Source organism: Dermacentor andersoni, chromosome 8 (genome assembly GCF_023375885.2).
Source record: "Dermacentor andersoni chromosome 8, qqDerAnde1_hic_scaffold, whole genome shotgun sequence".
Lineage (NCBI taxonomy): Eukaryota > Metazoa > Arthropoda > Arachnida > Ixodida > Ixodidae > Dermacentor > Dermacentor andersoni.
The window spans coordinates 96571343-96643431 of record NC_092821.1 but is presented as its reverse complement, the minus strand read 5'-3'; the positions used below and the strand labels follow the sequence as shown (position 1 = coordinate 96643431).

At 46.4% G+C, this 72089-nt stretch overlaps 1 long non-coding RNA gene across 1 annotated transcript; it reads left to right on the top strand.

The window, feature by feature from the left end:
* The first annotated feature begins 14128 nt into the window (after positions 1–14128).
* On the top strand, positions 14129–48554 carry LOC140212927 (uncharacterized). Its single transcript, XR_011889911.1, has 3 exons — positions 14129–14231; positions 32316–32424; positions 48424–48554. It is a non-coding gene; the product is annotated as an uncharacterized lncRNA (long non-coding RNA).
* The last annotated feature ends 23535 nt before the right edge of the window (positions 48555–72089 follow it).

Genomic DNA, 72089 nt, shown 5'->3' with positions numbered 1-72089 from the left:
TGGCGGCGGACATCAGAGGAAGGATGAAGCGTGATAATTATAGTAATTATAGGTCACATTTCCGCAGCTTGCTTGTTTTCTCATGAGGTTTAGCTGTATCTGCTAAACAGTAGTTATGGCTCCTCTAGTTTGCAGACACACTTTCAAAATACTGCAATATTCAGAACAAATCATGACTTTGTTAGAAGGCATTACATCCATATCAAAACGCAAGTTTTGAAAATGCAGTATACTTATGCCAGAAGCTAAATTTCGCTGTAAGAGCAGGAAATTCTAATCGTATGATTGCCCTCCTTAATAATGCACACTTGATCAACTCGCTTTTGGAAGAAATTGGAAAGCTCTGATGAAGCTATATTTTGTTTTTCACTTGGTTGATCATATACGGTAAAAGTGAGTGCAAAATCTTGTAATTTTTTTTAAGTAACCAATCTAAACCATTTTACCTTGGTCAAACTCTTCTACTACGCACTGCACGGCCGAGGGTGCAATTTGAATACCCTAGTCGGTTTCTATCGCGACATCTAGTAGAACAGAAGGGTTACCTACCACTAAGGAACTTACATAATGAGACGATTCGATTGGGCCTTTGTCGATAACGCATTTTCCGCACAGGTCACCACGTGTCTTTAGCCACATAAAAGCGCCCTAAACAAGTTTAGTGTGGGTACGATGCCAGCCGCTCTCTGCACCGCGTGCGAGATATGTAAATCGAAAACAAGTCATAATCTATGTTCTGAATTTGCTTGTCGTACAACGCGCAGCTTGCAGGAACAATGTGGGCGTTTACCTTCATAGCATTTGCTTCTAGCCCCTCTCAGTAACGAAACACCACCGGTAGAGGAAACCGGTAAGGGCGATCAGAACAAGGAGAGGGCTAACATTCGGGCTATTAGTGTTGCTTACAGCACTTTAGAGGCACTGGGATGTGTAACCTAACACAGAAACCTTTAAAGACTGCTGCACTTGCTTTTGAAGACGACCTGCTTAGTCGACTTCAGATGGAATGGACGTATCTGGAATCGGGGTATCATTTGATCATTTAAAAAAAGAAACGATATGTTAGGTGACTTAGAGATGCCGTAGGGAACAAGACGACGGTAATAAATGATGCCTGTTCATGACGAAAATATTTGCGAATAGTCAGGAACAGAGGATGCAATAAAATAGGTGTAAATAGCCGTAAACAGGGAGGAATTCGATTCTCTGTGTCACTGTCGCCCTCTGCCACACTACGGCTGAGTGCCACTTAACTGCCACACCCTCCGCCGGCTGGCGGCTGGTGTCTGGGTTCAATGGCATAGGATGCCCAAGGTCATGAAATTTGGTCATCAAGTGCAGAGTAATTGAAAGTGCATAAGACAACCAAGAGTCACGAAAAGAAAGTGAAAGAAACAGACACAGTAAATAAAAAACAAAATACGAAAAAACCCGCCCTACCGTTACGATACTGAATGATCCGAAATTTGAGCGCAGGCCGATACGTGTTTTTAGTTCGCGATATATTGAGGCAAAGCATTTCACACCAAAGTCACCACACCGACTGCCAGTGGGCCAGTGCCATCAACACCTTCGCAGAGAGAGGGGCCGTGTGGGAACGCTGGCATGATGGGCGGCATCGAAGCCAGCTATATGTGTAAGAAGACGATGGCAAACAGGCGGGCGTTGCCACAGGCGCGTTCGCGTGGTTACGCCGAAGGACGCCGACGCTCAATCCAGGAACGGGTGCCTATTAGCTGAGCTCTAAAACGCCTAGAAAGAAATGATAATGGAAAATCTTATTGATGTTATGATCGGTCGTTCGCGCCGCGACAACTTCCGGTCACGGCTCGCACGAATATGGGGAACGGACCGACGGCGTCTTCAAGATGGTTCTTAACACGGATGATTTATGACCACCGCGGGAGTACTTGGTTCAAGAGAGGTTTGAGAAATTAGCATGATACGGCCATCACTTGTGAGCCGCCCAAATTGGCATGTCCAGGCCGGAGACGTGGTCAGTGCGATGATACGTCCATCCCGTGTCATAATCGGAGTCAGCGTACGTTCCCCTCCTTTCCTTGTTTTTGCATAATGATAAGCGTGCGTTTTGGACCAAGTTCCCTTTTTGTGGGAAAGGGCAACCGACGTCTGGATTGGTGGGGCCTGATGTTATCGGTCTTTTGACTCCGGATCGGGGGAAGTGACTAAACAATGATCACTCAAGGCATAAAAGGAGCAACGGATGGCGGGAGTGATCGGCGACTACAACTTCATCAGCTTTTCTGTATTACTTTTCGTTTTCTTGTACATATGTAGATATAAGCGTGTTTGTCAAATGTCCTGAATATCGAACTCAGCCTCACATGCACTTACACCTCCATGACGAAAGAGAATCCCATGTCTTGGGACGCTCAGTCACAAAATCGGATGACAGCACAGAGATAGTCAGAGCAGCGCTCTGACTATCTGGGGTTCCCAACTCAAATTACTTGTGAGTGTAACACCCAAATACTTTACCTGGCTAGTTCTTTAAATATAAGCATTTTTACTGGTGTAAGCAAATTGGAAAGGTTCTTTTTGTTACTAAATGCTATGCTTGCCGTTTTCGAAGTATTGAGTTTCAAGCCCAATTTATCACACCATGCACTGATTGAATGCAATGCATCATTTAGTCTGACTTGATCAGCGTGTTGATTTATGCTGGAATAAAGGACACAATCGTTCGCAAACAGTCGGATCTAGAGTAGGTTGCACTGAAAAATAGATATCGTTGATATAGACCAGAAACAACAATGGACCGAGCACCGACGCTTGTGGTACTCCTGAGTCTACATCTAGTGTGTCAGTGTAGTGTATAAAATATATCATAATAATATATCACAACATAAATATATCATCTAGTGTATAAAATATATCAGATTCTAAAATTGGCTAGAGCACTGCTGCCTCCTTAGAGCCTTTGAAATACAAGGGCCTGGAGGCATGTGCTGTGCAAAACGATTATTGCAGCGGCATCCTCTGGAACGACGGGGCTCTACGAATTTAATGGACTTATAACATGTAAGGTAATTTAAGGTAAGGTAATTTAAGAAACCGAGGACTGCTTTGGTGTTAAATAGCGGTTCTTGGTCAAGAAACATAGCCGGGTGAAGAGGGATGTGATAACGGTATGCCAGAGGAAAATAATTCTTTCTCTCAGCTTCGACCTCGCGACACTTCAGGAAGACGCGGAGGACGGTCAGCCTCTCACCATATCTACCACAGGTTGGAGGTTCACTTCCAGTAAGTACAAAATTATGAGTGCCAAATGTGTGTTCTATTCTGTCCTATTCCCCCTCCCACATGGCTCACTTAATTACCCAATGGCCCTCAGTCCCCAGCAGCTGCGGAGCACCTGACCAAGGCGGCGGTCAGACCTGTACCACAGCCGAGGGTGCTAAGAATCTCTGGATCCGGACAGGCCGCCAATGCAAACTGACACTTGCAGGTGTTTAACACCCGAACCCTCTCGTGTGAGGCTGGCTTAGCAGGACTCTTCGAGGAATTATCAGGCATTGTTTGGGATATCATCGGTCTAAATGAGATTAGAAGAACTGGTGAGGCTTATACATTGCTGAATAACGGACATGTCCTCTTCTATAGACGTCTCGTAGATACGAAGCAACACGGGGTAGGATTCCTAATCCCTAAGGACATAGCAGCAACATTGACGAATTCTACAGCATTAATGGGAGGCTAGCTGTAGTGGTAATCACGCTTAATAAGAGGTATAGACTAAAGGTAGCACAAGTCTACGCCCTAACATCCAGTCATGGCGATGAGGAACTAGATCAGTTTTATGAAGATGTAGAATTAGCGATGAGAAAAGTGCAGACTCAGTATACTATAGCAATGGGTGACTTCAATGCAAAAATGAGGAAATGGCAGGCTAGGGAACAAGCAATAGGCCACTACGGCGTCGATTCTAGAAACGCTAGAGGAGAGATTCTGGTAGAGTTCGCAGAAAGGAATAAACTTCGAATAATGAACACTCTTTTCGAGAAGCGCAGCAACAGAAAGCGGGCCTGAAAAAGCCCTAATGGTGAAACAAGAAATGAAATTGACTTGATACTTTTTGCTGAACCCAGCATAGTGCAAGATGTAGGACTGATAAGTAGGGTAAAGTGCAGTGATGATAGGTTAGTGAGGGCTAGGATTCACCTCAATTTCAAGAGAGAAATAGCAAAATTGGTCAAGAAGAAACAGGTCAATTTTGAGGCAGTAAAGATAAAAGCAGACAAATTCAGGCTGGTACTTGCAAACAGATATGCAGCCTTAGAACAGAGAGATGGTGATGACATAGAGCTAATGAATGAAACTGTAACTAGGTTTGCTTCAGAGGCAGCAATTAAAGTGGGAGGCCAGGCACCAAGGCAACCAGTAGGCAAGCTCTCACAAGCATCAAAGGACCTAATAAAGAAACGACAAAAAGAAAGTGTCTAACTCAAGAGATAAGATAGAATTCGCGGGACTGTCAAAACTGATCAACAAAGCGTAAATAACTGATATTCAACACTATAACGTGAGAAAGACTCAAGAAGCCGTAAAAATAGACACAGCCTGAAATCAGTGAGAAAGAAACTTGGCATAGGACAAACCAAGATGTATGCCCTAAAAGATAAGCAGGGTAATATCATCAGCAATCTCGAAGATAGTAAAAGCAACGGCAGAATTCTATACTGACCTGTAGAGTACCCAGAGAAATCAGGATACCTCAATTACACACAGTAATGAACAGGATACAGAAACTCCTCCTATAACTAGCGATGAGGTCACAAGGGCCCTGCAAGACATGAAATGAGGAAGAGCGGCAGGAGAAGATGGAATAACAGCCGATTTAGTCAAAGATGGAGGAGACATAATGCTTGGAAAACTGGTGGCTCTTCATACGAAGTGTCTATCGACTGCAAGAGTTCCAGAACACTGGAAGAATGCAAACATTATACTAATCCACAAAACGGGAGACGTTAAGGAATTGCAAAATCATAGGCCTATCAGCTTGCTCCCAGTAGTATATAAAATATTTACCAAAATAATCTCCAATAGAATAAGGGCTACACTGGACTTTAGTCAACCAAGGGAACATGCTGGCTTCAGGAAGGGATACCCTACAATGGATTACATCCACGTCATCAATCAGGTTATCGAGAAATCCGCAGAGTACAATAAGCCTCTCTATATGGCTTTATTAGATTATGAAAAGGTATTTGATTCAGTGGGGATACCAGCAGTAGTAGAGGCATTAAATAATCAAGCAGTACAGAACGCTGACTTAAATACCTTAAATATATCTACAGAGGCTCTATAGCTACGCTAATTCTACATAAGAAAAGCAGGAAGATACCTATAAAGGAAGGGGTCAGACAAGGCGACACCTTTCATGATCACCACTGTAGTTCACACAGTGAGGTTTGCCACTACAGTTGTCAGAGGGGTGGCCCTGGACTCCACACTTTGCGCAAGTTATTTGACCACGACAGCTCTGCGAGCCATGGCCGAACCTTTGGCATTGGAAACACCGTCTAAGGTTGGGGATATACGATCGGACAATTAGCCTAATTTATCCTGTTTCAATCGTTTGCGACACAACGCTAGATGCAAATGTTAGGACAAGGTGTTTGGTGGGGATTTCTTTGTTGTCCCGTCTAAGGATAATGCGCTTTACATTAGTTACCTTTTGATCTTTCCACCCTTCCAGGAGTTCATATTCTGTGAAATCTTGGAGGTCTGCCTCTGACACGACTCCACATGAGCTATTCATTGATCGGTGTGGTGTACTAGAAACTGGTATGTTACCATATGTCAGAAGATTGCCTAGCTTCTCGTACTGATGTTTCTGAGGGATTTCAAGAAGGTCTCCGCTAGCCATTTTCGTCACTTTATAAGCTGACCCTGAGGCTTCGGTCAAAGATTTTGCAACTATGACTGGTGAAATGAATCTGGCCTGTTTTTCAGAGTTCTCCCTGTGTACAACATGGTATTTTGGATAGGCCTTTCTTGTTCGGTTGAAGCATGTGTCTAGCTCATCGGTGCGTCTCCTCTTTTGTAGGTGACGATCAAGTATGCGGAGAAATGCGGGTGTTCCCATAGTACTTCGGCGGTTTCATTTCGGCAGCAATGGTGACTACCCACCACGGTGCCCAACTTGGGGACGCTGCAGCACTTAACGCGTAAGGCTGCAGGCGCCAACCGTACATTGCCACTATAACCTAATATATTATACCCAAGGGACGGCACATACACATGGTTAACGCAAGCCGCCTAGGAAAATTAGGAAATGGCTGAAGAGATGATAGCACAGTAAAAGAAAGAAGATAGGAAAGAAACAAGATTGAAGAGCGGGACAGGAAAAGGCGACAGCCGGTTTCCCCCGGGTGGGTAAGTCCGGACGTGCCGTCTACGTGAAGCAGAGGCCAAGGAGGTGTGTTGCCTCCGCCGGGGGGCCTTAAAGGTCCGAATATCCGGCGTCGGCTCAACCCCCAGGATCCGCCTTTCCGCGGACACTGCTTGGCCGCACACCGCTACACGTGGTAAGCTCAAACCTTCGTGTGCTCGGGTACATGGTGTCGCAACGCACCAAACGCGTGCTTACGCAGACGCCCGTTCCCCCTGGCAACGTGTGTCGACGAAGCGTGCATATCATCAACGTCTAGAGGAAACCCCGCAACCATAGAGAACGGTTCAACCACCTGTTCCACAAAGCCATCCGCCTCGCCGGCTCCAACCCACTCGTTATCGCAGGCGACTTTATTGCCACGCATCGCACCTGGGGTTACGCGTACGGCACCCCCAAGGCAATGAGCTCTGGGAGAACGCGAACGACATGGACCTTACCCTTATCACAGACAAGGCTTTTCTCACCCGCACCAGCAGGCCCACGCAAAGAGACACCACCCCTGATTTTTGCTTGGTCAAGAACATCGCTGACGCCCGCTGGTCCAACCTTGCGGTTGATCTCGGTAGTGACCACTTCCTACTGGCCGTACACTTCCCAACCTCCTGCAGGAAGACCAAATCGTACACGTGGGTCGACTGGGACCTCTTCCGTAACACTCGTGCAGAACGACTCCTGCGTGACGGCGCCCCGAAACTTGAGACGTGCACGGGTCAGCTCAAAACCGACGTCGCTAAGGCCACCAAAACCATCAGTACGGACCTGCCCTCCGAGAAGATAGACAGCCGCCGCGCCCACCTGCTCGTGGCCAAACAGTTCCTTCTGGCCCGCTGGAAAGACCAGCGCCTCAATTGCAGGTTCCGCAAACGCATATCCGAGTTAAACAAGAGCTTAGCGGATTACTGCCACACCCTTTCCAAACAGCAGTGGGACGAGATCTGTAACTCGATCGACGGGCAGGTCCGTAACGGTAAGACGTGGAACCTCCGTAAGCTCCTGCTCAACGACAACAACACCCGTAAAACCAGTGCCAGTCGCTCGCGAAGATACTCCATCAAGCCAAACGGACCGCATCACCGGAAGACAATCACCAAGACCCTCATAAAGAAATATATCCTGCTTTCCACGGGTCCATTGACTCCACATCTCGAATACACCGGTCTCGACAATACCCTCCTCGACGCCGACTTTTCCGCCGAAGAGGTACGCCGGACTATCCAAGAACTCAACGGCCGCTCCACCCCCCGGTCCCTATGGCATCACCAACAAGCTCCTGCGCAACGTGGATGACCCCTTTGTCATTTACCTCACCGACACCATCAACGAAGTGTGGTATAAAGGCGAGCTACCCGAAGACTGGAAACTCGCCCACGCAATCTTCATTCCCAAGCTGGGCAAGGTGCCTAACCTAGATAACCTCGGCCCCATCTCGCTAATGTAGTGCTTGGGTAAGGTGGCCGAACACGTAGCCCTCAACAGAATCGGCACATACGTCGAGGACAACGAATGCCTCCCGCACCACATTATCGGCTTCCGAGTCAGGTTGTCTGCACAAGACGCCATGTTGCTCCGAAAGTATGAGATTCTTTACGGAGGAAACACTCGGGACACCAGTGCCATACTCGGCCTCGATATGTAAAAGGCATTTCAAAACATCGCGCACTCGTCCATCATGAAGGCAATCCCAGACCTTGGGCTCGGGCGTCGGTTATATGACTTTGTCGGCTACTTTCTTACTCGGTGCAAGGCCGTCTTACACGCAGGAGACCTTGCGTCGGAAGCAGTCGAGCTCGGACAGCGGGGCACCCCCCAGGGATCAGTCCTCTCGCCGACGCTTTTCAATGTCGTGATGATTGGGCTCTCCACGCGACTCTCGAAGATCGACGTGCTAAACCACACCATATACACGGAGGACATAACCATCTGGTGCTCCGCAGGGTCGGATGGCTTCATGGAATCCGCCCTGCAGCAGGCCGCCGAAACAGCTGAGTCCTACCTAGAACACACTGGTCTCAAGTGCTCCCCCATCAAGTCGGAACCGTTGCTGTACTCGCCCAAACACCGGGGCGCCAAGCTTAGAGGGTGGAAACCACCAGCCGAACGCAACATCACCCTGCGCACCAGGGATGGCCGTGTGTCGCCAAGGTAGACTCCATCGGGGGCCTGGGCACAATAATCGAGTCCTGCGGAACCGACACCCAAACAATGCAGAAGCTCAATACCAAGACGAAGAACGCCATACGAGTCGTACGCAGAGTGGCTGTCTCCACGGCTTCAAGGAAGACAACCTGCTACGCCTCGTACACGCGTTTGTTCTCTGCCACTTCCCCTGCGTCGCTGCCATGCGCAATCGGCTACGCGCTGAGCGCAATAAATTCAATGCCCTCATTCAAAAGGTAGTGAGTGAAACGGGCCCTCGGCCTTCCGATCTTCACTTCCACACAAGCTCCTCCAGCTCAGCGTGACAACACGCTAGAAGAGATCGCCGAGGCCCAGGAGCGAACGCGGTGCCCCGACTCACGACCACCAAGACGGGTCGCCACATTCTGCGCGAGTGCGGCTTCTTCTCCTCGACTACCAGGTATACACCGAAGTTGACGCCGGTTTCCCGCGGGATTCGAGACTTCACCGTGATCGCTCCTATTCCGCGAAACGTAAATCCCGACCACAACAGAAGCAGGCGCTTTGCCCAGGCGACCGCACTTCTCCGGCGCATGGACATGGAAGAGGACGACGTCACATTCGTCGACGCCACCGGCTACCGCAAAAACCAAGCCTTCGCCACGATCGTGGTCTCATCCACGCAGCGGACACTCAAACCCGCTACGGTCCTAACCCGACACCACGACGTGGCGGAGCAAGTAACCTAGCCGTGGCCGTGCTCGACGGCAAACGGGAAGTGATGTACAGTGACTCCAGACAGTCCATCAAAGCTTTCGAACGTGGCGTAGTCTCCAACCAGGCATTCGTAGCACGGATCTGAGCACCCTCAAGCACCGCACTGTCATCTCGTTCTCCGCCCATCTCGGCCGGGTTCTGGGCGCCCCACCCAACCTCATCGATTTCGCCCACGAGGCCGCGTGCGCGGTTACCGACCGCGCCGTCCCCGGGAAAACCCATCTCGTCGAGCTACAGGATAATCGGGACGCGCTAATTACGTACAGCAAAATCACAGAACACTTCTACATGGGGCGCCGCATCTTTCCGTCACCTCACCTCAAACTTAACAGGCCGCCAGCACTATCACTACACTTACTACAGGCGCACATGTACCCAAACTCTTCCAAATTACACGTTATCTATCCCGACGAGCACCCCAGTGACACGTGCCCCTCATGCAGAGACACGGTGACACTCGCACATATGCTCTGGGAGCGTAGAAACTCTCTTCCCGACTTTATCTCGGACAAGTGGGACAAGTCTCTCAGAAGCTCACTACTCGCCGACCAGCAATGGGTCAGCCGTGCAGCGGGCCCGCGAAGCAGCCGCCAGGTACTCCCTGTCGGTCCCTACGTGAGAGACGCCCGATACGCGCTAAGCGCGTGCTGCAGGACCACAATAAAGTTTTCCAGTCAGTCGCTTGATGGTTTTTCTCCGAGTACTAAGAAAAAATAGTATGGTGGACTTAGACTGAAAAAAAAAAACATGTGCAAATGTAGACAAAGAAACAATTACCGTCGCGTCCAGTTGGTGCAGATGGTCCAACAGCGAAGCTGTGTTAACTGCACCAAGTGTTATACCATTAAAGTCAAGCTTCGCAAGTTGTCTCAATTGTAAATCTTTTGTTTCACCAATCTTTCATCTCATTTTCGCTTTAGCGTGCTTCGCGTACTGAGTATGCTTTAGCAGTTTCTTTTTCAGTTCTTCCAGTACTTCTTTTTTTTTTTTGTGCGTGAGGCAGGCTCTAGGACGACGAGGTCGTTCACTACCCAACTCTCGCTGACGCTCGCGGCAGGCAGCTTCTTCCGCACGAGTGCGCACTACTTGTGGTCTTCGCATAGTTGTAGCTGGGATGGAATGTGCGGAACCACTAATCCGAAGCTCCCTATATTGGGCGTAAGGCCCACCACTGGAGATGCGGGCGCTGCAATGGTTTAGACGATTGGTTGTTTTGGTTTGACGATTGACGTCTTTGTGCTTCGTAATGAAGTTACCCACAAGTTCGGCTGCGATGGAGAAAACGACGTCAGAGGCGGTATGCCCGCAGTCCACCGTTGTCGCTTGCTTTCGATGTCTCGAGTTTGCTCGGTGGTGTCGTTAGCAGCGTCCACCCGGCACTGCCACTTGCGATTCTTCAAAATGAAATCTCTACGTCACGTAGGACAATGAATGGCTCATACCCCTTTAAGCAACGGCTCATACACCCCTAAACGCGGCTTCCCCATTACGATGGCCGAAGAGAAGTGAAATTGCACTCTGGAATGAATAGCGGCAGCGGAGCCAGCCGTGGAAGACGACGACGACTCTCTAGCCATTGCTGATGATAGTTTTAGCAAACTCTGACAACGACTGGACAGGGTCCGTATAACCAGCTTCGCTGTAAAAAGGCAAGCAGTAGAAGAGCCTAATAGACAGACAATATGAAAAGAATGCCGCGAGAGCCCAGATATTTGAGCGTGATATTTTGCGCTGACGCATAAATATAGCAAAGTTCATGCTTGCCAAAAGTTGGAGCGCACTAGCCATTTTCTTTAAGAGGACTATGAAATGTCGTTTAGGAAGCATGACCTTAATTTCTTGAATATTTAGATCCCTCTGTGTAACCTTTATACCACATGTAGACGGAACAAGCCTTAAATAAGAAATGTTGACGTCACTGGCATCAAGACAATATAAGTGTTTGCAGGTAACCGTGGCTACGACTGAACGGACCCATCTATCCCGGCACGAAGGTGAGTATACGTGGTTGGTGTACTAATGATCTTTTAAATGACTTTCTGCGTAGCAAGAAGTGTGCATAGAGAATGCTTCGAAAGTCGGCATTTTATGCAAATGGAGCTGTTAAAACAAGGCTGGCTGAAGGAAATTGTTGTGCATGTCACTACCTGCGTTAATAATTTTCAACAGTACACTTTCAATTGCGATATTATAGAAACTTATTCCTTGAGAGGAATGTGGTGCACATTTCTGTATAGGAAATGAATGCTGAAACTCGGCACTGGCAACTGATTTATTACAAACACCTTTTTTGAGGGCTGAGCGGTTTTGAAGGGAGGGCTGTTTCGCAAAGACTATTGCTACCGGTTATTTCGGGGCCGAAGCAAAGTAATGCACCTGTAGGAACTTTGAATTTGCACGGCCGTTACCTAACGCAACGTAGCAAGTTAGTTATTGCAATAATATTGCACTACGTTACAGTCGTTGACTGCGCAAAATTGACTTGCACACGTCACAAAATTTTACTGTTACGAGAAATCAAAAGTCATTGACATCATTCTAATATTGATATTTTGTGGAATATAGCTTATATGAAGGTGAATTGGTTCCCGACACTACATGTCGCGTAGTTATGGCGTCATCCTTTTTTTCAGCCGTTTTATTATCATTCCCGAAGTGAGGGCAAGAAATGTGAGTTCTTTTTCCACAATTAAAACAATCTGCCTTAGGGCAGCAAAAGTGTGGTTCGTATTGTATGCATTCAATTGTTCACACTGCGATACCTTAGTACACATTGTATCATACAGTAATAATTGATGAAAAAACCAAAAATAGTGATGAAACTATTTGAATATTAGAAAGTGAGTATTCAAAATAATCATGCCCGAAATAACCGAAAGCTGGGTGCCTGAAGCTCTCATTTTAACATAGGCGAAGCAGAAAGCACCTAATTCATTGCGCACAAAGCGAATAATGAGATGATTTGTTTAATTTAAAAAAAAGAAAGCTTACTGTTGCGAACGCCTTTTTGATCTATAGCATAACTTTTGTGTACACACTGCGGAAATTGGAAATTTTCCAGAAATGTAACAAGAGGTTGACTATTTATTTTATTTATTTAGTGGGTACAACATGAAGTGACTAGCAGGAGAATATAATCACACAAAAGGGAGGGATGACAAAGGAGCAATGCATCAAGATTTAAAAAACGTACATGAGAAAAGTACGTGAAAAAAGTACGTTAAAAAGTGTATGAGAAAAGTACATGAATAACAGTACCGGAAAAAAAAGTCCATTGGGCCTGCAGTCATTGGTTTGGAAGAAAATTGCAATTACAAATCATTGATTAGTGTTAAAAATGCATCCCGAGGTGCACTCACAACTTCAAGTGGCAACTTATTCCATTCAGGAATACTGCGGGGAAAAAAACGTCATACAGTTCGTTTTGCAGGAAATCTCACGTATTTTAAAACTGTGGTCTCTTCTGTTTGAGATATAGTGGGGTGCTTTAAGCTATTTTAGCTTGTCAATGCCTGTCGCGTCAGCGTATATTGCGTGCAGAAGTTTCAGTCGGTGCTTCTGGCGTCTTATCTGTAGCGGTTCTAGTTCGATGTGTTTCTTTATTGCTGTTATGCTTGCGTGTCTGGAGTACTGCTTTGATATAAACCTGGCAGCGCGGTTTTGTATGCCTTCTAACTTATCAGGTACCGCTGGTGGGGATCCCACAAGGCGGTGGCATATTCTAATTGGGGACTTACCAGCGACTTATATGCTATGGTTTTAAGAATCTGATGGGCAGTTCTAACGGTTCGTATAAGTAGACTAAGCATTTTCCCGGCTTTCCGGACGGTCATATCAATATGGCTGGCAAAGAACAGATCAGCAGTTAGATGAACACCTAAATATTTAACTTCGTTAAGCTTCCTGAGTATGGAATCTCCCAGTTTGTAAGTAGGTTCATTAGTGATTTTAGATTTAGTAAATGTTACCTGGTAACATTTATCAGTATTCAGGCTAAGTTCCCACTTTTGACACCAGCAGGCTGTGCTGTTGAGGTCCTGCTGGAGTGCGCCTATATCATGTTGATTGCGAATGTTGGTATGCTGCAACTCAACAATGAGGAAGTTAGCAAAGCGCAATAAATTTAATATATTGGGACAAGTTTTATATCTTCTACAATTTATATCTTACACACCGCTTCGGAAGATGCCAGCGTTCTGTAAGGGATATCATTACAAAAAGGATAAAAATTTGACCAATTTTGAACTTGTTGCATGGTAATGGCATATTTGTCCCGCTTGAATGATCTCACCGAGTGCCGATATTATGTGTTCGTCTGTTCTTTCTCACGAACTCCATTACTATTCTTAGTACAGCGAGCACGAGTAAACAGGTTGTTATTGGACGTTCAGTATTTTACAAATATGTAATACATTCGGCGAAGGTTCTATACATACATGAGTCAACACATTACTTTGCTTCGTGTGAGCTTGGCGAACAAAAAGGAGCGCGCGCACGAAAATGGCCACAGTTGAAGAGACGACACTACAGTGTTGGTGGTCTGTGTCTGCGCCGACACGTACGCCTGTATGTGCGTGTTTTAGTTTTGTCACATATGCAGAAAGAAGCCAATGCGCTAACATTACAAAACACGCCAATTTTCATGCTGTTTGAATTGCTTTTCAGACAGCTAATCTGAATATTATTTAGCAAATTATAATGCTACTTGGTCAGCCTTGAATGTAAGATTATGAGTGCTGTTCGAACACTCTGGTTAAGCGCTGCTGTAAAAACGCTTTAAATATGCTTACATTTGTTTTTCAGACTATGTTGAATTTTATTACATTGAGCATGGCGGCGAAGTTGTGTATGGCTATTTTATTTTTATTGCCCTTTTTTTGGAGTACGTCTATTCTCGTAAGGAGTTCTAGGAGCACAAGTAAGTTACCATTTAATTACTTGACAGTCACGTGGCTCGACCTAGCATTTAAGCCGAAATGTAGTATTTGCTTTTTTTGTCAATGGTAATGAGGAATAAACCTTTACGCGGGTCATTCATTTACTTCTTCTGTCGAAAAGGGTGGGGGTGGGGGAGGGAGCTGGTAAGAACTGAAGATTATTAACTATTGTGCTAAAGAGAGAGAAAATAAACTTTATTCATACTTAGGACTGTGGGAGATTTTCGCTGGAGGAATGTATCCCTGGTGTACTACTGCCTTCAGCTAAGGGATTATAATTCGCTTCGGATATTCGGCTGTATTGCGCTTCTGCTAACACAGGAGAATGTGCTCACGATATAAGATAAATCACAATTCTTGAACGGCGTCGTTGTTTTATAAACGACAGTGCCTTGTATTAATTGACAGGCCTGCTAATTATCGAAAAGGCTGTGATCTAGAACTTATCTCGTTACCGTGGGGGAAACCAGAAGGTTCGATCACGAATATATAAAAGCCGCTGACACAACCAGCACAAGCAGCGGCATTGAATACGCGAAGCGCACAGCTGAGTTTTGGTTTAGAAAGCAAAGAACGCTTGTAGATAATTTATGATTGATTGATTTCTCTTCTTTCCTCTTCCCCTGCATGGGCACTAGCACACCCAGGTGATATTCGTGACATTTTGTGGAAGGGCTTACCATGACCACAGAGTTAGGACTTCAGCTTTAGCAACGTTCATGACGGCAATAAACAAGCTGATGATGATGATGACGGCAATATCAAAGAAGACACCGCCAAAGCTAAAGAAAAAAAAATTGACAAGCATCCGGAAGCTTCGGGAATTGCTGTGGAATTCGCAACACTAACTAGAACCGCATGCATTCCCAAAGATCTTGCCGATCATATCGATGAACCTCGACGAAAAATCTCAGTTTATTCTGCATGCAAGCGTAGGATCTTGCACCTTAGCAAGCTTCACTTACGAAGACTCGAAATTGGGAATTGGGCGGCACGTGATGGAGCAGATCTGCAATAAGTGGTCAGACCACACTAAGCCACAGAACGTTTTATTCCTCCTAGCGAGCTGGTCAAAAAGCCAACTACGGTTTTAATTCTAGGAACGCTAGAGGAGAGATTTTTGTAGAATTCCCCGAAAGAAATAAGCTGCGAAGAATGAACAGCTTCTTCAGGTCGCGTAGCAACAGAAAGTAGACCTTGAAAAGCCCTACTGGTGAAACAAGAGATGATATAGATTTCATATCTTCTGCCGATCCCAGCATAGTGCAAAATGTTGAAGTGTTAGGTAGGGTAAAGTGCAGTGATCATAGGTTAGTGAGGTCTAGGATTCACCTCAATTTGAAGAAAAAAAGAGTAAAATTGGTAAGCAAGACGCAGGCCAACCTAGACGCAGCAAGAGTTAAAGCAAATCAATTCATGCCGGTACTTGCAAACAAATATGCAGCCTTAGAACAGAGAGATGAAGATGACATAGAGGCAATGAATGAAACTGTAACTAGGTTGGCTTCAGAAGCAGCAATTGAAGTGGGAGGTAAGGCACTAAGGCGACCAGTAGGCCAGATTTCCGATGTCACAAAAGACCCAATAAAAAAACGACAAAGAATGAAAGTGTCGAACTCAAGAGATAACATAGAATTCGCGGAATTGTGAAAACTGATCAACAAGGAGAAAATAAGGGATATTCGAAATGTTAACGTGGAAAGATTTAGGAAGCCATAAAAAATGGACGCTGCATGACATCAGTGATACGGAAACTTGACATGGGACAAGCCAATATTTATGCACTGAAAGATAAGTAGGGTAGCATCATCAGCAATCTCGAAGCTATAGTAAAAGAAGCAGAATTCTATACTGGCCTGTACAGTACCCAGATGAGCCAGGATTTCTCAATTCGAACTAGTAATAAACAGGTTACAAAGACTCCTTCTATAACTAACGATGAAGTTAGAAGGGCCTTGCAAGACATGAAACAGGGAAAAGTGGCAGAAGAAGATGGAATAACAGTTGATTTATTGAAAGATCGAGGAAGCATATAGCTTGAAAAACTAGCGGCCCTTTATACAAGCTATCTATCGACTTCAAGGGTCGCAGAGAACTCGAAGAATGCCAACATTTTACTAATCCACAGGAAGGGAGACGATAATGAATTGAAAAAATATAGGCATATCCGCTTACTCCCAGTATTGTGTAAAATATTCACGAAGGTAATTTCAAATAGAATAACAGCAACACAGGACTTCAATCAACCAAAGGACCAAACTGGCTTCAGGAAGGGATGCTCTACAATAAGTCATGTCATCAGTCAGGTAATCGAGAAATCTGAAGAGTACCATCAGCTTCCCTATATGACTGTCAGAAATTACGAAAAGGCACTTGATTCAGTAGAGAAACCAGCAATCATAGAGACATTACGTAATCAAGGAGCGCATGACACTTACGTAAATATCTTGAAATATATCTACAAATATTCTACAGCTACCTTAATTCTCCACAAGAAAAGTAGGAAGATAAGTAGAAAGAAAGGGATCTGACAAGGAGAGACAATCCATCCAATGCTATTCACTGCGTGCTTAGAAGAAGTATTCAAGCTACTATACTGCGAAGGCTTAGGAGTGAGGTTCAACGGCAAATGTCTCAGAAACTTTCAGTTGGCAGATGACATTGCCCTGTCCAGCAACATGTGAGCGAGTTACAATAAATAATTGAGGACCTTAACAGAGACAGTGTAAGAGTGGAATTGAAGATTATTATTCAGAAGACAAAGCTAGCGATCAATAGCCGGGTAAGGAAACAAGAGTTAAGGATCGCCAGTTGACCTCTAGAATCTGTGAAGGAGTACGTCTAAGTCAATTACTCACAGAGAACCCTGATCATGAGAATGAAATTTAAAGAAAAATAAAAATGGGTTGGCGCGCCTACGGCAGGCATCGTGCGATTCTGGCTGGAAGCTTACCATTATCATTGTAGAGAAAGGTGTACAATCAATGCATCTTACTGGATTCGATCTATGGGACAGAAACTTGGAGACTGACGAAGAAGTTTTCGAATAATTTAAGGACCGCGCAACGAGCGATGGAACGAAGAATGTTAGGAGTAATGTTAAGAGACAGGGAGAGAGTGGTATCGATCAGAGCGCAAATGGGGATAGCCGATATTCTAATTGAACATTAAGAGAAAAATAGAAATGGGCAGGCCATGTTATGCGTAGGTTAGATAACTGGTGGACCATAAGGGTTACCGAATGCGTGCCAAGAGAAGGGAAGAGCCGTCGAGGGCAGCAGTAGACTAGGTGGGGCGATGAAATTAGGAAATTTGCAGGCGCAGCTTGGAACCGGTTGGAACAAGACAGGGGTAATTGGAGATCACCCCCTTCTTGCAGTGGAATTAAAATAGGAAGATGATGATGGTGATGATGATGATGAGAGGACCTTGAAAGTAGGAGGTATGGTGAAAAGAAAACTTATTACCGACACGAAATGTTAAGCCGCAGTTGCATATTTAATGTTCGCTCCGAACGAAAGCTGTTTCAACCCGGCTTCACGCACGCCAGCAGCATCAAATCAAGGTGGTAACATTCAATGTCGCTGAAATAGCGAATATTTTATGACGTCGATGCAAAGCTGACCATAGAAAAGCTCCAGTATCACTTGCATGGCGTAAGAGAACAACTTTTGCTCCATCCCACCAGGTCTGCCGCTTAGGTGGCAAGAAGCGACAACCGAGAAGGTAACGAAACTATGAAACAGGCCCTAATGGCGCTGCATGCAACAGCTCGCGCCAAGCCAGGTCCATGTCAGCGCTATTTAAACCGATGGTGTTTGAGAGCGTTTCAGCAATTCGCGATTCATTCACGACAATTATAAGAGCAGTACACTAATCTTAAAGTACGGATCAGCATATTACAGAACAGGGCGTTGTGAAGCAGTGCCGATGACGACTGTACATGAATAGCATGCTAAAATAGCAATCAAACTATGGGGTATAATTAGTTCTGGTGTACCAGTATCCTGTAAATCATAAATGAGGACGCCTTTACGCTTGTCGTAGCTACAGGCTAGAAGAATAATCGACTTTACGTCGATGTTTCTGCGGTGGAATATGGTAAGAAAACTGAATTTTGGTGGTATAAGGGCCGGAATAACAAGAGTGGTAAAGGCCTAAGTTCGAGGAGGAATATGTTTCGCTATGGTTTGCTCGTTTGTTAGTATGAACCGTGGAACTCAAGGCCAAGAATTAGCACCGATTAAAGGTATATAAGCTCAGAGCCATCCTCCCCCTCCCCCTCCCGCTCTTTGAGTTCCACGATTACAGATATTGTTGTCACCAATTGTTTACAGCATCAAAGCGACGTTTCTCCAAAGAATAGCCGCGACCCGAGTCCAATTCAATCTCGATAAATCGCCTTCGCGGCATTCATATTCTGCTGTCGTATTTTCTACTATAGGATTTTCGCTGTCGCGGGAGCACGCGGCCGTGATACGAGTCAGAGCATCATTTTTGAACGTCGTCAATTTTTTTTTTCCTGGACGGTGAGTGCGTCGCGCGAGTTTTTTGAAACGTTAATTTGTAGTTGTTGCACCTTCTAGAATTTACCCAATCAAAACGAGCATATCCAGACAAGTTTGTGACACATGCATAAAAGTGGTCAAAGAAGAGCGTTGAGTCAACCTCCTGCCCGCTGGCTGCAAATAAAGCATACCTGCGGCCGAGCTGTATGTCAGCGTGCAGTGGCAGCCATGCATCAAGTACTGACAAAAGTGTGAGCCTGAAATCGGAGTGGTTTTGAGTGAACAAGACCGAACAAGGGACACGCAACCATAAGGGCAAAACAATAGTGGCGAGCACAGTGACCGGTTGTCGAATCTGAACACAAACGAAATTCCATTCTCTCATCAAACATGTGCCACCATGCGTTCGCGTACATTCTTAAAGATACAGCACTGAAGTTCGCGTCCACAACCTGATCAGAAAAGTATTTCACGGAAATATTCGCGACAAGATTCAAGAAAACTGGGAATCAGGGAGCGTCTTGGTGCACAGCGACATTGCAGTAAAAGCAACAACCATGCAATAATTGGAGTTCTGTAGATGTAAAACAATGTACGCATGACCATATGTTGTCTTAGGTGGCACAACCTCGCTTAATAAGTGTTTGCAGGTTAGGCAGAGACTCTGCCTGCCTCCGTGCCGCAACATCCGAGAACCGAGCGTGGCAACTTAGCGTATTGCGTATGCGTGATACGTTATAATGAAGGCTTACAGCGCATGCGTGACATATCGCTGTGTACGGCTTATATTCATTTGCTGTTTTACACAAGTCCGGCCGTTTGCACAAGGACTCCGCGTGCTTCTCCCGTCATCCTGTCGAACGTACTGAATATGATGCGCAAGGCACCGACTCTTGCGTCTTGGCTATTTCTAATCTGCGTGACATCCGCACTGAACAACGGCGTCATTGCTTACGCGTTCTCATCAACTGTCTCAATTCTGGACATTCGGAGCACACGCTGCACATGTTCATGCTCCGCAACGACTTTCTCTGCCGTCGTAGCTTGGGCCCTCAAGGACCAGAATTTTTACTCATTGTGCCAGGCTATCTCCGGACATCAGTTCTTGGGCAGTTGCATGACGCCCCTACTGCAGGCCACCTGGGCGTTTCGCATACTGACGACCGCGTACGGCGCCGCTTCTACTGCCTAGGCCTCTACCTCTCTGTATACCGCTAGGTTGCAGGCTGTGCGCTGTGTCAGTGCCGCCAAATACCTGCGGTGCTTCCCGCTGGACGCCTTCAACCATGGTTGTGCCCTTGGAACCATTCTTTCGCGATGGTCTTGATCGTCTTGGCCCTTTTCCGACGTCAAAATCTGGCAAAGGTGGGTCGTTGTCGCGTCTGATTGTGCGACCCGGTACGTGATCACGCGATCTTTGCGCACAATCTGTGCAACCGAGGTGGCAGGTTTTCTTTTACGTGACGTCGTCCTCCATAACGGCATACCCCGGCAGCTCCTCACTGGTCAGGGCCGCCACCTTTCTTTGCCCTTTGACACACTACTTCCTTCCTCGATGAACAATCCCGCTAAATATGCTCAAGACGTCTTCGCCCGGGCTCACATGGCATGCCAGATTGCCGGCTCTCAGCTCACTGTGTCTCAGGCCGCGCAGAAGATGCGGCACGACAGCCGAAATCGGGATGTTCGATTTCCTCCTGGCTCCCTTGTCCTCCTATGGACACCACGTCACCACGTCGGCTTGTCTGAAAAGCTGCTGCTGTGCTACACAGGGCCTTACACGTTATTGCTCCAGCTTGAATATTTGAACTACGAGATCGCTCCGCTGGAATTGCTCTGCTGGAATCGCATATCCGCACGCACGTTGTGTGTGTGTCCCGGGTGAAGCCTTACTTTGCTGTGAGTTTACCTCCGTTATAGTTAGTGCCGAGACGGTTCCTTAGAGGTGGGGTTTAGGTTACGGCCACGGTGTAAGTATATTAGGTGGTTACGGCACAGCGAGGAGTGGTGACTGTCAGAAGACGATTTGACGGGTGAAGGGGAAATCGGTCTCGACAACCATCTTGTTTATCGGATCGGATCGGAAAACATTTATTGGGTTCTAGAAAAGAGATCTTCGAGGCTTCAGACGGCCTCTTCCATCTTCTGATGAATTCTCCTGTCTGCAATCACAGGGTTGGTGCCCTAGTCCAAGGCTCCACTGAGTATGGCCAACCCGCGAGCTCGCTCTACTAGGCGCTTTTGGCCGTTCAAGCTTACGCTGGAAAGCATACTCTCCCACTGTTCCGCACTCGGGTTTTTAATTTTATAGATAGTTGGGGACTCAATATTTTGACAGGCCCATGATATGTGGTACAGATCTGGTTTCTCTCCGCACCATGGGCACTTAGCCTCATATTGTGTAGGGAAAATTTTATTCAGAAGGTTTAGATTCGGGAAGTACCCGTCTGCAGTTGTCGCCATGCAACAGCATCCTCTCTGCTTAGATCCTTATCCGGGGGTGGGTACTTCAGTCTGACCCCTTTATAATAATTTAAAATATCTGAGTAGCCCATGGGTACTGACTCGGGTTCCTCAAGGCTGGATGTGTCAGACGCCCGGTTGGTATGCCCTCGAGCTAGCCTATCCGCCTCTTGCTTCCCTGTTATACCAGTGTGCCCTGGTACCCAGATTATGGTATGCTGAACTTTGTTTCCCGGGTCGCATGAGCAGAGTATGTGGCGTGCTCTGTGCCAAATTCTGCCGTTTGTATAATTACGGCATGCTGCTTGAGAGTCTGTTATTATTGTTAGGGATCTGCCAGATCGATAGCCCTCCAGTGCTGCCAGAGCCACAGCTGCCTCTTCGGCCTCGACTACCGTGCAGTCCTGTAGTGATGCGCTGGTGATCTCCTTGAGGTCCGAATTAACCACCGACGCCACTGCTCTGCTGTTGTGTCTTCCGTCTTTGACGAACGTTGCCGCGTCCGTATACCTTGTGTTGTCCTTGTTCGCCAAGGTTCTCTGCACGTACTCCGCTCTTGCTTCTCTACGTGCCTTGTGCAGGTTCCGGTCCATATTCTTGGGTATCGGTGCGACTCGCAGTGTACTGCGATACTTGTCCGGAATGGCCTCGGTACGTTCGATCTCTTGGATCATGTTGCCGCCGCCATACCTTCGCAGGAGCACCCTCCCCGTGGGGGTCTGCATCAAGCTACGTGCCTGAGAGCATAGTAGTGCTTCTCTTAGTTCACTGAAGGTATTGTGCAGTCCCAGGGCCAGCAGTTTCTCGGTCGATGTGCGCTGCGGCAGGTGAAGCGCAGTTTTGTACGCCTTTCGCAGTATCGTGTCCGCTTGTTCTTCTTCTTGCTTGATGCATTTGTGGTAGGGAAGGCTATACACCACTCTGCTAACCACGAGGCTCGTGACTAGCCTAAGTGTGTCGCTCTGCTTCATACCGTGTCTCTTGCTAGATACTCTGTTGATCATACGGGCTACCTGCATGGTGGCAGTCTTCAGCAGTGTCAGAGTATGATTGCACCGTTGATTGGACTGAAGCCACATCCCCAGGATCCGAATGGTGGTCTTCTCCGGAATGCGTTGTCCCGCGAGGTATACGTTGAGGCTGAGCTCATCGCTTGTAGGGACCGTTCGATTTTGTTTGCCTCGCCACACCCTTAGGAGCTCGGACTTCTCCGTCGAGCAGGTGAGGCCCCTGGCCCTAACGTATGTTTCTACGCAGGTGGCCGCTTTTTGCAGGCACTCTTCTTTTTCGCTGAGCGATCCCCGGTTCACCCATACCGTGATGTCGTCAGCGTAAATGGCGTGCCGTATGCCTTCAAGTTGTTCGAGTTGTCTTGCTAGCCCGATCATTGCGACGTTGAAGAGGATGGGGGAGATGACCGACCCTTGAGGAGTTCCCTTGTTTGGGGTGCGAAACTTCTCTGATCTGACTGCTCCCAGGCCGATTGTTGCTGTCCGGTTAGAGAGGAAGGCCTTGACGTAGCCATGAATCCTTCTGCCACAGTTCAGGCTATCCATTCCTGTGAGTATGGCTTCGTGGCTGACATTGTCGAAGGCTCCTTTAATGTCCAGTGCCATGATGACGTGTTCGCTGTTTCGTGGGACGTTGCTGAGCACCTCCTCCTTGAGCTGGAGGAGCACGTCTTGCGTCGATAATTTAGCGCGGAATCCAAACATGCTGGGGGGGGGTACAGCTCGTTGTCCTCCATATAATTTTGTAGCCTCATTGTAACCACCCGCTCGTACAGCTTGCCTAAGCATGACGTGAGAGAGATTGGTCTAAGATTTTCTACTTGCAGTTTATTGCCAGATTTTGGAATCATCACTACCTGCGAATGCTTCCACTCCTCGGGTACTGTCTCCTCCGCCCAGTGCTTGTTGAGATAGTAAGTTCGACTACCAGCTCATCACTGAGGTTGCGAATAAGCGCGTTTTTTATCTTGTCTGCGCCTGCAGGCGTATTCCTAGTGGTATTTCTTATTGCTGCGTATACTTCCTCTTTGGTTATAGGCCTGTCCATATCAGAATTTTCTTTCCCCTTGTAGCACTCCGTGTAGGCTGCTGGGTCACCGTCCCCGAAGCACTTGTGCCTTACTCTTTCTATGAGCTCATACTCTGAGCCCTGAAACTGGTGAACCAGCCTCTGTATGGCCTTGTTGTTCTCCGACTTGGTTTTAGTCGGGTCCAGGAGTGCTTTGAGTATGCTCCACGTTCGGGCGGTACTCAGCGTTCCGCTTAAGGAATTGCTAAATTGCTGCCAATTTGCTCTCGCCAATTGTTCCGCATACTCTTCTGTCTATTGCGTAATTTCCGCAATCTTCAGTTTAGCTTCATATTAAACTTCTGTCTCCTCCACCTTTTGGTCAGGCTCTGTCTTGCCTCCCATAACCGAAGCAGTCTAGAGTCAACCTCCGGTATTTGCTCTGTGCGGTCAATCTCGTTGGTGTACTCGCTTTGCCTTTCCTTCAGCATATTCCCCCATTCCTCGATTGACAGTATCGCGCCCAGCGGATGTCCATCACAGGCTTGTCTAAAGGCATCCCAATCCGTTATTTTTGCTGTACCTATCCGACGCTTAACGTGAGCCATTCCGATTTGCGTCTTGATGATGTAATGATCACTACCCAGGCTTTCCAGCATATTTTCCCATACCGCCTGTCTCGCTCGTCTTACGAAGGTGAGGTCAGGGCTGGTGTCCTCCTGGACGCTGTTTGCCATCCTCGTGGGGACCTCTGGGTCCGTTAAGAGTTCGCAGTTTATGTTGTCAGCTGCCTCCTTGACTGTCGTACTCTTTTTATCGGTGGTCTTGTATCCCCAGCTAGGATCCTTGGCGTTGAAGTCTCCAACGATTACGAGCGTGTTGTTTTTAGCCAGCCTGCTCACACCGTGGAAGAGGTGCGTGAATTTGCGCTTCTTCTGCTTTGGAGGACTGTATACGTTTACAATAAAAGTACTTCCCCCGTTATTCTATTTCGGTATAATTTCGGTAATCTCATGATCTATGTCTGTGTCAGCAATCTTGTCGTGTGCTATGGCGGCAAGGGCGGCAAGGGCAATTCTGCCACGTAACGATATTACCCTACTTATCTTTCAGTGCATACATCCTGGCTTGTCCAAGTCAAGTTTTCTCACTGATTTCAGGCTGCGTCAGTTTTTTACTGCTTCCTCAGTCCTTCTCACGTTATAATTTCGAATACGCCTTATTCTCTCCTTGTTGATCAATTTTAACAGTTCCGCGAATTCTATCTGATCTCTAGAGTTGGACAATTTCCTTCTTTGTCGTTTCTTTATTAGGTTTTTCATTACTTGGGAGAGCTTACCTACTGGTTGCCTTGGTGCCTTACCTCCTACTTCAATTGCTGTTTCTGAAGTGAGCCGAGTACTGTTTAATTCAGCACCTCTATATCATCTTCGTCTCTCTGTTCTAACGCTGCATATTTGTTTTCGAGTGCCAGGCTGAATTGTTCTGCTTTTGTTCTTACTGCGTCTAGATTGGTCTCCTTCTTCTTGACCAATTTTCCTCTTTCTCTCTTCAAATTTAGGTGAATCCTAAACCTGAGTAACCTATGATCACATTACTTTACCATAACCAGCACTCACCCGCCGTGGCTGCTTAGTGGCTATGGTGTTGGGCTGCTAAGCACGAGGTCGCGGGACTGAATCCCCGCTACGGCGACCGCCTTTCGATGGGGGCGAAATGCGAAAACACCCGTGTACTTAGACTTAAGTACACGTGAAAGAACTCCACGTGGTCCAAATTTGCGGAGTCCCCCCACTACGGCGTGCATGCCTTATAATTAGATCGTGGATTCGGCGCATAAAACCCCATAATTTAATTTTTACCTAACACTTCTACATCCTGCACATTGCTGGGATCGGCAGAAAGTATGAAATCTATTTCATAATGAGGCCCTTTCCGGAGCAGTGAGAGGGCTGAAGCAAGGACCGTGGGGAACTTTGGGGGATGACCGACGGAACGGCGCTGGATTTTCGGGCTTTGACGTCATTGGAAGCCTTGATTCCATTGAGCACCATCTCAAGCCGGTGAAGGTGCTCTTTGAAAACAATGACAACATCTAGGTACAAAAGGGAGGTGCGCCATTTGAGAACTGCCAACACGTTGTCCTTTACCCGTTGAAACGCCGCGGGTGCATTACACCGGCCGCATAGGAACATCTTAAACGCATAGAGGGCATCTGGTGTTGTGAAGGCAGTTTTCTCCGGATCTTTCTTGTCTACTTCGATTTGGCAGTGTCCACATTTCAGATCAACGGAAGAAAAGTACTTGGCGTGGCAATAGGAGTCCAGCGTGTCGCCGATTCGCGGGAAATTGTAAACGCCTTTCTTAGTTCCGCTGGTGAGTCATCGGTAGTCAATGCAGAACCGCATTGCTCCACCTTTTTTTGCTCACGAGCAATACTGGAGACGCCCACTGCGAGAGCTGCTCTACGTTGTTGCCCAGAATTTCTCGAACTTGCCGACTGATTGAAGCGCGTTCCTTTGATGAGATCCGGTATGGTGGTTGCCTCAGTGGCCTCGTTGTGTCGTCACTTGCGATTCTTGGTTGGCGGCGTTTGCTTGATCGGTGAGGAGGACGAAAGGCAGACGCTGTAATGACTCAATCTATAACCATAGTCATTTTGCCTTTCTGCTGCTAAATTGGTACAGACGTGAAAGGTAGGGTGAGTTGTGAGTTGTGAGTTGCCACTCTGCCCTGCAGGCGACACTTAAAAAGACGAACCCAGCAATCACTGGGACGCGTTTGCACCAATGCGATGGAACCTGCCGGTGATTGATATTATCGCACTGGTAGCAAAACTGAGGGGATCGCCGCCCTTCCCACTTGTTTTTGAATACTAAAAAATAATAGTGAGAAGCTTCTGAAGATGAAGCACGCACACTTTAGCCTTCGCGAGAGCCCGCGCCGAGATCGTCCCCTTCCACCGAAAGTTAGAAAATGAAGAAATTAAATTGTGTTTTACGCGCAAAAGCCACGGTCTGATTATGAGGCACGCCGTAGTGGGGGAGTCCGGAAATTTGGACCACCTGGAGTTCTTTAATGTGCACCAAAATCTAAGTGCACGGGTGTTTTTCCCATTTCGCCCCTATTGCGATGCTACCGCCGTGGCCGGGATTCAATCCCGCGACATCGTGCTTAGCAGCCCAACATCATAGCCACTAGGAAATTAAGGCGGGTCAACCACCGAAAGTTCGGCCTAGCATGCCGGCTTGTTACGTCTCATGCAATGCGAGACGTACTAAGTTAAAAAAATCAAGAAATTAAATTATGGGATTTTACGTGCCAAAGCCACCATCTGCTTATGAGGCTCGCCGTAGTGGGGGAGTCCGGAAATATAAAATTCGGCTTCGCCCGGTCATCTGCTAGCCGCCTAGTTAGCTAATATGGTAGAACCGCTGCCCCGGAAAGGTGGTTGATGAGATCCCGATTCCCATTGATATCAACGAATGCGTTTAGCATGCTTTCCGACGTGTTCATTTCTGCCCGTATGTTGCATTATGGGGAAACACGGGGAAGGCTATCTTGGATCTTGTGCTGACCACTGAACCTGTCAACGCGTCTGTAAGTGTGTTAGATTGGATTAGTGACCACAACGTCCTTCATTGTGAATAGGATATAAAGCGCAAAACAAGTGTACAGGAAAAGAAAACAATGTATGATTATGCGCGAGCAAATGTTGAAATCATCACCAGCGAGCTCTCGGCTTTTTGTGTAGAATTCTTAAGCGGCATGCATGATCATGATAGCAATGATAACTGGATGATTGTTCGTAACAAGCTGACTGAACTTAAAGAAAAGTTGATACCAAAAATACAAATAACTCTGTCTACTGAAAGTGCGTGGTTCACCTCTCACCTAAGGCGCTGTATTAAAAAAAAGCGCGCTTATTCAAAAGCTAAAATTTCGACATCTGATGATGCGTGGTAGTGCTATAGGGAACAATCCAAGTTAGGCAAAACTGAAATTGAAGCAATTAACGACAAATTTTTCAACCATAATATTTCCAACATGTTAGCAAACAACACAACAAAATTCTGGAACGTAATAAACCCCAAACCGTCATCATCAGGCTTCATTTCCACAAAGACAACGAATTCCTTGCACCATCGGAGGTCACTACTCCATTACATTCTTTCTTCTGTTCTGTTTTTACAAGCGAACTTCCCGTTACCACTAACATTGAATTTGGGTCTGTCACCTCCATCCTGAATGACATCATAATCACCCAAAAGGGCATTGAAGCCGCTGTTGATCGTCTAACAGCTCTGCTCCCGGTCCAGACGGAATCTGTCCAAAACTACTAAAAAACCAATGACATCTCGCATTTTCGCCGCTCTTTTTCAACCATATATTGATTTAGGTTGCGTTCCTCATGAATGGAAAACAGCTAAAATTATTCCAATGTTTAAGCGCGGTGACCCGTCATCTGTCTCTAACTACAGACCCATTTCGCTGACCAGTATTCACTGTAAACTATTAAAACACATTATATCATCAGAAATTACGAAATACTTAACCGAGCACAATCTTCTCGTCATTAAACAACAGGGGTTCCAACAGGGTCGCTCATGTGAGACGCAGTTATTCGAGCGAGCCTCTGACCTGCACCAAGCTATTAACGGCACATCACAAATCGTCACATCTGCAAGCGCAGCTGCCGCTGTGGTGATACAAAGAAGATCCATCAAAATACAGCTAAAGACGTCACATGTATCATCAACGACAGCTGCTGAACTGATAGCACTGCGTGCGGCTCTTCATTTCATTAAGGAGGAACCATCCCACGCATGGTCAGTCTTCTGTGATTCCAAAGCAGCCCTACAGAGTGTACTCTCAGCACTGCGCCATGGATCACATGAGCAGCTCGTCGCAGAGATTAGAGAAGCCCACCATCGACTAGTTGACGAAGGACACGATATAATATATCAGTGGTTGCCTAGTCACTGTGGCATACACGGCAATGATCGAGCAGACGCAGCTGCCCGATCTGCCCATGACGGCGTCGACTGTGTTGCCATTCCTCTTTCGAGAGCCGACGCAGCGAAAAAACTTTCCGCCCTTGCGCGTGACCTAACATTAGCCGATTTCACAAGTGCACGCCTCCATACCCTGGACCCTAATTTACAGCTCCATATTCCGCCCGAGCTTCCACGACGTGACTGCACCCTTCTTGTCCGTCTATGGCTTGGAGTAGCATTTTTAAATGCCTACTCTTCCCTTATCGGAATGGCCAACAGCCCATTGTGTGATTTCTGCGGGTGCAACGAAACGATCGAGCATCTTCTTTGTCAGTGCTCTCGCTTTAACCCTCAAAGAGCAGTCCTCTCAGCCACCTTAGACAAACTGGACAAGCGCCCAATGACCGAAAACAAGATCCTTGGAACCTTGCCTACGCGAACATCAGCGCGTTCCGCTATGAAGGCGCTGCTGCGATACTTGAAAGACACGGAACTTTCTGACAAATTGTGACTACACGCTGTGACGTAGGACTGTACGGTGACACTGCGTCAGACTAGGAACGCCTTTGCGGCATGCGTGACAGTGCCCACAGAAATAGTTCGTGTGTACGTGCGTGTGTGTGCTTAGGTTCTTTTTTTTTTCCTTTTTTTATCCTTCTTTCTTTCTCACCTATTGCATCCCCTTGCCCCTCCGTGAGTACAGGGTAGCGAATCCGAGATAATCTCTGGTTAACCTCCCTGTCTTTCCTTTGCCTTTCTCTCTCATCACAAATAGACGCCATATTTATTGATCTTGCGAATGCTTTTGGTAAGGTAGCTCATAACCATTTATTATTGAAACTTAGCTATATTAATATAAACAGTAGGCTTACGAATTGGATTAGTAAATTTTTAACTTACCGGTACCAATTTGTAACTACTAATGAATTTTCTTCGCGATCAATAGTAAAATCTGGAGTGCCGCAGGGCTCTGTATTGGGACCAATTTTATTTCTGCTATACGTCAACGACAGCAGAAATAATATTAAATATACAATTAGACTATTTGCGGATGGTTGCGTAATTTATAGACGAATAATTAACTCTTTCGACATCGACATTTGCAATATGATCTCGCGAAAATTACCGACTGGTGTAACAGTGGCAAATGGAAATAAATGTTTAAAAAACTAAGGCTATAGCTTTCACTAGATCTATTAACCAGAGGCCTACACATTACTCGATGAACGACATTAGTATTTCACATGCGCAAACAATAAAATACTTGGGAATTCATTTATCTTCGAACGTTTCATGGAATCATCACATCGAAGCGATTACTAGCAGCGCGTGTAAAACTCTTGGCTACATTAAGCGTAACCTTTACTAGGCAAACAAGACCACTAAATTATTAGCCTATACGGCACTGCTTCGTTCGAAAATGGAGTACGCGTCTTTTATTTGGAATCCGCATCAGTCGTATCTCATAAACAAGTTCGAGTCGGTACAAAATAAAGCAGCCCACTTCATCACGACAAATTACTCACGACCATCTAACATCACTACCATTAAAATATCTCTAAATCTCCCCTCGATAGAAAATCTCAGGCTGACAGGACTTTTCCATTTTCACAAGCTATATCACTGCAGCTCGTCTTTCAACGCATGCCACATCAGGCCCGCCCATCGTATCTTCCCGCACTTTGACAATCCCTTTAAAGTGCAGCCCGATCTTGCGCGCACTAACTTCTTGAGTCACTCGCCCCTCTTTCCAGCAATATACCACTGGAATATGTTACCAAATGAAATCGTATCAGCTCTAGGTCATGACGATTTCCAAGCAAAACTCAAACACTAGTAGTATTCTCTTGCCAATTCGTTATAGGCAACACTGTGTTATTGTGTGCTTTTTTCTTATTTTACTTTCTTTCCTTCACCATATTTTCATGTTCCTTGCGAAAATAGTTTTGTTCTAGGCTAGCACAAAGTTTCTTAATTGTACTGAATAAAATTTTGTCTGGTTGTGCTTTTCATTGTTTCATGCAGTATTAGCCAGTATGTGTACCTTTTTAGCAAGTATTTTCCTTGTATGAAGTGACCAAGTAACGTTGAATGTGCCACACCCATATTATTTATATAGGTATCTGCACCGTTTAGGACGTGTCGTTGGATTGCTCTTACTGTTCTTTTTTTTTTTCTTTTTGTTTGTTTTCCTGTTTTTGCGCTTGTGTTCTTTTTATTTTAGCAGGCATTATCTGTTTAAATACAAATACTGTATCTAGCACTAATTTATTATAACACCCCTATGTAATGCCCGCATGGGCCTTTAAGGTATATGAATGAAAAAAAAAAGCTGGCAAATTGAAATTCTAGCTGATGAGCAAAACGAGAACAAGGTAAACGCGGGAGCCAACGTTTCGACAACTAGACTTTTCTTGTTCAAGGCTTTCAAGGCTTGTCGTTTTCAGCCCTGAGAAAGATAAGTCGACTTGTCGGAACGTTGGCTCCCGTTTTTACCTCGTGCTCGTTTTGCTTACCGTTATGTTGCATTATATGTTATAGGTGACGTTATGGGTTTTATAGGTGGAATATGCTGGGTGGCTTATTTATTCGTTTAATGTGCAGACCCTGCATGGTATTGCGGATAGGTCCATGAGGTAGTTGTGGTCGACGTAGTATCCATCGTTTCCCAAGCACCGGTATGGTTAGACTCTGTTATACTGCGCTCCCTTCGGTATCAGCCCACGGAAATATGCTTAGACAGACATGCGAAATTGGGGTAAGCTTCCAGAGAATTTGAAATGCATCAAAGAAACTGGATTGCATTGATTCAGAGAAGAGCGAACGAAATTGCAAGTTTTGAGAAAAATACCGAACGTTTGAGCCAGTAACGCACCATGCAACCTAACGGCAACAAACACAAATGTGAGTACCTAGTTTTTGTGTGAGAAGCTATGCTTCTTAAAATGTTTGTGGTGGTATTTCGGATTGCTGCCAAGTGGTGCAACATTGCAGAATGCCTGTAGGTATAAAAAAGGCAGAATTTCTAGAAAAAGTGCGAAACCTACGACTTCTTACAAAATAAGGCCGAACCTTACGCGCTATAGCGCAGTGCTACCATATGGTCACCGACAAAATTCGAGTGATTCGCGTGCATAACGCCAAGGTATTCCAATGATGATCATGTATGCATTTGTTATTGCCTCTTTTGTGCGTAATTTTAGTGTTCATGCAGCTAGGAGAGGCATAAAAATAGTCAGCAAAAAGAAAACTTGAAAAGAATGTGACGAGCCCGCGTGCGGCCACCTTGATAGACAATTCGCAGGGCCATGCTCGCTGGAGGAGAAAGGCTGAACTAGGAGCGTTGTAAAATATTTAGGCTACTAAATGGACGCTCAGCACATTAGGAAAGAGATACCAGCGTATGGGTGTGCGTAGAACACGGTATGTTGCCAAGTGGTAGCGCCTCTCCATAGAGGGTGAAAAGACAAAAAGCAAGTTTCCTAACACATACAATTAATCCTCTAGTATCTTGCATCTGTATATGAAATACTTATCACTCCAGCATGTTGTATCTGTATCATGTTACGATTCCAAATAATCATTGCCCTGCTATGGTTGATGATTAGAAATTTTCACACTATGGAACCTACCAAAAACGTGGTCTTGTTCACAAAGCGTGTCTACCTGCTGATTAGGATGATGGTTTTTATGCTATGGCATATGCCCACAACGTGGGATAGGCCAAGAAGCGGCAGGTGCATATTTTGCCAATGCGAAGTAGCTCTTTGGGTGGGTTGCCTCGCGTTGAGTCTTGTAATATCCATAGAATGTAACATATCGAGAACGAGGGCTCGGCGAAGGAGTGGCTGATATATTTATAAAAAAAATGAGAAGAAATGATGGACAAGGAAACATCCAATTTTCTCATTGCGTAGCACGGGTACGAGGACAAAGGCGCGTTGGTTTCTTTTACGCTAAATATGGAAGAATAAAATGAGCAAAGTTACAGTATTTCATTAACTGCATCACGAGTTGTAGTTAATTTAGATGCCAACAAGTGCGTTGGATCTGCCTACTTTTCTTTTTTCTTTTACAGTTACGTGCACGCGGAACGGGACAACTGTGCAAGCAGGTTACTACGGAGGAAGGGAAACGCCCTGTGAATACTGGTGGTGCCTCAAAAATGGAACCCTCCTTACATATCAGTAAGATGTATTGTGTTTTTAGACTGGCGTTTTCACGTTTATGTATGAAGCAGGCTACATTGCCTACTGTGTTCAGGCACGGTATTTACATACTGGTGATCAAGGTTCTTTATTTTTGGCGTGTTACCAGAAATCAAGAGGGCTGTGGAATTGTTTCTTTTATTTGAAGTGCTTGTTTTCGTGTATGCGCGAAAGTGAGGTGTGGGAAAATTAACACAGTGACGATAAAGTGTCCTATGCTGGATACGCGTGTCTTCATAAAAGTTCTGCATTAAAATAGGCACACTGATGGAACATTCACGTATCTGTTAAATGAGCATTGCTGATTTGCAACTTAAACTCAACATATGAATAATTCAGGCTAAGCTAAATGACTGCTACCAGGATTGACAGCTAGAACAGCTGAGTTTTCTTTGAACTATTTTCGATTGCTTAGCGAAACTCTATGAAAGATCCCCTGTTTAAATTAACACCGGCCTCTCAGTGTATAACGGTGCAAAGGGACAACAGCACCATTGTTATGGTACTGCTATGGTACTGTAGAGTAACCATTGTTATGAAGGCACTCACGGAACTGCCGCTGAGATATAAGACCGACAGGGTACGAGTGACGCTCCGTGCGTGTTCAGAATGTGATGATTAAAGCAAACTCGGGCAAGTTGATATTGCGCAAACACAGGTAAACCAAAGAGCGATGGTGAAATTGAATAAATGCAGAGCCAAGACACTTCGCAACCTGTATGTATGCAACCTGCATGTATCGTTTCTGCTGTCGCCCCTTGTTTACACAGTGCAGCCTGATTTGCCTGTATTTGTGGAATGGGGTTAGCGTAACGTGAACGGTGGGTGGTTACAGTGACATTGAAGCAGAAGGCTATAAAAATAGTGGCCTGCTAAAAAAATCGTGGCCTAGGTTGCGCAGGGTGTCAACATTGCAATAATCAACGCTAAGTAGTTCTAGCCGCACATGAATATGTCGAACACGGTTTCGAAAAAATCATCAGTTCTTACTAACAACGAAAGCTTACTTTACATTAAAGAGCACTAACATCGTCGATATTCTGGAGCGTTGAGCATGCAAAACCCAGTGCATCGGCCACACACACAAAAAAAGAAAACGAGCATTAGCATCAGTTTTTAGGCGAAGCTTTCTTTGCCTCTTCCTTCGACTTTCCACTGCTGATGCTGCTGCTGCCCGGCACACCGCGTCGGGGGTGGTTCGGAGCATGTGTATACATGACTGGAGTGAGTCAGAGAGGAAAGGCGACACAAGAAAATTGTTTTCACTCCATTGCGTCGAATGTGCACAATGCCCCCTGGAGCTCCCTGGGCGTCGCTACGCTAGCCTCTTGACAGCCGTAATTATCCGTGACAAACCTCAGAAGGATTGCAGAAACTGCAGTGGTTCCCTTTGCACTAACGTGCTAGTCCAGAGGAGACATGGGTAGAACAGAAGAGAGGAGGGAGGACAAGAGGCAGTTCCCATAAAAGGGAGGGGGGAAGTGACGTAAGAAGGCAAGCAAACACTACTACTATGCGACAGCAGTTACCGCGAAACTGGATAAGCTTAAGTTTAAGATACGGTGCAGTACGTTCTGGCTATTTCTGAAAAATAAACCCGATGAAAATATGTCAAGCCGAGAGATTACGCAGGGCGTGGAGAAGCAGAGCCGCATCACTTAAAGCAGGGTCGAGGCGACAGTATCGGAATGGTAGACCATCAAATCAACACTTATGTGCCCGCCGCGGTAGCTTTGCGGCAATGTCATTTCTAGAGGTCGCAGATTTGATACCAAACGCGGCAGGCGCACTTTGACGGGGGCGAAATAGAAAACGCACGTGCACTTAGATTTTGAATATCATGGAGTCGAAATTAATCCGCAGTCCTCCAGTGCGGCGTGCCTCATAACCCGATTGTGGTTTTGGCATGTAGAGCCCCATAATCCAATTCAAGTTTATTACTTCTGCCATGGTGGGATGTGCCATGTGAGGCAATGCCAATGCTAAACCCTCTCAGAGGTAGTGAAATGTGTGAAATATGGCGCACAGCAACGCTTCAAGCAAACACCTATCCCTGTGTGTTCTCTGTACTACGCAGACAAACAGCAATGGTGCACGCAAGGTAACGTTTAACGTCAACTCACCACCGTAGTGTTAGACAAAACGTTGAAGAAATTAAGATTTAGTCGTCAGCATTACCGCTAATTATCGTGAATCAAAGCATTCAGCACGGAAACCTTCGCTTACGCCGATTCCCCACAGTGCGTGGGATCTGCAAAATTTTTAATAACCGTTGTATGCCTGCCATAAGCCTTCGTAATTTACCGGTTTAGAAACATGATAGTCGTGGTCACTGCTTCTGCATAACTAAGGCGCCCGCTCTTCAGTCTAGTTCTAAGGCGGATCAGGATAGGCTAGTCAGGAAACATTTGTTAATCCATGAATTTGAGGTGCTTTTTTTTAAGTAACTTTGTTCAGGCACCAACGAACACACTGAGGTCACATGTCCACATGTCTCCCTAATCATTGATAAAAGTTTGTTACTGACTGGTGACATTGCTAGCTGCTACATATTCTCCAACATGTATGGTGCTTTTGAAATTTAGAATGAGATTGCTTTATTTTCACAATGTTGGCACACCAGTACGTAACAGAAGTGTACCTAAATGGTGAGGATAGCGCAAAAAGGTTTCATTTTAGCAGGCTAGCCTGGCGACTTCCTCCTTACAAAGGCAGCAACAGAAACAGGCTCATGCAAAGTACACTAAACTGTAATTCCACAGTTTTGACGTTTCAAGGTGCAAAAACATTCTTAATATCATAGTTAAAATAGAATTTTCGAATTTTTTTACTATTTCAAATTTTTTGTTGCTTTCTGAATCGTTATGTGCACCGCCACGAAGCTAAAAATGTGGTTGCTTGTCACGCCACATGCTGTCCTGGTCAGTCAGTCACCATTGCTCATTTTTAGTATTGACATTCACATGCCACTATTGACAGTATTGATTGAAAGAACCGCCATATTGCTAGTGCAATTACAAGTGAGCTCCTAAAAGCGACTAAATTGTAATCCCAATATATTGTCTGACGAATGCCAAAACGTCAGCAAAAAATATTTTCTTTTCAATCAGTGCAACCTGCATACTTTTATTAGATGATGACTCTCAAAGGTATGCCAGCTCAATACACAAACGTCTTATAGCCGCCTAGAAAACGCTTTGACAAGATGAGCAAGCTGTCTCGGCAATCACCTGATAACCTATGCAAAAGGAGTTCTAGACGCTTTCCCAGTATATCTAAAACCTCTCGTAGCGATATTGACGCTACTTCGTCGGATGTCTTAAGATGACTTGTAGTTCTCGTGAAGACCGTCTAGTGCACCTAAAAATTCTAGATGTGGAACGTTTTGCAAGACGTCTTAGAGCAGTTTTGAAACGCAGCTACAAAACGTTTTGCCAGGCATCTTGCAGCCACTCTAAAAACAGTTATAATTTGCGAGACGTTCTGTATCCTTATTGAAAAGGTACTTTTAATGTGCTAAACATATTCTCGAAGAATGTATGATACATTTTGCTCATTATTTACATTATTTGACCATACATTTTCTTGAATGACGGATTTTTTAAGAGTAGAAGATTATATACACAAGTAATTTCAATGCTACTTAGGAAGCATCGACACAATGTCTGCTCAGGGCTGTGCAACATTCACGCAAGCGTAAGTGCCTGTGATCAGTCTATCATCAGATATGCTCGTTCCAGCTGTTGAGAAGGGCAAAAGAGAAATTGCGGAGCTACTTGAAAACATCGAAAAATGTTACGCGAGCATGCTTTTTGGCATAAAGGACAAACAAAAAGATGTTTGTGACCATACTCGGTTCTACTGGAAGAGTGGTCTCCTACAGAATAGAAATCAGCCCATGTTGCACAGTTCCTACGACAGCAGCTTAATCTGTTGACTTCAAAAAAGGAGCACAGGCGGTAGCACGCGGAATGTGTGATATTTTCCTGCATTCCAGTTACTATATCACCACATGCATACAGATACATTCGCAGCTACGGCAACATCACCCTACCCCACCCGACGACCGTACGGTCAATATGCTCATCTTTCGGAATGAACCTTCAGTGAAAGCACGATGACGCCACATTGCTGAGTTACATGAAAAGGAGAATTGCTGATCTTGACCGCCAACAACGCTTGACCTCCAACAAGTATAATGATGGATGAGATACATATCAAGCCATACTTCGATTATGAAGCTGGCAGCAGTAAGGGTGTGGCACATTTTTCTAACAAAGCCGCCAGGAGTGCAATTATATGTATGATACGAAACCCGCCATACCAGTTTAAGGAAGGGGCCTACATACTCCTGTGCGCAGAGCTGATGCGGAGTTTCTGCAAAACCTGCTAGGAGACATTATTTGCAGCCTTGAGAAGATTGGTTATCGAGTTGTTGCTGACGTAAGCGACAATTGTTTGAATGTGGAAGCAGTGAGAAGGTTTGCGTTGCTTCGTAGCAACCATGTTTCTACCCTCATCCATCCGAATACTCGAAACGCTCTTGGTCATCGATCCTGAAACGCTTCCGAAATAATTTTATATAACCGATAGAAACTGTTGCTTATTTTTTGAGTTTCCGATGGAAGGAGCGCAAGGACAACACATGTGGTCTCCTTTCCAAACAATCTGGGATCTCTATAGTTTAGAGTGCGAAAAGCTGCTAAGAAACTGGCATAGTTTGTCTATAAGGACCCTGTGTCCGTCAAGCATTGAAAGACAAAACGTGAAACTTGCATTGCAAATATTTAATTAGTCATTGTCTACTGCATTACAAAGCCTAGGAGCCAAGCATAATGTGCTTTTATTTAATGAAACCGCAAATTTTGCGGACATTAAAATGAACTGGTGGAAAATCATGAACGATACAACACCGCACAAAGGGAAGCTGCTCAAGAAAATATTTCAGGAACCTCTTTTTGCTCCATTGCACGATTCCAAAGTGGTCTTTTTGCATCAACGTCTCGACTTGCTGGACACCTGGAGAAGCAAGGACCTTGAGAGTGGCCCAATTGCCAAACAAACTCGCGCAGCTCTCGAGCAAACGACGTATGCTCTGCTAAACATGGCTGGTTAGTGCTTCAGTGAACTGGATCTCTCTTACGTAGATCTGGGAAAGCTTCAGACCGAAAGCTTAGAAGAGCGCTTTGGGCAGTACAGGTAGTTGGCGGGCTCAAAGTACTACGTGTCCACTCGACATCTGTATGAAGGAGAAAATAGATTAAGGCTACAAAGCTCACTGCCCGTGATCCCTAGATCTCGCGGCTGTGACAGTACTTGGGATGACAGGTGGGAAGACCTCTGCAGCCAGTCGAACACACCCAGAACAAACTGCAATGTCGTAGCGACGGCCGGCGTCGCTACGACATTTCAGACAGAATTTTCATGATTATTGACATGAAAACTTCAGACATGATTCTGTCCTCGTATGCGTAGCCGGCTACGCCATTTATGCAGCATGTAAGTCAGTGAACTGCTTGAAATGCAGGGTTCTGGTGACAATAGACAAGGCCATAAATGTGGCCGTCACACAGAAACACTACTAGTTTGTAAAAGTACGAGACCGAGGTGGCATTGTGTTTCCCGAGATGTGCGTCTTGAATGCTGTTACTATCTCGTGTTCAACATTTTGTTGAATTTGCGACCCCGAAGTTCAACATTTTGTTGAACTTCGGGGTCGCATGAACGACAAGCCCTTTGACGCCGACAATAAGCCAAGGCCAATAAAATAAGCTACTCTTAAGAAAAGGTCAGCATTGTGACTTACATATATGCCATGGCCCCTGTCATCATGTACGCGCAATCTGTTCTCAATCCTAAGGTTGAACAATTTCATTTTTGTATTGACAGGCTCCTTAATAATGCAGCAGAGAAACAGTTTTGCGTAAATAAAATCACCTTGAACACCCTATGTGCTCTGCGTGCTATCTCTTCAACTATGCCTAACAGCAATAATAGAACTCCGGTTAACGTTTAACGTAAATGCGCGATCCCTTCATTCAACCCGTCTCCCCGAGCGCGCCGCTAGCCTCCTCTCCGTGACGTCACTCGCAGAGCTCCTCACGCCTTCTGTTGTCTATACTCCATCTCTCAAGCTGGTTTCAGCACGTTCGAAGCCCTCGTATTCAGGCAATATCATTGCGCAGCGGCATGTAGTTCCGGGCGTAACTGGCTGATTATTGGCTACACTAGAGAGTTTTATTTTTGCTCGATACATGACGAGGCACAGCGATACGTGACATGTTAGGATCTTTGCGCATGCACGCCGTACTGTGGCAGTCACTGTCGCTAACCGTTATAGACACCCTAACCGTGGCAACATGGCAGCGCCCATACATCGCTGACCAGCCGCTTCGATCCGAATTCGCGCTTGTTACTTTCTCTACGCCCTGTCGGCAAAAACCAAGCGGCAAAATCCGTGATCGCTAAGTCTTATCTGAAGCTGACGTCAGATTAGGTACGTTTTGTCGTGTTTATTCAGATCGGCTGTTTGTTCTCACGCTGCTAAGACTACAGACACAGCGCCGAGCCGTAAAACTGGTTTGATTTCTAGTTTGCAGATGGCGCCACAGCATTAGCAGCGGTGATGCGCTGACGATGCAGAACGCTATAAAAGCCTAATTGTTTACTGCACCATTAATCTACTGCGTCGCTCTAGCATGATACGCATTGAGGAAGGAAAGCGTAGGATAGGCCCCGGCCAGCACGGTAGTGTTGGAGAAAGTGCGGTGGAAGTCACGCGCTGTTTTTCGCAATGGAATACTGGGACTGGCTTCAAAAATGCCAACGTTGCTTCAGGAACAGCGCTCCTGAAGAGCTCGCTACTGCTCTCGGCCTGTGAAAAGTGAGATGAGATTTTTCGGCTGCGCTTCTTTCTCAGCAAGTATTGTTCGCGACACACGCTGACTTTCGAGTGTGAGGTCTAAGCTTGAACTTAGCGTTTTGTGTCTGTAATTGTTAGTGTCATACAACAACAGAGACAGTCAAGTAAATTGACAACTAATGGCACGGGTCTTCGTCGTCTTCTTCAACGTGTAACGTAAGAAGACAGGAGCGCTTTGTGCTTCACTAAAAGTGTTACAGAAGTGTCATAGGGTTAGTTCTGGCACGCGTCACCAGCACACACTTCCGGCAGCTCGAAGCAACAGAAGTTCAAAGCTAGCGCCTATCTGCTGCGGGGAGATGATTGGTAGCGTAATGGGAGATCGCACACCAACATGGCTGTACTTCCGGCTTAAAAAATGACGTCAGGGTCTCTGCTGTTTTGCTTATTTCCTCCATGATGGTGCGTGATGACGGTAGCCAGCAAACGCCAAGTAGACGCCGGCCAGACGCTGTGGTGCAGGAGAACATTTGTAAAGGTGTTCGCCCGCACTACTTGCTAACAATGTTGCAAGGTAACTAGGCAAGTGTGCAGGCAAAGCGACGCTCTTTTGTCGCATGCATGTAAACACAGCTTACGTTTACGGCGTCAAAACATTTTTTTCGCCAATTCATTAGCCACGGAGTTTGTAACACGATGGCAAGCAGACGCTGGGCAGACGAGGTGGCGCGGATGAGCAAACCTCGAGGGGCGTTCGGTCTTCCTATTGGCCAAGAATTCGTGTGGCTTCCACAGTAATACAACCAGCTTGTGAGATGGAGTATAAGTAACTTTTGTTTATCCCACTCCTCGATCGTCGCGGGAAGGCGAGAGAAAGGTGGACGAGAAATCACAGTGGATTCTCGGACCCACCACAACATATCACATGGGAGTGCCTGGAAAGGCCTTCACATATTACTAGCACACACATAACTGCACATAAAGTCATGATAAATAGGCACTGGGAGGCATGGCTTGCGGACGAGGGAAAGGAGACCCAAGTGGTTTTCTTGACCCAAACTAGAGCCAAGTGGCTCTCCTGGACCAAGTTAAGCGAGCCGCTCGCGCCAGTGGAGCCCTGGACTAAAGGCCCAACCACGCTTGACTACTTTTATTTTCGAAAAACACAGTTTCTGTCCTTCCTTCCTTCCTTCCTTCTCGCACCCCCGAATATACACCGTGTCGCTGACGATCGTCCCGTCGAACGCTGGCGGGGACACACCAAAGAAAGCAACAAATGCGCTCGTTCGGCCTCAATGGCTGCCAAGATGGTGATACGGGAAGACACCGATGGAAAGGATGCATGCTCTCAGGCAACTCAGTTGTTGGTATGGCAGGCAAAAAAGCGTTGGCTCATCCGTTCGTTTTTGCAATTCGCTTACATTGATAATTATCGTTGATTGTTCCGGCACCACTTTCTCTTTCTCTCTCTCTCTCTCTTTCTCTTTACATTACAGAGTGATAGCTGCTGCGCGGGCCAGTGTATTATGGCTGCGCGAAGAATCCAGAGGACGGACTGCTGGGAATGCAATACTGGAAGGACGAATTCCTCTCTACATTTTGTCGACAGCTTCATGCCGGCCACGGCTCGAATGTCACAGCTTATATTGAATACAATAGTACATCACCTGCCGCACTGGGCGGCCTCGGTTCATACTATAATCAGTGCCTGTTTGAAGTATTTCCAGCTCCGGCGAATCGGGAATACAGCACCTTCGCGTATATATCTACCGGGATATAGACTGACTTAGCGGTAGAAACCCGGAGCATTCGCTTCAAAAACGAATGAGTAGGCACAGAAAGCTTCGTTAAACCGAACGCATGATGCCAAGCCTAAACAAAAAACCTGGGTTTTAATCTAAGAACGAATAGCTGTCTCCATAAAAGAAGGACGACTTATGGACTCGGGCCATGACATCCTAGTGAAATGACGAAATTATTGCTCGGCACAACACACGACTTCCCGTACCGGATCTTTCTCGAATGTTGTCATCAATTCTATAGCGAAAAAATTACTGTCTGATCTGATTACCGGCGTGAAACAAAGGTGTTGTACATTCTGGAACGTACGCTAGCAATACAAATTGTGCTGGAATTAACGATGTGTCGTATGTTAATAGCCGAAGTTCATGAGCAATATATAAGGGGTGGAATTGGCTAGCTGCACAAATCATACGCAATTTTTTTTTAGCAAAAAAGTTCTTACGCTAAGATAAAGGTAGAACGAAAGTGACAGCGCACATAACTTGCTGCATCGTATGAAGGAGTAAAAGAATGAAAGCTCGGATTTAACTACAAGGTAAGAAAGAGACGCTGTCAACTGATAGCATGATAGAACATAAATCATCTGTACTTGACGCTGTACCATCACGGCAAATTACTGCAGAGCCCTTTTCGCCGGCTTCCTTTTCCAGGCGTCTGTCACATCACCCAAAAGCGCAACCGTGCTCACCCTTTTCTTGCACCGCCGTTAAAAGGCTGACAGTGGAAGTGTCATGCATTCCGTTCACATTTCGGTGATAGGCAGGAATGATATGCACATGGTGACATACTTGGCGCAGAAGGACATGTTCACGCGCTGCACTGGCCGGCAAAGTCTGCCAGGCTAAACGCCTATGGAGGAACGAAAAAAAAATTATGGGTTTTTTATGTGCCAAAACCACTTTCTGATTATGAGGCACGCCGTAGTGGAGGGCTCCGGAAATTTCGACCACCTGGGGTTCTTTAACGTGCACCTAAATTTAAGCACACGGGTGTTTTCGCATTTCACCCCCATCGAAATGGGGCCGCCATGGCCGGGATTCGATCCCGCGACCTCGTGCTCAGCAGCCCGACACCATAGCCACTGAGCAACCACGGCGGGCGTCTGGAGGAACATTTTGACCACAACATCTACCATATTGCAAGGCGACCAATGTCTTTAATTCGATATTATTGAAGGAAAGAAAAACTGCATAATGAATAGTTCATATGTCCTGAAGGCAAGGGCATCAGCACCCGCAAGTCCATCGGGACTGTTATGTAATCCCGCTGCGCATGGCTGCAGGTGCAGTTTTATTGCCGGGCATAAGCTCAATACAATCTCCTTGGGCTACCCCGGCCCGCCCAAGGTGCCGGTCGACAATGTCGCTGAGCGCCAACCGAAAACAAAACGCACACTCCATTCACAGCGGATCTCTGTCGAGGATATGTCAAGCTATAAAATCAGCCATCAAAGACAAAAGCTCAAGGAAGCTGTGGCTACATACATAACCAAATTTTTGGGAGAAAACATCGCTACCTTAATTGTTTATGTGAAATTTTCTATGCCTATCACACGTTCACGTCCTATCAAACTTCATCGTTTCTGTTTGGATTCATCTCAGCTTATAAAACACGATGATTCCATGCACCCAGTAAACGCTTTGTTTTGAAGGTTGAGGCAGCCGCATTTCCACAGAAGTGGAATGCAGAATGACGCGTTCATGGCAAATTTGGAGTGCTGCTATAAATCGTATAATGGTGACTTCAAGGCTTGGAGCCCATAACTACGGTGTGTGTCATGGCTCAAGTGACACCTCGTACAAGTCGAAGCTAATAGGTAAATATCATGACAGTGATCAGTGTCAGCACTCTTGTAAATTTACCAGCTTCACACGAAGGCACGTTCACGTGCACGTTCGAATGCTGTTTTGTGCCACAGGTAAAACCTAAGGTTTCAGCATTCGAGCTGGTTACGGAACAAATCGGCTTAAAGGGAAGCTGAAGAGCCTGTCGAATTCAATAAGACGCTCATATACGGATGCGGGAACCTTATAAACCATACAGGTAAAATTTTGGGGGGGATTTTTCCCTTAGGAGCGACGCAATCGTCGGTTAAGATTGCGCTGTAGCTCCGCCCCCCGTCGAGCGCCGCGCGCTGCTGCTGACGCTGACGATGCGAGCGGAGTCCGGAAACCGCGGCGCAGTGACGTCAGCACTGGTGTTCCACCCCTTCGCAGTCTCCGCGACCGTGCCTGACCAGGCTTATTTCTGCGTGCGTGCCGCCCTAATCTGCTTCGCTCGACCCTACATTCCTTTGTTTGTGTGTATATAGGAGTGGTAGTTGATGTGCGCAGCATCAATTGAACTTGTAGGCCGATCATGCCGGCGTTCTGTGCAGCCTACGCTTGCACGAACACCAGCGGCCGCGACGATGTTCCGATGTTCCATTATTTCCTGCAAGACAAGAAGCTTTTAGCTAAGTGGGAGGCTGCTGTGAAGCGAAACAACTTCAAGCGCTCAAGAACAACAGTGTTGTGCTCTAACCACTTCCGTGACGATTACTACCGGAGTTTATCAATAATGCGTGATTTGGGTTCTCTTTTGTGTTAGCACACTGAACGGAAGGTGCATGTTTATCTCCCATCCTTGACGCAGGTTTCATCGCCAAGCGCCGCGAATTTTCTATTCGCACGTGTGTTGTGAAACGGCCTGCATGCAGCTACCATAACGCAGTGCAAGCGTAAAGTTTGCATGTGTTGGAAAGCCTGCTCACGCCAGGACGCTGCGCTCCCCCTTCTCTCGCACACATAGAGAAACCGACTATCCCACGTAGCCGACGGAATTCGCCGGTTACGATTAGCGTGCGGATGGCGCGATGATGAAGGTTCCATACTGCACGCGCTACAACAGCCGGTAAATTTTCCCGCGTTTAAACCGTCTGCGTAGATTGCCGACACCTTTGGGGCAGCGCACAAATGCCGAAGATCGCATCACCGCTTACGTTCTACGAGGAGGCATGCAGGAACATAACACTACAGTTGTTTGCCCGGAAAAGTACTCACTGGAACGCTGAATGCAGCTTAGCAAAAAACATACTCGCCAAAGAACATTTCCAATACAAAGAGATGCTAACACTTCGCCTTCGTTTGCGTGGAAAGCAATGCTTGCACCAGCATTTTTTGCTTCTTGGAAAGGCCGGCTCTTCGCAATCGGCTCGTACATGTAGGGAGTAAGGTATAAACCCCTTACAAGTGATCTTGCACGCGAGAGCGACAGCGCGACAAGCGAGGCGATGGCTGTCGCGTTCACTCGTCGCCTGCAAGCCGAACTCCACGCGAGCGACGGCTTTGAGCGACGACTTCCCGGTATGAGGGCAGCAATATACGCGCCGAAACTAGCGTGATGCATGTTTTATCAATTTAAGTTGATGTATTTTACTGAAAAAGGAGCATAAAATATTTCTGAAGGTCTTGCACAAGGTTCTTATTCTTGCACGTGTAAAATTCAATAGTTTGCTCGTTCCGTGCGACAAACAGTAGTAGTTGAGTTATGTACATCCAGTTACGGCTTCGCACTATTGGCTAGTTGCTCATAGCACTTCCGGGCGACGAGCAACGAGTTCTAGATTTCTAGAAACGAGCGATTGAGCGACAACACCGAGCGATCTGTTCAAGCGACGGCCCGTTTTGTCGCTCGAAGCCGTCGCCCGCCACCGTCGCGCGCAAAATCGCTCTCGTGGAGTTTGGACTTAACGCCAACCTCCTCAGAGAAACGCAAGCTCTCGAAATTTTCCATGACCGTCTCAGTAAAACAGCACCAAACTACCTTGCACCGTGCTTCGTGTGTAGCGGCAGCAGTCGGTCCGGACGAACACCATTGTTGACGTCATGAGGCGCCCGACCAATCACAGGCGGAAACGAGGCGCGCGAGCTGGGCGTGTCTGCTGCTGCACGTTACGTCGAAATAAAATATGTTTGCGCTTTCTTTCGCTCAATTTCGATGCGATATTCGAATTCAGAGGGTTGAAAACCACGACGTATTGCTCTTCACTCATTTTTTCTGGAAAAGCTTTCAGCTTCCCTTTAGTTAATCGATCTTGCTACACTGACGCACTTTATTCAGATGCGTGAGTGCTCATATAAGCGAGGCCAAAGTGTCCAAAAGTGTGGTAGACGCCATCAGTGTTGCGGAATGGGTGCCCCCGTTCAAGTCCAATTCCATTCCGGGCAATTATAACTTGGCGCAATTCAATTCCTTTCAGTTCCTCGGAATAAGAAAAAAACTTAGCTCATTCCCGCTTCCGGAATGGCCAGGCAGTTCAATTCATTCCTGCAATTTCTCAACGTTGGAAAGGCATCTTGGTAGTTTTATCGAGTTACCGATGAACGCACCATGAAGCTGACGTCATAAGACGCGTTAAGAACTGCAAAAATACGCCATACGCGTTACCAAGGTCGAGGGATAGTAGCTTGATTACATATGTCGTGCAGTACAACTACCGTAATAACTCCCATAGCAGCATTCTCCAGGTACTTATAGTATTTTCATGGTCAGCATGTTTTACCAGCTTGCGACGTCTTAAGCTTGTTTGAGGTTAAATTTGTTAATGCTAAAATGAAGACATAGCGTATTTATGCCTAGGTTTCCCCGTGATTTTTAAATGCTGCAATAAGGCTCGCAAGCAGTGAAAGTTGAAAAAAGAAGCTTTATATATTTTTATTCATCAAAATGTTGCAACAAAATGTCATGAGCTAAATGGGCGCTTCGCCGTTTTGTTTTGAAAACCCGAAGTGTAAATGACGGCTTCTTAAATGGTTAAATCTAAAAAAATTTTAGATAAAACAATAGCCTTCTAACTATGTCCTGCACTTCACAAACATGAGCTGCTCGGAAGAGGTGCTCACAGCCGATTTTGCTTCGTTGTCATTATCAGCGATGCGGTAGAAAACACGCGTTCCACGTCAGCTGACGTCGCATTCCCAGTGAAAACTGCCTCTGCGAGGTGGGAAAGCAAGGAAAAGCGGCTAGCGTTCGCTTTCCAAAAGCTCAGGGTCTGACTCGTGTCTGCGCAAGTTCCCTCTGTAAGGTAGATAAATTTCCCCTGCAACAAATCCAGGCATATTGACTTGGGGGGCACTTTCATTTTGCCTGATGTTTTAAAACATCAGTCTGCTTGACCCTGCTTCAGAGTCTACCTTCGCGACAGCAGCGGCGCTGTCGTGCCCTAACAAAGGAGGCCCGCTCGCCTGCACAGCAGAACGCATCTTCTCGGCTGTTGCAGCTGAACACCAAGACCTAAATCGTTGGTCTAGGAGGACACTCAAAGAAAATCGAGTCATTCCACGTGCTTGTGATCCGCTTCTCCAGGCTATACTGTAGGTCTCTCTGCAAAGAAGTGGGACTTTGCTTAAGATTTCTGCAAGGAAAACTTTCACATTGCGCAACGCGGGAAGCAAAAGTCCGTCTGTCTCGTGCCTTTTCTTCAGCTTTTGATCATCCAAACATGGTAGACCCCCGCTTGTATTTTAATTTGGGAAAGCAGCAGAATCGAGAGCTGCCAGAAGCACTGGACTTTTGCTCAATGAGTGATGTCTGTAAAAGGACATATCAAAATCTGTATGGTGCCTTTATTTTGTACAGAATAAATATGTTAAAAATTACATTTTTGGACACTTATGCTGTTTTTTTCACATACAAGGTGTACCACGTAAACTGCACTAATATTTAAATATATGTGAGTGCCGCGTAGAAGTACAGAAACGAAGTGATGTTGTTAGTCGTCGTTTGAAGCAAGTCAGATTATCTTTTTATTTCGTCTAGTTACGTAACTATTGCAAATAATTTATTAACTTCAATAAATGTTATATTAGAAGGAAACGTGTCAAGGAGAACATATGAAACAATCCTGAACAACTGCGGATCCAGCTTTCTGTTGCTCAATTCTTGCTGCATAAAAGTTTATGCCAAGCTTGATAGAAGCCCACGAAAGCCAGTGGAATTTGCTGTGCGACTAGTTACGACGCATTTTCTTTCTGTGTGTTTCGCGAGCTTTCTTTCACGCTTGGACCCGCCGTGGTTGCTCAATGGCTATGGTGTTGGGCTGCTGAGCACGAGATCGCGGGATCGAATAGCAGCCACGGCGGCCGCATTTACATGGGGGCCAAATACGAAAACACCCGTGTACTTAGATTTAGGTGCACGTTAAAGAACCCCAAGTGGTCGAAATTTCCGGAGTCCCCCACTACGGCGTGCCTCATAATCAGAAAGTGGTTATGGCAAGTAAAACCCCATAATTTATTTTAAGTTGTTCTTCACGCTTGGAACAAACTTTTATGTAGCAGATATGAAGCGGAAAATTTTTATGATTGTCTACAGTTTTCTGATTGACAAGTTTGGTCTGAATAAAATTCGAGATGTTAAGTAATTATAATTTTTTACTGTGTAATTAGGCGACACACGAAACCTTGCCTGACTTGCTCCAAGCGACTCTAAACAACATCACTTTGGTCATGTCTAGCTATGTGGCAGTCGCCTATTTAGCGTACTTTGCTTGCTTGCGCGTATGAAAAATTTATATTATCTTTTTCTTAAGGGTGGCACTTTATTGTATTTATTGCAATTTGCGAGGTACCCGCCGTGGTTGCTTAGTGGCTATGGCGTTATGCTGCTAAGCACGAGGTCGCGGGATCGAATCCCGGCCACGGCGGGCGCATTTCGATGGGTGCGAAATGGGAAAATACCTGTGTACTTATATTTAGGTGCATGTTAAAGAACTCCAGGTCATCTAAATATCCGGAGTCCCCCACTACGGCGTGCCTCGTAATCAGAAAGTGGTTTTGGCACGTGAAAACCCATGATTAAAAAAATGCGATGTAATCGGTCTTCATTTTCTTGGTTGTCCAGATTAATTATTTCTTTTGTTTATCTCTTCTCCGGCGCGTGTGTGGCACACTTGTTTTTCCAAGCGCAAATGAGATGCGTGCGATTCTGTCCATCCTTTTGAAACTGATTTCTTGACAAGATGCACATTATTTTCTGGCAGCAAGGAGCTAGTCAAGCTGTTATTTAGGCTTTCTCTTCCTACAACCGACGTCGCATTGTTGGAAATAATGGTAATATTATTAACAATATAATAATTGAATTTGAAACAAATCAGTCGCCTCTTTACAATTTGCTTTACCAAGTCTGAAATGCTATGCGTTATACGCCGAGGGACTGTGGTTGTTCCATTATTTTTTTCTTTGTTGCGCACAGTAGATCGCTTTTCTAATAAACTCACCATTTTGAGAGCGTTCATTTGAGTAAAATACTTAACACATTTTTCTTCCATGCAGATGCCCGCACCAGCCGCCCACGTATAGGTATGGCAGCTGCCTCTATGCCAGACGGTCGGGAGTATGGCCTAGATGCTGTGGATTCGTGCGTCTTTGTTGAACTAATAAATGGAATAGTAGGCTTCCTCTGATATACGTGCACATTTGCATCTATGTCAGGGTATTACACGTTCTAAAAAGCATGAATGGGCAAAAGCTGTTTCTAAAAATATACAATCATTACGAGATTCAAATATTACGAGGAAAGTTTGCGTAATACAGCAGACGCATAAACAAACTGTATTTGTATCGGGCGAATAGTATATAAACATGCAATAATATTGTTTCCCATACGGTAGAATATAAAGCGTTGAAGCGTCTCTTTCTTGGCCATGTGCCATGTTTATTAAGATTATTTGCGAAGGTCATTTTTACTTTTATAGGTGAAAGTGAATAAATATAGCTGTTTCAGATTTGGCCACACTGGTAGGTTTCATTGCGGTAGTGCCGTAATTGTAAGCTTAATATCACGGAAATATATTCGGATCGCAGAATCGCCCATGTGGTTTCGCGGTTCGAGTGTGATCGCCCTCTCTTCAAACACGTCCATTTCTAAAAGAGCAGGCGTGTTGTATCGGCGACGGTGTTAGTAAAATCTTTCTGGTTTCTTCCGCTGGTTGCTGCTCACTGTAGGTGCCAACCTTCGTCACTGCCACAGGAGAAGAGGCTGTTCCTATTAAAATAAAAATATTTATAACATTCCCGTACATTATGTACATCACGGCGACACAGGAGAAAATGCACCCGTTATGCAGTGGTTAGCTTGCTTCGGCAACAGTACGTCTGGCATCTGCCGCGACCCTCACTGCACATTTGTGAACCTTAAAGTGACTACTTGCCTCACAGTTTTCAAGCTCTCGCCTCCGCTAACCTGTCTCTCGGTGAACCTGACGTGTTTGGCAGCGTGTTTGGCAGACGTGGCAGACGGCAGACGTGTTTGACAGCGGCTTCCGCGGATTATCTCACCCGAAGTCTGCACAATGTGGACGTTGACTTGTCGAGGCACTTTCCAGCCTCTAGTGTAATGAAATGCACCGAGGCCGAGCGGGTATGAAGCGGACCTTACAATTTTTGTTTTTTAAGTCCCACGATTCACTTGCAAGTGGTCTGGGGCAAAACTGATTCTCCTTTCTCCATGGCTTGTTAAACTGGTTTGCAAACAGTAAAGCAATAATAAATTGAGCTAGGCGACTTTTTTATTGGCGTTTTCATCATAATCCTGAACAGTGGCTTACAGCGCCAAACAGCACGCCCGGATGCAAGAAGGGGCTCTATGGCGATCTTGAATTTCTCGCACCAATTCTCTCTGACGTAACACGATTTCAGAGTATCTATTCAAATATGGTTTCCAGTTTTTCAAGTCAGATATATGGCCTTACGTCGAATCTATGTGGACATTCAGCACGTTGATTTTGCGAAACAATTTATAGGATAACGGGGGCTAAAACACGCAAAATACGCAAGAACATCGGACGTCATCCTGAAATCACTGATTCCACGGTTTGACCTTAATTTCTTACGCAAGTATACCGCAGAGAAATGGCACATAAAGTTTGCGCGGATAGTGCACTATTCGAGCGTGATTTAGCATTTCTCTTTAGTTTTCCTTCGAGCCAGAACGGACAGATTAAGTCACACGAAGTAAATGAATTACGTAATAGTGAGTACGCACCGCAGAGATCTCATATCACTGCTCTGAAATTGCGAGCACCCGCCGTGGTTGCTCAGTGGCTACGGTATTGGGCTGCTGAGCACGAGGTCGCGGGATCGAATCCCGGCCACGGCGGCCGCATTTCGATGGAGACGAAAACACCTGTGTACTTAGATTTAGGTGCACGTTAAAGAACCCCAGGGGGTCAAAATTTCCGGAGTACTCCACTACGGCGTGCCTCATAAGCAGAAAATGGTTTGGGCATGTAAAACCCCATAATTAAAAAAAAACTTGCGAGTAAACGAGAATAGCGAGGCCGGAGAGACGTATGTAAGCATCAAGACCAAAAAAATAAAGCACAGTTAAAGAGTTAAGGAAAATGCAGGATCGCACTGTTTCGTGTTAGTGTATACGAGCTGTTTTCACGTGCAGGTTTTTGAGAGACAGTGATTATGCGTGTGCGCGTCTTGAGCGTGCCTATGTGGGGTTGTACGCGCGTGTCCGGGCGTGCATGTGTGGGCGTGCCTGTGCCTCCATACTCGCGTTTGCATGCGCGTGAGTACGTGTGTGCGTGTGTGAGCATTCCCGGCGTGTGTGAATGCCTGCATATGAGTGTGCGTGCGCATCTACACGCGTGCTAGTGCATGTGTGCATGCGCTTGCGTGCTTGTGGTGCATGCATGTGCCCGTGTGAAAGCGTACGTCTGCGAATGTGTGTTTTCGTATTTCAGCATACATGCGTGTGAAGAGATGTGCGCGTGTTTCCGCATGGATATCTGTGCGTGCGCATTGTGTGTGTGCGCGCGCATACGGTGGTGCGAGATCATTCGTCTGTGTGTGTGCAGGACTGCGAGGCGGAGAGATAATGTTTGTACGTGTGCGTGCAAGCGTGGGCGTGTGTTTGTGGGTGTGAGCGAGAAATGTCCTACTTACATCTACTCTTGGAGACAAAAACAATAGGGAGATCATATAAGCCCATATTTAAGTCCACGGAACACGAACGAATGACACTGCCTTTATACTATTATCTCTTTTTGAAAGCGAAACCGGCAAAAAAAAAGCGCCTGTGATGTCAGTATTTGCGCCCTTGATCGGCACGACCCAGTAGGAAGCTGCTACGCGGTTCCTCTTTGTTGCCTTGCTTCCGTCGGCGGTAGCGAAATATTTTGACGGTAATGACACGCTAAATCCGCGCCATCATTGAGTCATATATCGTTTCTATGACCAAGCAAACTCTCGGCAGCGCGCGTTCGCTGCTAGATTGACCCTTCTAGTTTAAACGGCTTGCCTTGGGAAAAAGAGTCTATAAAAATCGAGAGTCGTCTTGCCGCAAAGAACATGCTCACGGAGCCGGACTTTAGGTGACACTATCAGAAAAGGCTGAAAGCGGTCAGGTAGATGCTACCGACGATCTCTTTGCGGGTAACTTATGCTTTTAGATAGTGCTTACTAGCAAAATATATTGTGCTTAGCTCTTACAGGAGCATGTTTATTAAACATATTGTAAGGGAGATACGAAAGGCAGCAAGAAAAAGGGAGGACGAAGAGAACGAAGAGATCTGGAGGCCAGAGTGCGCTACCACCGTCATCCATCTCCTTTAAATAAACCCATTTTATCACAACGTTTGGTAAGAGTTGCGGTTGAAGGTATTGGGTAATGAACACCCGAAGACGGAGGTTGCACGCAAAAGCGCACACCCAGATACTCCATCTGGGTGTGCCACTAAAATTCGAGCCAAACGTTGCATCCTTCTCGCATCCAGCAGCGAGGGGCATTGAGGATTATGAACTCACTCCTCGGTCCGAGCCACGTGCCTACGACAGGGGACCTACCTATGACGCTCGGCCACAACGAGGACAACCGCATTTTGACGTACAAGATCGTGTGGCTTATGATGTCAAGCGGCGACTAGAACAACACCAACCCTACTACCGTGACTCGACGTATGACCGATACAGTGGATTTCAGCGAGCAGAAGAGACACGTTATCCCCATGACAATGAACTTTCTCGCCACCCACAGCCGCCTAGCATACGTTTCGAGGAATATACTGTGAACCGCGACTCTCCCATGTACAACAACTGTGGTTCCGCACGACATAAAGCTCGGTATTGTCCCTACTGCCATCAATCACGAAGGACACCACCGATATTCCCTTCACACGGAACTCGTACTTCATATGACTTGAGGAGGACTGATTTCTTTCCAAGGGACCATTTCTCGCACGAGACCAGACGCAGCGATTCCACTGCACCTGAGCGGAGTTTGACACCACGAACTAAACGTCCCAGCCGTTGCTCTCCGTCCCCTCGGCGCCGTTTGTCGTCACCATCGGAAGGACTAGCATCCGCGGCCAGTGGAGGTGAGGTCACTGAATCATCGTTCCAAGAAATAGCTCGGCCCCTTGTGATGCTCAAAAACAAAGTGAATGCGTTGATTGACGAAGTACCGATCATGGCGTTAGTTGATATTGGCGCAACGGTGTCTGTGATGGGTGTCGCTTTCAAAAACTGCCTGGGCCACAGAATTATGTTTTCTTGGAATGAAGCTAGTACCTTTCGTGGAGTAGGCAGCAATTGGCGCCATCCCCGCGGTGTTTGTACTGCGAGTATTTTATTGACCATGAAAGTGTTAGTGCCGGAATAGCTTGTTATTTATTGCTGTTCGCACGATGTAATTCTTGGTATCGGCTTTCTTCAACAATGCGGCGCTTCCGTGTATTGTGGTAGTGGCGAAACATAGTTGAACAAGTTATGCATACCTGCACTTTAGATCAAAGCTCAAAAGGCGAAGACAGGGACACACTCAGTGCTCTCGATGGAGTGATTGCACCATCATGGTGTGAGACGCCCGTTTGTGTGTCAACTACTGTTGACGCTGCTTGTATTGACCTTGTAGTTAGGCTTGTCAGCAAAACTGTGGTTAGAATATACTGGTGCCCTTCTCTGTCGTGTGCATGACGAAAGGAGTCGCTACATTGTGGGCGCTGAACTGTTCCGCCACGCCGGTTGCCCTTGCGCGAAGTATGAAAATCGCTTTTTTCAATGAAGCCTCATGGAGCTCCATAGAGGCACTAACTGCGGACCTCAATACAGGTTGCTCTCCTTGCGATAATCGCTATTCTGAAGAGCTAATACTCGCCATGATCAGCAAGTCTCTCTGTACTTCGGAACGGCAAGCACTGGTACAGGTCTTTTCCAGGCATGTTGCTGCATTCGACTTCATACATGAAGATACACCACTTCAATCCCCATCGTCCAGCGATCATCTAAACCAGTCTCACTTAAAAAGTTCGAAAGTGCTTTTATGGCACGTTGGGCACAGTCAACACTCCTCCACGCGCCCAAAGGCTTTTCTTCTGAAAAGGGGCGGGAGTCCAAGCTGTCAACTGTAGATTTGAGTTTTCTTCGTTCGGCCGCATATTGAGGGCACACGCCAAGTACGTGAGATATTGTCTCGAGAGTGTGACAGACGCTACATTCAGGGTCCCGTGTTTGTCCAATCTTGTGAAGGTATCGGTTGGTGTATGCCACACCCAGCCGTAATCGATGAATGAGCGTTTCCTGGCTTCTCCGCAACCGAAGTGGATGCCGGAATTGTAATCCAGCGTCAAGTCTATGGAGGCGCTCTTGTCGATGTTGCAGTGCTGGTTTTGAGTCGCAGAACACTATCCACTTCTCGAGACTTTGTTGCAGTATGCAGCGAACTGCTTCTCGAACTCCGGTCAACTCAGCTGCTGTAGACGACGTCCTGTGTCATATCTTGAAACGTTGTGCGATCCCCATTCCTGGCACCGTGTAGGCCGCCGCGGAAGAGGTCTGTGTCACAGAACCATCTGTAAAAATATGTTCGTAATATCCATACATGTAAGCAATGTATGATAGCGCGAAATGCTTGAGGCCAGCAAGCGGCATCTTCGGCTTCTTCGTTATTCCAGGGATTGAGAGCCTGACCGTTGGCTTTGCCATCGTCCAGAGTGGAACTTCGGGTATGTCATACGGTTCGAAGTCCGACGGCAATAAGTCTTGTTGCGACAACACGGCTTCTGAGTAGGCGGACACAGGCCGTACGCTTGTGACGTTCGTGAGTGGATGGTTCCTGTGTCTAGTCAGTACCCTTAGATGCACTCGCAATGGCTCATGTTGCAGATAAACTCGAGCTGGGCACGCACGTGCCTCTGCAATAGTGCCCCAAGTAGACGCACATCGTGGTAGTCCTAGGCAAATTCTCAGTGCGCGAGCCTGAGCACTTTCAAGTGTGCGTACAGCAGTTCTACTAACCCGAGAAAGTACAGGCGCACTGTAGCGGAAGTAGCCAACAAAAAGTGCCTGGTAGAGCTGCAGAAGAGATGACTTGGATGGCCCCCATGATTTTCCAGACATATGTCGAATGATCTGAGTAAAGCTGTCTAGCTTTTTTCTTAATCCTGAGAGGTGCTTCGACCAGGATAAGTCACGGTCGATGATGACTCCGAGAAACTTGTAGTGGGTTACTGAAGGTATAATCTTCCCATCAATCATAACGGGGTAGCAGGCCATTGACTTTCGTGTAAGTGCCATGGTTGCACTTTTTTCCGGTGAGAGCTGCAGTCCGCGACTGTTTAGGTATGTGGACGTTATTGACACCGCGCGCTGCAGCTTCGTTTGCACTTGTAAGCGCGTTAAGCTCGTGTTCCATATACAGATGTCGTCTGCATACACAGAGACCGAGACTGCACCTGCGTGTTCTTTGACCAGTCCGATGAGAACGATATTAAATAAGGTTGGGCTCAATACACCTCCTTGAGGCACTCCACGATAGACGGGGTGGTTCTTTGTTTCCCCGTCTGGAGTTGTCATGAATATCGTTCTCTCTTGAAGATAGCTGGCTATCCATTGATGCATACGTCCCCCGACACCACATTCTTCGAGGCCATTTAAAATTGCATCATGGAGAACGTTGTCGAAAGCACCCTTGATATCTAGAAAGACAGCAGCCGTTAATCGACGGCGACGTTTCTGATGTTCAACAGTTGTTACTAGGTCAATGACGCTGTCGATGGACGACCTACCCTTTCGGAAACCTGTCATTGCGTCTGGATATATATTACGCTTCTCCAAAAACCACTCCAGGCGCGTCAAAAACCATGCGTTCCATGGTTTTACCTATGCAACTGGCAAGCGCCACAGGTCTGTAGGAAAGCATAGCATGGGGTGTCTTGCCTGGTTTAAATAATGCCACATTTTTGCTTGTCTTCCAATGTGCAGGCACAGTTCCCGAGGACCACGAGAGATTGTGTAAAGCCAGGAGCTCTTCAGTCGCTCGAGGGCCTAGATGGCGCAAGGTAGAATAGGTAATGCCATCAGGACCAGGCGCACTTGAGTGTCTTGAGGATGAAATCGCTGCACGTAGCTCTTGCAGCGTGAACGGGAGGTCGAGGCGATCGTCCATTGTTGGAGGAGCACATCTGAGCACTGAAGCTACCGATGTTGTAGATCCAGAGAGGTGTATGCAGAAATCTTCCGCGATTTCCTTCTCACTGCGCGTCTGGATTATAGCCAAAGCTCGGAAGGGACGTAGCTGTTGTGGAGGAGATGGTAGTGCTCGTAGAACATGCCATATTGTGGACAACGGTTTTCTTGGGTCCAGGCTGGTGCAAAATGACCTCCAACGTTGTCTGTCGAGCTTGTCTAAGTTTCTTTGAATTTTCTTTTGCACACGGCGTGACGTCCTCAAGTCTGATATCAATTTAGTTCGCCTGTATTTCCTCTCGGCGCGACGTCGGACTGCCCGCAGCTCTTCATATATAACGTCAACGGATGTTCTTGAATTTGAAGTTTCGATGATGCGTGTTGTTGCGTGCATTGCTGCTCTAATGCGCTCTTCAATCTCTTTCGGTGAAATTACACAGTTGCAAGATTCTTCTAGCTTGTACTGAAACGCATCCCAGTCAGTGCGTCGCGTATGAGAACTTGGAAGTCTTGTAAACCACCTCAGTTGTACATAAGTAGGTAGGTGATCACTGCCATACGTTTCAGCATCTGTGCACCAGGAAGCAGAAGACGAAAGGCATCGTGAAGCGATAGCTAAATCGAGACAGCTGCTGTACGTCGTGCCACGAAGAAATGTTGGTGAGCCATCGTTCAGGATCTCAAGATCATTGCTGCTTGTGAAGTTAAGAAGTTGTCTTCCTCGAAGGTTTGTGATGCTACTACCCCAAAGATGGTGGTGCGCGTTGAAATCGCCCACAATAATATGAGGTCCTTGGCAAGAGTCAAGAACAAGTTTCAGGTGTCCAGAGTCAAATCTTCCCCTGAAGTTTATACTAACGCCAGCCCCCTCTTGTGTCACTTCGATTCATGTTCCCTGACTTAAGTTCACGCTGATGCTAGTAGAATCAAGATAGGAGCGCTGCTTGTACAACGTCACAGTGGCGCCGAACATATCACATATACCAGTTTCTGGCTGAGTAAATCTGAACGTAACTATACGGTTATAGAACAGGAATGTCTGGCAGCTGTCTTCGCCGTACAGAAGTTTCGCTCTTATCTTTACGGGAGACCATTCAATAAAATTCCTGACCATTAGTCTTTACGCTGGCTGGTCAGTTTGCGTGATCCCTCTGGTCGTCTCGCACGTCGGCCGCTACGCCTACAGGAATATGACTTTGTGGTGTCGTGCTAGAATGGCCGCTGTCCCGCTGACGCAGAATGCCTCTCATTCCTCCTGCGACTATCGACTGCGATGCTGAGAATTTTGACGACTATCTCGCTGCTGTTAATTTTACGTTCCCTGACGCGGCAGACTTTCAGCGAGAACAACGCAGTCTTACCCTCGATCTGCTTTTTGTCGCCGCACGTACTTCTCAAGAAAGCGATCGCGTTACAGTTCGGAATAAGTTGCTATACAAAGCTAATTACTCCGGGCATGGAGCGCATTTTCTGGTTGTTGTCCCCAAGAGTCTCCACTCTGACGTTCTAAGCGTCATGCATGTCTATGCGGCATTTGGCCATTTCGGCTTCGTACGAAAGCTACACCGAACGCACGAGGGCTTTTACTGGCCCAAGATGTATTACACAACCTAGGGCTATGTCGCTAATTGTGAAACGTGCCAAGGTCACAAGCGGCCGACTAACACTGCCCCGGGTCCCCTACTGGCATTGACACCACCCAGTGCACCGTTCGAGCAAGTAGGTACTGCCTTTTGGGTCCATTGCCGTTACCCAACGAGAGGAACCGTTGGATAATTGTCTGCGTGCACGATCTCATACGGTACGCGGCAACTGCAGCCATACCCTCTTCGACAGCTGCTTGCGCGGCAGTCTTCCTGCTGCGTTCCGTGTTTCTTTGTCATGGCCCACCACGTGCTGTCATCAGCGACCGTGGTCGCTAGAATCACTGCTGATGCCGTTGAAGAGATACTTCATTTTTCATTATTATTTTCTTTATTATTATTATTATTATTTATTATTATTCTTCATTATTTTCTCTCTCTCTCATTTGTGTACTTCGCAGTTCCGCCATTTAACGCCGTATCATCCCCAGACCAATGCCCTCGTTGAAAGAACAAACACAACGCTCACCCCAACATGCTTGCCACGTACGTCTCCTCTAATCGCAAGAACTGGGACGACGCGCTGCCCCTATTCACTTGCGCATATAACACGGCCAAAAACGAAAACACGAGCTATAGCTCATTTTTATCGCTTATGTGCAAGGTTACCGCGAAGCCTTCTGCACACTTGGTTACCTTTAATTCTCCACAATGATCATGCTGTATCGAAGACTTTGTCGCTCACTAAAGAAGGCCGTCGAATAGCACGTCTTCGTACTCTTGCGTCACAAAGTCGTTCAAAAGAGCGACAAAACGACCGCCACGAACAAGTATTGTTCAAAACAGGTGACCTCGTTCTTCTTTGGACGCCACAACGCAAGCGTGGATTGTGGCAAAAGTTCTTGCCACAATGTTGAGGCCTAGTTGTAGCTGCGGACCACCTGAGCGAACTCACGGAATAGCTCACCTCCTGTGCAATGATCGGCGGTCAACCAGAACGCAGCTGACTCATATTGCTCGCCTGAAACCTTTCCACCCTGCTTGTCCAACCTGATTCACCCTACGGAGTTCGTCTGCTTCCGGGGAAATGTAGCGGAGATACGAAAGGCAGTGTGGAAGAAGGGAGGATGAAAAGAACGAAGATCTTTGGAGGTCGGACTGCACTACCACCATCGCGATCTCCTTTGAATAATGCCATTTTGTCACAAGTCTTCCTAACAATATATTTGCTGGGCTCCAAACTACTCACTTACTTTAGCCACCCAATATCAAGTACTTAAAATTTAATTAATGTAGCTTCATGAATTACGCAAGCAATTGCTCAACTTGCTCCGTATCCAGAGGTTATCATCTAAACACTCGAATGATAGAAATAATGTCAGAAAGGTTTAGATTGGTTTATTTCTTAAAATTCGGTACCATTATATGTACCGCTGGTATATTCATGGTGCAGTACGCTTCTGGTAAAGCTGGTGGAATTCTAGGACAGGTTTTTTTTCACGCAATTCAAGATCGATGAACCTGCCATGGTTTCTTAGTGGCTATGGCGTTGGGCTGCTGAGCACGAGTTCGCGCGATGGAATACCGGCCGCGGTGGTCCCATTTTCGAATGGGGCGAAATGTGAAAACACCTGCGCATTTACAGTTATTTATTTACTAAGAACATACTGCCAATCCCATAAGAAATTATTGCAGGATTTAGGTGCACGTTAAAAAAACCCCAGATGGTCGAAATTTCTGGAGTCTCTACTATGGCATGCCTCATAATCAGAGCATGCTTTTGGCGAATAAAACCCCATAATTGTTTAAGTACATGAACTTAAAACACAAGTGCTCAACGTGCACCTCTGCCTTTACAATGGACTCTCCTACATTATACGAGAAACACCTCAGCGCCACGGGTCATCACAAAAGGTGTGTGGCAACATTGCTTGCGCTCCCAATTAGATTTCTGAGGGTTGGTGGCGTCAGGCTTTGTTTCCTGGCGTCATTAGGAATAAAAGGAGCACATGCCTAGTGGACCAAGCAGTGGACCAAACTGGGTCAACGCAAGATTTTAGATGAATAGATAGGCTCGAAATGGCTGAAAATAGGTAAAAAATGATGTTCACATTAAAGCAACCTGGGCGAAAGGATTAGATAATTATTTCAGTAATTCGTAATAGATGGGGTTGTGCTGACCAGGTTAGATTTAGGTTGGAAGGGAAAATACCGAAATTTTAGGATGCGTACTTTGCCGGAAATAGATTGATTGTCTGACGGAAATTACAAACTTGGTTGCCTAAGGTTCAGTGAAACTCTTCAGTTTTACGAGCAATAAGCTGAACATGATTATGAGGCACGTCGTAGTGGGGGCTCCTGAATAATTTTGATCACGTGGGGATTCTCTCTGCTTTCACACAATGCATGGTACACGAGCGTTCTTGCATTTTTACCCCCTTTAATTGCGGCCGCAGCAGGCGGCATTCGATCCCGCGCCATCGGGCAAAGCCAAAGTCACTGCAGTAGGGTATATAGCACTAGAAGATACGAAAGCCAGCCGCTCCAAGCTATGTCGGGATGCACGATCCCTTCACAGTGGCACCGTAGTCGGGGATGAAACTGAATTAGGCTTCGACTTATCCTGCATGCGTAACATGCAAGTGGTGCAACAGAAGGTCCCCCGACGGATGCACGCCGACGACCATGCTAGTAGCCGATAATGCAAGATTTACACACTTACGAATATCTTGGGCGACGCAGCGACAAATGTAGGCCTTAAGTTTAGCAAAGAGAAATTGCGAATTATATCTGTGATGAAAAGACGAGTAATTACGTGGCGTCAATTCAACAGCAAGGCGTACCCGTAGTGAAGCAATGGAAGTACCTGTGCGTATATATACACGAAGGAACGATTTACTCAAGCAGCCACCAAGATTAACTGAAGATGAAGAAGCAGCGCAACGAAGTAATAATTGAATGTCGAGCACTGAAGACACATTATGAGGTGGTGCGTGTAATCTGGAAAGGAGTAATGACACCAGAGCTAACGTTTCGAAATGCCATTCTGTGCTTAAAATCAGACAGCTTGTCGGGGTTGGAAGTGAACTAAAGATCGTTAGGCCGGTTGAGGCAGTGCAGGTTGACATGAGTTGGTACTCTCTTAAACCCAAACAAGACCAGAGCAAAATCAGTTCTGGAGAAAGACACAGGAACTGCAAGAAAATAAATGGGCGGCTAAAGTGCGCATTTACCTGTACGTGGAAAGCATGGACACAGAATGGAGGAAAAGGTCAAGATAGTTTGCAATCAAGTAGAGGGGAATTCTAAGTGTAAATAGACAATCAGGAGTCATCGTCATTCATCATCATTTATTTGACTCTTAAGGACCCTCTGCAGGGGATTACATAAGGGGTGGGTCATCACATAAGGTATACACAAGTCAAAGATGTTACAAGAAGGATAAATTGAAATAACAGAGTTTAAGTAACATAACGAAATAAAATAGGAGTACAGGCGACTTGAAATGCAACACTTGGAATGCGAAGAAACATTTCTTGCATTTTTTTCAGAATGTGGGGGCAACTGCTCTTTCAATTCATCAGGATCACATTCCATGGCAATCGCATCTCGGAGTTCATTTCATTCGTGGATTGCTATGGTTAAAAATGCTTTATTGAAGGCAAAAGTAGATCCATACAGGCACTGTAAACTGAGTGAATTGAACAGGCATCGTGACGAACGTGCTAATGGTAGAAGATGTAATTAGCTCAGGTGTGGAAAATGTAGTGTAACTTGTGGCATAAGCTTAGACGTGATATCTTGCGTCGATAGACTAATGTGAGTAGAATGAGCGATGACTTATTACTGCTGATACTAGTTTTGCAGCTATATATTGAAGATATGACTCGAACAGCACGAGTCTGAACAGATTCCTTTGTATTCATTAGATATGTTTGGTGTGGACACAAAATTACCAAAGTGTATTCAAGTTTTGTTCGAACAAAAGTTTCGTATGCCAGTTTACGAACGCAAGGAGGCGACAACGATAATGTTGTTCTGATGAAGCCTAGTGTTTTAGAGCTGTCGGCTATCAGTTTCGTGATGTGTTCTGATTAATTTATATTGCTAGCGATTAGGATAGCGAAAGTCATCAGAAAGGAAGCGAGAGAAACAGAGATAGCGAATTGAATGCAAAGAATTTAAAGAAAAAGATACTATGGGGAATTGCAAGAACGGGAAGAAAAAAATTAGAAGGGAAAATATGAGTGATAACACAAAGGGCACTGCCTTGCTATTTGAGGTTCGAACTTGTTGCCCAAGGAAGAAATAATACTGGAGCAAATATTCATAGCAAGATGAGTCGGCTGTATGCTGCAACCAAAGTGCCAAGACCACTCAGCACATCCTTATGGAATGCGAAGGGATTCACCCAGTGAGAACCGTACGTGACGTACAGTTTCCAGAAGTGCATGGATTTGAAGTGGACAGAAACATCAACCGGTCATCCGTAGAGATAAGAAAGAGACGTTTGAGTATTGGTGGGAAATACAGAGACAATAGATTGATGCGACAAGATCTGTTACAGGCCTAGGTAGCGATACAAGACTGAGAAGGTGAGAAAAAAAAAGATTAAGGAGAGGTATAAAAAACGCTGAAATGAAAAACATGTATAGCATACCTGAATAAATTAAGGAGGCTATTTGACCATTTTTAACCACCCCGTTTCAAATGGGATGCCAATAAGTCATCATCATCATTATAATCAAGAAGCGCTAAATTTAAACTGTAGAGTGCTTTATTACAGGTGGCATTGGTAAGGTAATGGCAGAGCGAATACCATTCAGAACGTTTGTACGCGCACGTTAGTGAAATGAATGAGGCAGGAGAGCGGATGTATATGTCTGTGTACGTCTTGAGCGTGCGTGCGTGTGTGCTTAAATTTGCATGTGCGCGCGTGTTTTCGTCTACGTATTTGACGCTGCGTGCATAGGAGTACACGTATGCATATGCGAGCATACGCACCTTTGTGCATGTGTGCGTGCATGGGAGTGTGCAAGTGTTTATGGTGTGAACGAGTGTCGTATCTGTATGTGCTTGTGTGTAAGCGAGTGAGCAAATATTTCCCTGCTTATACCTACTCTCGGAGACGAACGGGCTACAGAGTATTTTTAAACCCATATTTCAATTCCCAAGACAAGAATGGATTCAAATTCATATTCAAATTCTTTATTTCTGCCTTGTACAAATACAGGCAGCGGAGGCGCAGAAAAAGCCGTCAGAAACAGCTTGACAAAGCCGCAGCCCCCTTCGCTTGGCAGTTGCTTCACGGCAAGGCTTTTAAAACAAAGGTAATTGCAGTCTAATAACACTTATACAATAATGAACCAGTACAAAATAAAACATAACAAAATTATACAATATTTAAACAATATTTACCACAAAGAAAAACAGAACCTACATGGTAACATACATAGCACGCAATGCACTGTTTGACGCACTGAAAAGATCAAAATGGCGAAGCAGAGGACCTGTTACAGTCTGATGTTGGTGCTCGGGCCAGCTCACCACGTACCTGGAGCCGCGTCTTCCACAGAGACCACAGAGCATGTGGTTGCCCTCAGGGAACCGCAGCGAGCTCAGCAAGCGGGCTCGTCGTGGCAGCCCGCGGAGGCCGTGCTTTCTACGCTATGTAGCCAACGCAGCTACATGGAACTGTGCGCAATGTTTGCGGCGTCCACGACATGACTGGAGTGCGGGCTCGCGCTCATGTGCTCGAGTCTGGCCGTGCTACGTGGGGCGGACCGGCATTGTCCTGCACTAGCTTGAACGAGGCATAGCAGCCGCATGCAAACGACACGTTTTCAAGCGCTGGCAATAATAGCTCAGAACGAAGTGATGCCAGCCAAGCCGTCTAGTGAGGAGCGCCAAGGAGCGAGCGCGCACTGGCAAGCGTACATTTGGTGTGGCCTTAAGTTTAGCGAGGTTTGAAGCTAGTTCAGTGTTCAAAAGTAATCGAAATTAGCGAGACCCGGTGTCTACGATACCGATAAGCACTGCGGCCAAATTTCTACGCTGGCAGCCATGACGAACGTGAGCCGATCAAAGTCGTCTTTTCATTGAAATTCTCATGGAAATTTGAAATGCAGATTTTCGCTCACTTCAGTTTGTTTCTTAAATTGCGTCAATAAGCAAGTGCATAAAAAAGGGCCCTTCGCGCTCCGCTTGTGAGCTCTGTGCGCCGCGCACAACTGCAAAATTTGGCTGGGATGTTCACAGCAACGTACGCTACGTGCAGACTGTGTTTTCTTTGTAACCCAGCATGAGGAGTGGTTGAGGGTTCCTTTGGTGTGGTTCGTTATTGGGAAGGGTCGAAATTTCCAAAAGGACTCTTTGCAATGGTGAAAAAAAGGAATACAAAGAAAAAAGTGCCCCTCATGAAACCCGAAGAACAATGGAGCCTGACTAATTACGGCGTCAGCACTTGTACAGAGAATGTTTTAGGCGGTCTCAAACGTTGCCAGCAAATTGTTTAATTTCTAAACGTTTGACTTCCCTATAGGCTTCCTGATCCCAAATGGGAATAAGGAAACGTCATGAGTGATGATGAAAGCTGCCTACAGGCAGCAGGACTTCGAGAAATAGGGAGCAAGAAACCAACGATCTACGTATGAAATCTGTGGACACATTGGCGGCTTTTGAAATTAACATGAAGGGTTTAACCACATTTCCACACAATAGCTACGAAATATTTCAAATAATTTAGAAACGAATGCGTTATTGAGATGTTGGGAAATAAATGATGATCCATAGCCACCCGCTATAGGCGTGACTGGCCCTGGCTAAAACTCCCAGGACTCCACAGAGTACGCATAAATACGTCAGATAGTGAACGGATTGATGTTCGTCGCCCTAGTAGAATTGGTAGTGCAAAGCACCTATAATGCCTAAGTTGGGGGGTTCGTCTTCCACCGACGACAAACCTTTTGGTTAAGTTTCGTTTGCCCCTTTTTGTATTATTTTCTACATCTCTTTTTCAACTAAGCAAACTACTCCTACGTATTGCTAGGGTTAATTTCCTGTTGTATTGGTGTGGTTGTGATTGACAAAAATCGAGATCTTTGTTTCCCTTCTTCTCGTTCGAGTTTAACGAAGCTATTCGTGCACCATGAGCACGGCTAAAGCGACTCTTAAAGCACCGCATGATCGCCTGATTTTTTTATGCCAAGTTAATTGTATTTTTTTATTAGAGACACTGAATTCCGTAATACCTTAATTATAGGATACCTCCACAGTGACAGTGGCTTTTTAGCAGTGGGGAAGGTTGCCACTCAGCACAATAAGGAAAATAAGTGCTGGCAACAGCTCTACTACACCAAACTCAGCTAGTAATATTAAAAAAAAACATCGATGTTATAAAATTACGCCGTAGACCTAAACACGTACAATTATTGATCCCCGATATCCAGAAGATCTCGCAGTTATTTTGTATAAGCTTATCGGTAATGCAGATTATGTTTTCTTGATTCTTCATTCAGCGTCGTTCAGCTTCACGTGTGCTCCTTATACGAGATGTTTTGACCGTTACACGGACATGGCACCGACGCTCGCCCTAGAGGTGAAAAACGTTACACAACGCGACCGTCAAAGTGCGTTTGACATTCAATTCATCTATACGCGTATGCTGCGCGAATGTCGCCGCTCAGCCGCAGCTACGTTTGAAGCCAAGATTTCACGCACTTCCTGAAGACGCGTTGGTATTTCTCTGGAAATATCTCTTCCTATGCTTCTCTCTCGCGTTAAAGGTTGAGATACAGTCGAGGCGTGATTCCTGGAAAGTAGCGTTGTGTTCGTCGTTAATTCTCTCCAACACTCCTTCGCCGGTGAATTACCAGCGGCAAACGTCGAGAAATTTCGCGTTGGCTTTCTGAGACGCTGTATGATGGAGGATAATCGCCTGATGCTAACGCAGGCGCACCTCGCAAATGTAGCGCAATGAAAGTCTCTAACTATTTTTTTATTTTGAACCTTTCGACAGCCCTTAGCAAACGACGGCGGTTAAAAGTCAGGGCGTGCATTCCAGAATTCGGCCTCCGAGATGTTCAGGCCCAGCGCGGTTACTACGTGTTCCCACAAGTCGTGTCTAGCGCACGCAGTGGCTTTAAACGTTTGGGGTTCTGCGTCAATCTGGGTTGCCGGTATACGCCGAGTATTGCGTGTTTTGGTTATTTCTCGAGTTAGAAACGTGAATTTCTAGAAGCCTTTCGTTAGAAATCCATATTTATTTTAAACGTCAAGGTTCGCAGTGTCTCTTCTATAGAAGTACGCTATAGGAAACTATCATGAGAAGCCAACAAACACTGACACCAAGGACAAAATAGGGGAAATTACTTGTGCTTAATAAATGAAATAAATAAACGATAAATTAATGGAAATTAAAGTGGGTGAAAAAACAACTTGCCGCAGGTGCGAACCGAACCCACAACTTTCGCATTTCGCGTGCGATGCTCTACCAATTGAGCTACCGCGGAGCCGTTTTCCCATCCACTTTCTTGGGTATTTATGTGTCCTAGTAGAACCTGGGAGTGTTATCCAGTGCCACCACTCACAGACCTTGGCGGCACACGTGGAACGTCCTTTCAGCCGCAGGTGTCAGGAGAACGTGATCTTTTTGGGTGAAGGCAACTGGTCAATAAACTCACATATGCTACCTGACGGCATCAATGTTGCCGGATTCGAGACCCTCGTTATGTAATGATCGAGAAGAAAGGGGGTTAACCGAGGGGCCCCATTTTTATTACTAATATCATAAGAAGCCAACAAACACTGACACCAAGGACAAGATAGGGTAAAAAACTTGTGCTTAATAAATGAAATAAAGAAACGATACATTTCTGGAAATTAAAGTGCTTGAAAACACAACTTGCCGCAGGTGGGAACCGAACCCAAAGTGGACGGAAAAACGGCGCCGTGGTAGCTCAATTGGTAGAGCATCGCACGCGAAATGCGAAGGTTGTGGGTTCGGTTCCCACCTGCCGCAATATGTTTTTTAATCCGCTTGCATTTCCAATAATTTATCGTTTCTTCATTTCATTTAATAAGCACAAGTAATTTCCCCTATGTTGTCCTTGGTGTCAGTGTTGGCTTCTTATGATATGACTAATAAAAATCGGGCCCCTTGGTTAACCCCCTTTTTTTCTCGCTATAGGAATCTAGAACTTTGTGGGGTAAATACATGGCCTGCCATTGTAGCGCAAGATTTGAAGTCAGCTTTGTAATCACGGAAATGTCGAATCGAGCAGCGCAGAAGCGGCGTGTTGTGCAGCTCCGCCTGCGGAGCCAGTTCTCAGGTATGGAAGCGTCCTTGCAAGCCATAGAAATTCCACACATATGCCAAGATATCGAGGCAAGTACAACTAGCTCACCGTTCGTCGCGGAAAATCAGAAGTCTGGAAAGGACATCGTTGATAACCGACTATACGAACCCGTTGTCGGGGAAGCAGGCATAAGCGTTCTCATCGGTTCCGACCAAATGTGGACTGTGATGACGGGTGAAGTCACTCGATGCGAGAACAATGAGACACTGATTGCTATCCACTCTAAGCTAGGGTGGATGTTTCAAGGCAACACCAACTGCATAGCTTCGCGGATCATGGTCTGCGTACTGAAGACGAGTGTACAAGAGAGCGACAAATTCCTCCGCTCATTTTGGGCACTCCAAAGCGCGGGAATATCCCACGCCGTTGACAATGAGAGCCGGCTCAGTCCAGTATTGAAGAAATTCAAAAAAACCATCACTATTAGGGACGGAAAATACGAAGTGATGTTGCCCTGGAAGAAAGAGGGCGAGCTCTCGGACAACAAGCAAGTCGCAATAACAAGACTTTATAAACTTATCTCCCGACTGTTGAGCAAGCAAGGACTCTTAGAGACGTATGACAATACCATACGGGAGTGCCTGCGGGCTGGACATGCGGAGATTGTTGAAGGGACACCACTAGATCCGACAAAGGTTTATTAGATGCCGCACAGGGAAGTGATCCGAGAGCACGCATTACCCACAAAAGTCAGAATTGTTTTCGACGCTTCTTCGCACGCCAAAGGGTGCTTCTCAATAAATGAATGCCTCGAAAAGGTTGACAACCTGTACCAAGATCTGGTGAAGGTACTATTATGCTTCAGAACGCACCGTATAGCTCTGCTAGCCGACCTTGAGAAAGCATTCCTTCAAATCTCAATCGCAGAGAAGGATAGAGATGCCTTTCGATTCCTCTGGATTGGAGAAAAAAAGCACTGCGTTTCTCCGAAGAGGAGATTCAAGAGTGGAAGATGACGCGAGTGCCATTCGGAGCAACATGTAGCCCCTTCCTACTGACGGCAACTATACTCCATCACCTAAAGAGTATGCCTTCAAGCAAAGCCAGTACTGCGAAATTTCTCAGCGAGTAATTCTACGTAGATGATTTAGTGGTTGGAGCATAGTCAGATGAAGAAGCACTTCAAATCTGCCGCGAAGCCAAAGAGATTATGCAGGAGGCAGGAATGACGCTTAGGAAATGGATGACCAACTCAGATGGTCTGATTAAGGCATTGGAGCATGAGGCACAGACGGCAGGCTGAGAACTGGCTGTCCTCCGCGAGACAAATGTGAAGGTTCTTGGAATCACATGGAATCCGTACACGGATACATTCACTTTTTCTTTGAGAGGCCGTCTCGAATTTATGAAAGAAAAAAGATGATACCAAGCGGTTTGTTCTTCAAGCTGTCTCACGAATATTTGACCCAATGTGATTCGTTGCGCCGTTCACCACTGCCATCAATACCTTCTTCCAGAAATTGTGGATACACGGAATAGGCTGGGATGAGCAGCTAGCTCAGGGTCTACAAGAAGAATGGCATGAATGGGTGAGCCAACTACCACTTTTGCAGAATACTTCCATACCACGTTATCTTGGCAGTGGAACCAAATCGCTCCGACTGCTAGAGGCTCACGTATTTTGCAACGCAAGCCCTTCGGCATACTGCGCAGCGCTCTACATCGTACCGAGCTGCTCAGCGAGGCCCGAGTTGATGATTGCAAAAGCACGTGTGGCACCTATCAAGACAACGACATTACCACGACTCGAGCGTCCAGGAGCCTTGGTCGGAGCAAGGCTACTTAATTACGACTCATGTGCCCTTACTGACTTTGAGATCCACTGTACAATGTGGTCGGATTCTACAATTACGTTGTCACGGGTAAAAGGTGCCGCAACGAAGTGGAAGAAATTTGTGTCGAACAGAGTAAAAGAGATAAGGAAAACAACTGATCCGTCTATGTGGAAGTACTGGCCAGGACAGGTGAATCCTGCTGACCTACTGACACGTGGAGTTTCAATGGATAAGTTTTTGTATAACCGTACGTGGCTGCATAGACCAGACTGGCTAAGCGAGTCAGAAGATAGATGGCCACTACAACCCCCAGAACATATCAGCACCGACGATAGGATAATCTGTGAAATGACTGCCGCTCACGTTGCGACCTCCAATGCGACAAAGTCGACATCGATTCTGGACACTGCCAGCTACAGCAGAATCGAAAAGCTGCTCGGGGTCACGGCATAAATATTCAGATTCATCAAACACTGCCGATCCAAAAACAGAGGGCACACTGGTTTTCTAGTAGCCGAAGAGATCACTGAAGCAGAGAAATATTGGATCAGACATGTACAGCAGCAAGCCTTCAGCGAAGATATAAGTTCGATTTCAACAGGTACATTAGGAAAAACAACCTCTCACATCGAAGACCTCAACCAGTTCTTGGATGCCGACAGCATCCTCCGGGTGGGCGGGCGCCTGTTGCACCGTGACGCATCTGAGGACGTAAAACACCCAGTCATCCTCCCGCACGATCGTCACTTTTCTACGTTACTGACAATACGAGTACACTGCGAAATACTACACGGAAGCGTGAGGGACGCTCTGTCACAGTTGCGAGATCACTATTGAATCCGCTGGGCAAGAATATTAGTGCAGAAAGTCCTACACGGCTGCTATACGTGTAGACGTTTCAGAATTGGCCCTGGCAACACTCCAACTGCTCCTATTGCACGTCATTATGTAAGGGCGACAAACCCATTCGAAGTCACTGGAGTTCACTTCGCAGGACCACTATTTGTTGTAACTCATGCCGGAGAAACAAAATGTTATATAGCGCTCTTCGCATGTGCCTCATCACGAGGAGTGCACCTGGAACTGGTTTCCAGCATGACCTCAGAATCATTCCTCATGTCATTGCGACGCTTTGTATCGCGAAGGGGTCTACCTCGTCTGATTTATTCAGATAACGCAAGAACATTTAAGAAGACCTCAAAAGAGTTAGAGAAGCTTTTCAAGTTGCTTACCCAAGAGGACGTAACGGCGTACTTGAGCCAGAAGAGTATCGCTTGGAAGTTCATTCTTCCCAGCGTCCCATGGTGGGGCGGCTGGTGGGAGCATCTGGTCAGGACGATCAAGCTTCCACTGCGAAAGGTTCTTGGCAAAGCTAGACTTAACTTTGAAGAGCTGACGACTGTGCTTACGGAAGTCAAAGCGGTCGTGAACTCCAGGCCTCTTACCTACGTTGAGTCTGACGGTGAAGACCCTGGCGCATTAACACCAGCAGACCTCATCATAGGACGGAGACTAATAATGCTACCACAGGGTAGTAACGACATGTCAGTGGACAGTACGCGCACGGAAGCTGTCCGAGCTGTCAGCCGTGCCCTTCGGAAGGTACTGTCGCTCTGTGGTAAAAATTGGTTAGCAAGAGGTTCATGCGCCCGTCGGTGACATTTAAAACTCCTCGTGCGACCGAGATACCGTGAGTAAGCAGCGACATGGGTATTTGGTCGGCAGCTCCCTCGCAATAAAACGGTGCGTCACATACTACCGAAACAAGAGTACACGATTGAGGTGGAATGACGACGTCGCCTTCTACTAGACGAAAGGAGTTGCGTTGCGGCTATACGCGATGGACTATACCAGGGCTCTTATAAAATGTCACCATGTGATCCGGGATGTTAATTACGACGCCATATCCTTTCAGGTAATCCATTCCAATAATCAAATACTTACAGCACACATGAACGATGAAAGCGGCCACGAAAGAATCCCCATGCTAATTATAGCAGCACATCTTCCAGTAAGCATCAGTAATTGCCTGCCTGCCGTCCTAGTGTGAGGTCCCGTCCATGGCGTCTTACTTTCTTCCGGCAAAGGACGAGTTCCTGACTCATAATAGAGAAGTCGGCATCAGTGTCGACTAACGCTGTCACCGGCTGTCCATCCACGAAAACATCAATGTCGGCGCTCACAATTTCTTCGGTGTCGGTGTTTATCGGCTGCACGTCATTCTGCGGTGAGGCTGTTGCGGGCTTTTTATTGTCTTGCGGCGGGCCTGCAACCTTACCCCTAGAGGTCGTCGCTTTCAGTTTCCCAGGCGTGGGCTGGGTGACCTTTGTCCTCGGAGGTCAGCAAAAGTATGTCCAGTAAGGGAAGGTATTTCACGTGGAGGCGTTGGATAGCGCGACCGACGGCCGAAATCGGACTGGCCATGCGGCACAGATTTTTCATTCGGGTGCGCTATTGGAAGTCCCTGAAAAGCAGTTTCGTCGTGGCGTAGCGTCGAGTCGTCATTTGTACGACGAGCATAGCACCACGGACGAAAAGGTCTAAAGTATGTTTCGCGATGCCAGCAATGACGCGAAATGTGGCCCGTGCCTCCGCAGTCAAAACAGAGTGGGCGCCTATTGACGGTGCGCCATGCGTCGGTTCTCCGAAATTGCGGCCGTCCTGTAGTGTCTTCTTGTGGTGTTGACCAAGGCGCGGGGAACGGCGGCTGGTGGCATGACTGTAGCGGCATAAAGGGTGCGCACCTCGACGCCTCCTCTTGCGGTGGCGATCAAGGAGTGGCTGTCGGAGGCTGGTGGTTCGGCAATGTCGTTGTAACGGGTGGTGGACATCGGCGGCGTAAGTCATGGGACGCTGGTGATCTTGAAGATTGGCTGCCGGTAACGCCTGTCCGATTTTTTCGTGCACCCCTCCGGCAATTGACGCTACGGGTCCATCCACTGTCCGTGTCAGAATCTTTTGAATTTCCTCGCTGACGAGTTCTCTGATCAACTCACACAAGGAGCTCTGATGCGCGCCAGTCACTGCGGCGGCATTGATTGTGGTGCTGGTGGACAGTCGATCGTACTGCCTGCATCTCTGATGAAGGGCCCACTCAATAACCGTAGCCTCTTTGATTAAGTCAGTGACGGTGACTTGTGGATTCCGCTCAAGCTCCACGAACAACTGCTCTTTTACACCGCGCATGAGGTAGCGCAACATTCTTTCTTGAGCTATGTTTGGGTCGGTTCTACGAAAGAGGCGTACCATGTCGGTGGCGAACATTGTAACCGACACATTTGGTTGTTGTACCCGTAGCTCCCTCATCTGCTGGGCGCGCTTGCGTCGGTCAGCACTCGCAAAGGCATCCGCAATTTTCTGACGAAAGTCATGCCATGTCGTCAGGTTCCATGTCGCGGTTCTCGTACCAAACACGGCCACTGTCGTCAAGGGCGAAATAGACGTGGGAGAGCTTTAGCTGTTCGGTTCACTGGATAATCTATGTGACGCGTTCATACTTGTCAAGCCAGTTTTCAATGTCTTCGAAGACAGCACCGTGATAGCGATCGGGAACCAGAGGATGCAGAACGGTTGCTTGTTGTGGACTGGAAAACCGGCTGCTTTGGGGTGCTTGCGGTAGGCTGGTTTCGGCCATTGCGAGATGTGTGGAGCTCCTGGAGAGAGGTGGTTGAAGAGGGGAGAACTCCGGGGCAAGGCCTAGCAGTCGACGACTAAAGCAATGCACGGGTGTGGTAACTGGTGATAACGCGTCCGGGCTAGATGAATGGCTTCCCGAAGGACTCCGAAGGCTCAGGCGCGGTCAGTATCCAGCA